General features: G+C 38.1%; 2 long non-coding RNA genes across 5 annotated transcripts; one reads left to right on the top strand and one right to left on the bottom strand.

Annotated features, from left to right (window-relative positions):
* Positions 1 to 35,118: 35,118 nt before the first annotated feature.
* LOC137216158 (uncharacterized) lies at positions 35,119 to 43,731 on the bottom strand. 3 transcript variants are annotated; one of them, XR_010939619.1, is made up of 4 exons: positions 43,428 to 43,726; positions 42,814 to 42,853; positions 37,760 to 37,881; positions 35,119 to 35,786 (listed from the first exon to the last, which is right to left on the bottom strand). It is a non-coding gene; the product is annotated as an uncharacterized lncRNA (long non-coding RNA). The 3 variants fall into 3 exon arrangements; XR_010939618.1 differs by having other exon boundaries at positions 42,814 to 43,731; XR_010939617.1 differs by lacking the exon at positions 42,814 to 42,853 and having other exon boundaries at positions 43,428 to 43,715.
* A 13,472-nt stretch (positions 43,732 to 57,203) lies between these two features.
* LOC137216157 (uncharacterized) lies at positions 57,204 to 65,600 on the top strand. 2 transcript variants are annotated; one of them, XR_010939615.1, is made up of 4 exons: positions 57,204 to 57,331; positions 57,840 to 58,015; positions 58,122 to 62,030; positions 63,541 to 65,600. It is a non-coding gene; the product is annotated as an uncharacterized lncRNA (long non-coding RNA). The 2 variants fall into 2 exon arrangements; XR_010939616.1 differs by lacking the exon at positions 63,541 to 65,600 and having other exon boundaries at positions 58,122 to 58,942; positions 59,534 to 59,960.
* Positions 65,601 to 72,089: the final 6,489 nt, after the last annotated feature.

Genomic DNA, 72,089 nt, shown 5'->3' with positions numbered 1-72,089 from the left:
AAGCCTGCATGCCTAGAGCCCATGCTCCACAACAAGAGAAGACACCACAATGAGAAGCCTGCACACTGCAACGAACAGTAGCCCCCGCTGACCACAACTAGAGAAGGCCCGCGCGCAGCAACGAAGACCCAAAGCAGCCAAGAAAAAAAAAAAGATGCAGTTCACTAGGTAGGCAATGGAAATTGGCCAAATTATTTAAGAACAAGTACTATAGTGAGTATTGATTTAAGGGAACACTTTCCTTTGACAGGTAGGGCTGGACAAGCATTGTGGATGAGAAGCCAACCCCAAAGGGGGAGAAAATAAAGAGCAATTGTATTTTGATCACGCACCCTGAATGAAGTTGACATGTATGTATTCAATTTCTGACTTTGACACTTCCTAGTTGTGTAAATGGCCTAGGGGAACTTAATTGAAAAAACTAAGCTTCCTATTTTTCCATATGAAAAATGAAAATTTAAGTTTTTGTTGTGAGCATCATGAAGTAAATTATTAGCAATCATCATTATTAAATAAATAAGCTACTAATAACATGGCTGACTTTGCAAGAAGTACTATAGACTATAATAGGTTGACAGTATGTAGGGCATGGATATAAATACATTGATAATGTGAAGATAATGGAAAGAACATATAAATTCAAATTTCATAGCAGTAGTCAAATAATATCTATCATAGGAAGAAGTATAAGCAGTCCCCATCCAGACCTGTAGTTTTCTAGACTGACTTCATGCTGCTTAATGGTCTTGATTGGCTATATCTTGGCCCTGGTTAATGTGTGCTCAGCTTCCCTGGGCTATGTTGTAGCTTCACAAGATGCAGAGGACATGTGTGCTTACATTAGTAGCTAATTTTATATTTCTCCTAGAAATTTTTCTGAATTGATAATTTGGTGTCCAACAATTAAAAGTCAATTGGATTTCTTTCTCTTTATGTATTTGTTTCTGGTGAGACCATGAATAAGCACATTTTAAGGCTTTTAAATATATATAAAAAACAAAGAAAAAATTATAGAAAGAGATTAAAAGTCTAATTTTCTTCTAATCTTCTTCTTGCCTTTTGCTAATCCTCTTCCTACTATTCCCCTCCCCTCTTCAGTTAACAAATCACTTATCAATTTACTTCTCAATATCTTGAACATTTTAAATGAACAAACATATTCTCTGGGTCACAGTACTTGGATAGTCAAATGCCCTTTTTATAGTCACATTAGCCATAGCTTTGGATTTAATTGTACCGGAAAATTCCATCCCATTGAATTAAATACCACACTTCAATATCAACCCTGCACTGAAAGCTCTGACATTGAATTGGTGTAATTTTAACCTTCCAAGAGACTTGGTTGGAGTGGAGTTTCTAACCAGCCAGTACATGCTTTGACTTTAAGAAACGTTCTGTGCGAAATGTTAGTTGGGACTTCCGGGAAGATGGTGGAAGAGTAAGACGCGGAGATTACCTTCCTCCCCACAGATAAACCAGAAATACATGTACACGTGGAACAACTCCTACAGAACACCTACTGAACGCTGGCAGAAGACCTCAGACCTCCCAAAAGGTAAGAAACCCCCCACGTACCTGGGTAGGGAAAAAAAAAAAAGAATAAACAGAGACAAAAGGATAGGGACGGGACCTGCACCAGTGGGAGGGAGCTGTGAAAGAGGAAAGTTTTCCACACACTAGGAAGCCCCTTCGCGGGCGGAGACTGCGGGTGGCGCAGGGGGAAAGCTTCGGAGCCGCGGAGGAGAGCACAGCAACAGGGGTGCGGGGGGCGGGGGGGGGCGGGCAAAGCGGAGAGATTCCCGCACAGAGGATCAGTGCCGACCGGCACTCACCAGCCCGAGGGGCTTGTCTGCTCACCCTCCGGGGCGGCTGGGGCGGGCGGGGCGGGCGGGGCTGGGAGCTGAGGCTCGGGCTTCGGTCAGAAAGCAGGAAGAGGACTGGGGTTGGCGGCGTGAACACAGCCTGCAGGGGGTTAGTGCGCCACAGCTGACCCGGAGGGAGTCGGGGGAAAAGTCTGGACCTGCCGAAGAGGCAAGAGACTTTTTCTTGCCTCTTTGTTTCCTGGTGCCCGAGGAGTGGGGATTCAGAGCTGCTTAAAGGAGCTCCAGAGACGGGAGCGAGCCGCGGCTAAAAGCGCAGACCCCAGAGACAGGCATGAGACGCTAGGGCTGCTGCTGCCGCTACCGAGAAGCCTGTGTGCGAGCACAGGTCACTATCCACACATCCCTTCCGGGGAGCCTGTGCAGCCCGCCACTGCCGGGTTCCTGTGATCCAGGGAAAACTATCCCCGGAAGAACGCATGGCGCGCCTCAGGCTCGTGCAACGTCATGGCGGCCTCTGCCGCCGCAGGCTTGCCCCGCACTCCGTGCCCCTCCCTAGCCCCGGCCTGAGTGAGCCAGAGCCCCCGAATCAGCGGCTCCTTTAACCCCGTCCTGTCTGAGCGAAGAACAGACACCCTCCGGCGACCTACACGCAGAGGCGGGGCCAAATCCAAAGCTGAGCCCCTGGGAACTGTGAGAACAAAGAAGAGAAAGGGAAATCTCTCCCAGCAGCCTCAGAAGCAGCGGATTAAAGCTCCACAATCAACTTGATGTACCCTGCATCTGTGGAATACATGAATAGACAATGAATCATCCCAAACTGAGGAGGTGGACTTTGAGAGCAAGATTTATGATTTTTCCCCCTTTTCCTCTTTTTGTGAGTGTGTATGTGTATGCTTCTGTGGGAGATTTTGTCTGTATAGCTTTGCTTCCACCATTTCTCTGAGGGTTCTATCCGTCCGTTTTTTTTGTTTTGTTTTTTGCTCTTAATTATTTTTTAATAACTTTATTATATTTTATCTTACTTTATTTTATTTTACTTTATCTTTTCTTTCTTTTTTCCTTCCTTCCCTCCTCCCTCCCTCCCTCCCTCCCTCCCTCCCTTCCTTCCTCCCTTCCTTCCTTCCTTCCTTCCTTCCTTCCTTCTTCTAATTCTTTCTGCTTTTTCTCCCTTTTCTTCTGAGCCGTGTGGATGAAAGGCTCTTGGTGCTGCAGCCAGGAGTTAGTGCTGTGCCTCTGAGGTGGGAGAGCCAACTTCAGGACACTGGTCCACAAGAGACCTCCCAGCTCCACATAATATCAAATGGCGAAAATCTCCCAGAGATCTTCATCTCAACACCAGCACCCAGCTTCACTCAATGACCAGCAAGCTACAGTGCTGGACATCCTATGCCAAACAACTAGCAAGACAGGAACACAACCCCATCCATTAGCAGAGAGGCTGCCCAAAATGATAATAAGTCCACAGACACCCCAAAACACACCACCAGATGTGGACCTGCCCACCAGAAAGACAAGATCCAGCCTCATCCACCAGAACACAGGCACTAGTCCCCTCCACCAGGAAGCCTACACAACCCACTGAACCAACTTTAGCCACTGGGGACAGACACCAAAAACAAGGGGAACTATGAACCTGCAGCCTGCAAAAAGGAGACCCCAAACACAGTAAGATAAGCAAAATGAGAAGACAGAAAAACACATAGCAGATGAAGGAGCAAGATAAAAACCCACCAGACCTAACAAATGAAGAGGAAATAGGCAGTCTACCTGAAAAAGAATTCAGAATAATGATAGTAAAGATGATCCAAAATCTTGGAAATAGAATAGAGAAAATGCAAGAAACATTTAACAAGGACCTAGAAGAACTAAAAATGAAACAAACAATGATGAACAACACAATAAATGAAATGAAAAATACTCTAGATGGGATCAATAGCAGAATAACTGAGGCAGAAGAACGGATAAGTGACCTGGAAGATAAAATAGTGGAAATAACTACTGCAGAGCAGAATAAAGAAAAAAGAATGAAAAGAACTGAGGACAGTCTCAGAGACCTCTGGGACAACATTAAATGCACCAACATTCGAATTATAGGGGTTCCAGAAGAAGAAGAGAAAAAGAAAGGGACTGAGAAAATATTTGAAGAGATTATAGTTGAAAACTTCCCTAATATGGGAAAGGAAATAGTTAATCAAGTCCAGGAAGCACAGAGAGTCCCATACAGGATAAATCCAAGGAGAAATACGCCAAGACACATATTAATCAAACTGTCAAAAATTAAATACAAAGAAAGCATATTAAAAGCAGCAAGGGAAAAACAACAAATAACACACAAGGGAATCCCCATAAGGTTAACAACTGATCTTTCAGCAGAAACTCTGCAAGCCAGAAGGGACTGGCAGGACATATTTAAAGTGATGAAGGAGAAAAACCTGCAACCAAGATTACTCTACCCAGCAAGGATCTCATTCAGATTTGATGGGGAAATTAAAACCTTTACAGACAAAAGCTGAGAGAGTTCAGCACCACCAAACCAGCTTTACAACAACTGCTAAAGGAACTTCTCTAGGCAAGAAACACAGGAGAAGGAAAAGACCTACAATAATGAACCCAAAACAATTAAGAAAATGGGAATAGGAACATATATATCAATAATTACCTTAAATGTAAATGGACTGAATGCTCCCACCAAAAGACACAGATTGGTTGAATGGATACAAAAACAAGACCCATATATTTGCTGTCTACAAGAGACCCACTTCAGACCTAGAGACACATACAGACTGAAAGTAAGGGGATGGAAAAAGATATTTCATGTAAATGGAAACCATTCTATGACATAAATCACAGCAAGATCCTTTTTGACCCATCTCCTAGAGAAATGGAAATAAAAACAAAAATAAACAAATGGGACCTAATGAAGCTTCAAAGCTTTTGCACAGCAAAGGAAACCATAAACAAGACCAAAAGACAACCCTCAGAATGGGAGAAAATATTTGCAAATGAAGCAACTGACAAAGGATTAATCTCCACAACATACAAGCAACTCATGCAGCTCAATATCAAAAACACAAACAACCCAACCCAAAAATGGGCAGAAGCCCTAAATAGACATTTCTCCAAATAAGATATACAGACTGCCAACAAACACATGAACGAATGCTCAACATCATTAATCATTAGAGAAATGCAAATCAAAACTACAATGAGATATCATCTCACACCAGTCAGAATGGCCATCATCAAAAAATCTAGAAACAATAAATGCTGGAGAGGGTGTGGAGAAAAGGGAACCCTCTTGCACTGCTGGTGGAAATGTGAATTGGTTCAGCCACTATGGAGAACAGTACGGAGATTCCTTAAAAAACTACAAATAGAACTACCGTATGACCCAGCAATCTCACTACTGGGCATATACCCTGAGAAAACCAAAATTAAAGAAGAGTCATGTACCAAAATGTTCATTGCAGCTCTATTTACAATAGCCCGGAGATGGAAACAACCTAAGTGCCCATCGTCAGATGAATGGATAATGAAGATGTGGCACAAATATACAATGGAATATTACTCAGCCATAAAAAGAAACGAAATTGAGCTATTTGTAATGAGGTGGATAGACCTAGAGTCTGTCATACAGAGTGAAGTAAGTCAGGAAGAGAAAAACAAATACCGTATGCTAACACATATATATGGAATTTAAGAAAAAAAATGTCATGAAGAACCTAGGGGTAAGACAGGAATAAAGACACAGACCTACTGGAGAAGGGACTTGAGGATATGGGGAGGGGGAAAGGTGAGCTGTGACAAAGCGAGAGAGAGGCATGGACATATATACACTAACAAATGTAAGGTAGATAGCTAGTGGGAAGCAGCCGCATAGCACAGGGATATCAGCTCGGTGCTTTGTGACCACCTGGAGAGGTGGGATAGGGAGGGTGGGAGGGAGGGAGACGCAAGAGGGAAGAGATATGGGAATATATGTATATGTCTAACTGATTCATTTTGTTGTAAAGCACAAGCTAGCACACCATTGTAAAGCAATTATACTCCAATAAAGATGTTAAAAAAAAAAAAAAAGGAAACGTTCTGTGAAGAGCGTCTGACTACTTCCAGGGGTCAGGTCTGTCCTTTTGTCCTGACAAAGCGCACTTTTCCATGCTTGCTGCCAAAATTTTTTGCCATTGTGGGATTTTCCAAACTATTGCTTGGAATTTAAATTCAAGGTCTTAGGCAATTTCAGCTTTACAATGCCATGTAACAGACAGAATGGAGGCTGAGACTGAATTCTACCAGTGAGCAGGTTAGGTCACATCCACACAGCCATGGGTGAATATGGATAAAACGAAAACTTTTGGGTTTTTTACTGTTACTTTCTAAGACTGCAAAAAAAGCAGCATCTATCTTCCTATTTCTGGAAGAAAAAATAGTCTAGAATTTTTTAATAGATTCACAGATCCTCAGAGTTTTTAGGAAACACAGTGCAAGTTTAATTAATTTGTGAGTCTAAAACTTGAATCACATTATTTCCTTTTTTATATGCTGAGTGGAAGTAATTCTCCTGTAGGGCCCATTGAAACTTCCTTTATAATTCTTGTGTCCTCAATGTCTCATCTCAAAATGTCTTTTTACAATTCTTTTCTCCCGACTCAAAGGCTGAGTTGACTGATGACTAGAACAAGGTGGAAATAAGATTATGGTTGGTTTAATTATTTTCCTCCTGCCCTGTCCCCACTCCCCACAGCCCTCTGTACATACGCCTGAAGAGAACTGCTAGAGTTCAACCTCTGAATTCTGAAAAGCTACAGAAGGACTAAGCGGCCAGAATAGAGGAGAATTACAAGTCAGAGATCCCTACGAATGAACAGAGGGCGGGGTAGAGCAAGGAAAGGGAGGCTCCGGAAAACCTAATAACTTGCAAAGAGGAGAGAGTTTTCTTCAAACAACTTCCAGACTCAGAGAATGAAACCTGCCTACCAATTCAATAAGGATATTCCTGATCCGTCTTCCTACCCTCCAATCCTCCCTGCCCCGAACCTGGGAGGGCAGAAGTAGTAGCTACTGAGAAAGGAGGAGGGAGAGGGAGGAGGGAAGAGGCTGATCATTTCCCTTACCTTAGCTAATGACAGAGAAGAGAGAATATCTTTGAATGAAGGTCAAACTGTTGATTATTTCATGGAACTAAACATTCTAATATTCTATTTTGTTAAAAATTTAGTTTGTATTTTATGTCTTAAAAGTCATTGGACACTGAAATTACCTAAGAATGTTCAGAAAATAATGGGACCGCTTTTTTTTTTCTTTTTCTTAATCCAAAAGTAGGATAAAATAGAGTTCTGGAAAACTTAATGAAAACAATAATTCAAATAAGTTTGTTTTGTGATAAGCATCTCACACATCAGGTTTGTTCGCTGAGCAAGTTACAGAGGACATCATGGAATTTGGAAACACCAAGAATTCTGGAAATCTAGCCTTTCCATGAAATACTGGAAAAGTGTAGAAAATCCTTGGAATAGTTTGGAATTATTTGGAATAGTTGGAATAGTTTATGTTCAGGGATAAGTATTTGATCACCTGTAATACATTAGTCAGCAATCAATAACTGATGAGTAAGGCTTGAAAGAGTTAGAGAAAGTGCAGCATGCGGACTGAATCTTCACTAGTTTATGGTGTATCTCAAATGGTGTCACCTTTCATCTTTTGTCAGAAACACTTGTAAATCCTGATGGAGATACAAAAGGACTTTGTGGCATCTTGCTGCTGACTCTTGAATATGGTACAGCTTCTCAACGTTGTAGTCACCTGGACATTCAAGATCACTTGATACACAAGGTAAAAGGTCATATTACAGTTCTTGAGCTTTGCTTTTAAATAACATGCTTCTTCTTACTGAGTCTGTATCTAACATCCTTAAATCAGGAAGAAGCACGTGGGTGATTATTTTCACACGTTAAAGCATCACAAGCCTTCCAGTCTGTGACTACAATTCTTTCCCAAGAAAAGTCCAATTCCAGCACAATTTAGAGAAAAGGTGGTTGTCACCATGCAGGAGGGTCCAAAATTATTTCAGGCATGTGTCACATGGGGTATAGGTGCCACTGATCCAAACAGAAAGATAAGTAATAATACACTGACATTTAAGTTCATTTTTAAGTGAAAATAGCACAACTTTTGAATTGTAATGTTGATTAGGCAGTTGGAGATATTTGGAGCTTGGAGGAAACAGCTGTGTTTGAAATTAAAATTTAGAATTGGTCAACATAAATATAATTTGAGTTGAAGGTATAAGATGCTCACTTTGAGGCTAACCACAAGATGCCATTTCCAAAGCTGGAGTTACAAGTACAAGAGAAAGATAGAATACCTCAAAGTTAAGAAAAGGAAAGAAAACCTTCCTTATTTTGATGACCCAAAATCTTAGGAACCCCCGCCAAAAAAATCTTGTGAAAACTCATAGTTACTGAAGAACTTGATTATCATTAGCACAAATATTGGTCTTTATATTACTTCTTTTTAAGTTAAAGCTAAGTAAACATATTTGAAAATGGTGATGGAATGGTTTCACATTTGGGGAAAATATGGATTAGTTAATTGTTTATAAAATGTAAGTATACTTAAACATATTTAATTTAGAGAATACCAAACGCCTTTGTAAAATATTAGGATGTTAAAACCAGGAAATATTTCTATTAACTTATCCCTGAGATAAAGTATTTACCATCATAGTCTCAACTTCTTCTAAAAGTAAATTTTATGCAGAGGGTTGAAATAATTTTAAAGATTCACTGCAAAAATCAGAACCTTTTCATGATACCCTTGCCCAGTTACAATTAAACTTATATTTAACTTTTGAAAATGTGTAAAATAATTAATTAAAAAATCTAAAAGTGGGTATTCCCTCTTTCCTTTTGCTTCCTTCCCTTCCCCGCTTCCCTCCAGCACTTCCTTCAACAAATATGTGTGTATGTATGTTCAATGTACTAAACTAGGTTCTTTGGCTGATGAAAATGAGATAGAGTAATATAAAACATGTACAAAGATAATTATAATACACATGAGAATATTTTCTGGTTCATTAGATATGAATTATTGAATGGTGGTTATAATTGTTGAATGAACAAATTCTCTGTGCATTTCTGATTGATTATGTTTTGGTAGTAATGAAAGACAAGTTAGGATGGAATGATGGAATTTCATCATTCCACCAAATTAGGATGGAATTTCAAAAATCACAATGCTATAATTTAAAAATGGTAAATAGGTATATTATGAAGCAAATAAGCTTGCTTTGCACTTTTGAATTTCATATTGATTTAGCTTCTTGCAGAATATTTGCAGCAATGTAATTAGTTTTGAATGTTCAGATAATGTTATTGTCAGGCCATACAAATTTAATTCATAGCAAGCTCTTAGAAGCAAGAAATACATAAAATCCAAGCTGTTGACTGTTAGTTTCAGTGAGTGCATTAGGGCAATTTTTAACAAGTGCTCTTTAGGTAATTCAGATTTTCAGGCGTGATTATGAACCTTTCTAGAGCATTTCTAGCCAGCTAAAATTTAAACACCAACATTTGTAGGCCAGTATGTCAATAAAGTCTAGTTCGGCATGTTAAGGAAAAAAATAAACATTTGTTGAGATTTTAAAAGCTAAAACATTGCTTACGATGCACTAGTCATAACTGAAAAGAATTTCCTAAAGATTATGAATTCACTTAGCAGTGCACACACATCTTAATTGCATAATTACTTGAAGCAACCACTCTAATCCATCTTGTTCGTTTTACACTGTATAAAGGAAACAAACTAATTATGGCTTTTCATTCAAGAAAAATACAAACCAGTACCACATTTACTGGGTTCATTCAGTCTCATACACTCTGCTGCTTAGACAGGCAGGAAGTAGAGAAAAAACCCCAAAAGTGGTCATTAAGCTGCTGGCTATCAGTGTTCTTAAAATTGAACCAACCCTCATGGAAGGTGGAAGGCATGCTGGTTTTCTTCCATGTTGGAAACTGACAGCAATGTGTTGATCAGGGAGCCACATTCGAGGAGAACAACTTGAAATGGGCTAATTTGAACAGGGTGAAGATTTACGTGCAGTGACAAAAGAATGAAGGAATTGTTAGCACAAGGCACAGGCCGGCCTGATGACAAGTGAAACATTAGTGTGTTAACAAGGAGTACGACAGAGAGGAAATATTTGAATATCTACTTATGCAGGCTCATTCTAAAGAAAGGCAACTTTGCCTCTACAAAGTCTTTCGATTGAACTGTAATGACCTGGTATATGGTCCCTTAAACATATGCTTGGAAAGGAATAGATAAATCGGGAGCACAGGAGCTAAAGGAAACTATTAAGAGTTTGGAGTTTTTAGAGCCTTGAAACCATGGATACAGTCCTGGATAATAGCATGGAGCTCAGGTGGCCCGAAAGGTTCAATCCAGTCTGACACCCACCAGATGTGGCCTTGGATCAAGTTCATGCCGGATTACCAACTGGCGTATCACTCAAATAATGTACAGCGATTCTATGGCGGCTCCTAAAAATGCCTCCCTTGTTTAGGGTCCCTTGTGAGATGCCAACCTAGGGAAGATAAGACCTTGAAGTTATAGGGGAAGGCAGGGACCAATTTGTGCCTGAAGTGAGAGATGAGGGCCCTTCATGAGCAGAAGTAAGTTTGGAAGTGAGATCATCAGAAGTGGTAAGCACAGCTTCTATGTGAGTCATGTGCATGGTAATGGCATTTTACACACCTGACAAGTTTATAGTAAAAATATTGGAATTACTTCAATCACTTTATTAAGTGATTGAAGGGGAGTGCGTGTCAAATTTTATTTCTAGTTAGCAGTAGCATACTTTTAAACTACTATTGATTATAGATTTACGTTATAAAATCTGAAGTGAGCTGTCATTTGAGGGCATAAATATATGATGCTTATTTTAGTCAGTTACCTATTTTATCTAAAATAAAGCTGGCTTTCTGGGTCACACATAATTAAAATAAAAATATTTTTTACACATTTGTCACAAAGGCAAACCAATGTCCAATATGTACTACACCATCTTTAAATGGTTGATTTCAGATTGATGAAGCTGCTGCTCTAATTATAAAATTCTTCCCGGATTGTTTTCAATGTGCGTTCCACTCTTGGAATAAGATAGGGATAAAATGGCCACTACTTCCTTTTGAAATTTGATTTTCTGAATTTATACATTGACAGTATTTTTTACCATTACATGACAATAATCAGTTAATATTACATTCAGAAATTCTCAATGAGAACATTTATCATGAAATCTATTGATCATTATTAATTTAATTGGACTTCTATGACTTTTAATATAATCAACCCATATTGACTTAACAAATAAGAATCTGTTGTACACACCTGTTGAGAGATAATTTTCCACGTGTCTCATTTTTACATGTCTTGTGAGCAGAGGCACTGACTGCTATTGTTCTTGTGCTATTTTTCTAAGGATTTTTTAAATATTAACCAGCCTTGGAAGATACAGATAGTGTCTCTAGAGCAAAAGGTAGATTTGCTTAATATAATAATAATAATAATAATACTAAAGATACTATATATACCATATTACATTATACCATACCATACCATACCATACCATAATATATTCCTGTAGCACAAATGGGCAGACACGTTTACTGCCCATTATAAAAGACTTGAATTCCCTAAACCCAGTTTTCTTCTCCTCTAATACAACCCACTGCAAGTACAAATGTCACCTGAACCTCTTTGAGTTGCCCTTCGGGAATTAGGCTTGTGGAACTGGAGCAGGAAAATGCGGTTATTCTGGCTACTGTTATTTCTTGAATAACAAAGTCGTTTGTCACTGACCTCTGAGTCTCATGACTTTTGACAGAATCCATGGAACTTTGGTGAGCTACCTAATTAGCTTCTAGTTAGGATAAAATCTCAGGCCCTTCATTGTTCTTGACAACTTCATGAGAAAGACAAAGAACAATGGGACTTCTTTAGGAGGGGAAAAAGGAGACGAGGTTTTCACTCCATGCACACTTTCTGGATTTCCACTTTTGGTATAAATGTGTGTATGTGCCTTAAATTAAATTAATATGATTTCCTTAGTTTGTCATAGTCGTGTGTGTGTGGGGGGTGTGGGTGTGTGTGGGGAGGGTGTGGGGGTGTGGGTGTGGGTGTAGGGGTGTGTGTGGGGTGTGTGTGGGTGTGTGTGTATGTGGGTGTGTGTGTGTGTGGGGGGTGTGTGTGTGTGTGTGTGTGTGTGTAAGAGAACAGGCTCCCGACAGTTGTTGCAAGGATTCAGGAGCTTAGCTTCTAGAAGCAGCTGGTTGATATCCCCCCACCCCTATCTTGGCTAAGAGAAATCAGAGAATGTACCAGGTAGAAAAAATACATATTATTTTTAACTTTAGGTCTATAGAATATTGAGGGATATTGAAATCAGGTTTGACAGATTTCTGAACTATTCTATAAAATGAACTGCGGGCAGTTCATTTAATAAACCAGGTCAAACTTTCCCTCAAATTCTCTTTGTCTAGAGTGGGCCTGGTGGGTAGAATAGAGGTGGTATGACTTCCGAAAAGGGGGGATTAGCCCCAAACACATGGTGGGCTTTCAGGAACTCTGGGAAAAAGTCTTCCTGAAATAACTCTTCCATTTGCTCTCAGATGCCTGAAATTCTTTATCACCAAAAGGAAATCCTTTCATCCAATGTTTGTAGTAAAGGATTAAAATGCACATATATTGGGAAAGGTGACCCCTTGCTTAAAATGACACTATGGAATACATGAATAATAGATTCCTGAAAGCAGGCTTTCTGTCTTAAACTGATAGTAAGGTTTAACTTTATAGAGAAGAGAGAAAAGGGTCATAATGATTTTATTAAGATAATTATCACTAACCTAATCGAGGCTGGCAAGTAGATTTTATCTTGCATGCAAACTCTACTTAATTGTCAATGGCTTCCTAGAGAGCTGTTCATGAAGAATTCTAGGACACATCCAGGTTTAGTAAAATTCTGTTGTCAGCTAGCCATGCCTGCCAAAAGTATGGAGGGAGAGTTGACACACATCCTAGATATTTGGAATCTCTGACCTACATTCTTAGTTGCAAATGACTTTCTAAGAGTAAATGTGTCCATTTAGGATATGATAACATCCATCTATTGGCTAGGAACGGACGTTAAAAATTTATGAAACTTTTTCATTTCTTCCCTTTTCAGTTCCCCTTTCACAGCACATACACATTGTTCTTGCTTCTGAGTTTAATATCCACGTTCTAGCCAAACCAGCAGGTCATAGATATCAGGTGACTGATAAATTGTGGTGCATCAAATAAGCCAGCAAGTATCTACTGCTTAAACTGGCTAACTCTACTACTGTTTGAAATATTTTGCCACAAATGACAGAAATTCAACTTTAGCCAGCTTCACCCAAAAGAGGAAATTAGGCTCCCATTCCCAAGAGGGGCAGGGTGTGGCCTCGGAGCTTGCTAGAACCATGGATTTCAATACCATCAGGATGCCCCTCGTTTCTTACTGCTGCCAGTTTTTGCTTTTCTACTTAATTTTCGTAAACAGACATTCTCTATGACACTGGCACCAATAAAATTAGTGACTTTTGGATTACCTTATCTTTTCAGTTTTACCATCAAACAATCAAACAGAAAGGGGATCTCATTTCTTAGTCCCAATTAGAGAAAAAAAAAATGGTGACAAAGGACCAAAGACTTTGGACCGTGTCATGGTTACTATGATTGACTTTACTTGGCTCAAGAATATCCCTGGATAGACCTGTGGCCAGGAAGGTTTGTCTGTAAGATTATATCAGCTCCCTCTTGAACCGCAAAGTTAAAAGAAATCTTTCCCTGAAAGTGGAAGAGTTCCGCTCTTCCTACTTATTCAATTGATGAGCAGTCAAAATCAGTGTCTTATAAGTGTCTTATTAATTCCTAGATTCCGTAGACAATTTTTTTTTCGTAGACAATTTTGATCAGAGACGGAAATCTTATCTAGAAGAGTTGTATTTTATTTCTCTAAAACAAAAAGGACTATGCTAATTTTCTTAAGAAAAACTTTAATAACGTTCTGTCAAATACAAAGAAATGTATCTCTTTTTTTTTAGCATGGCCTAAAGGGCTTTAAGGAGTCCTGTTCTCTACCTGTCTTTTGAGTCTATTTTCTACCATTCCCTATCACTCCAAATGCCTTTCCTCCCATAAGTCTATCTGTCCTCCCGCTACTCAATCATTCATCAAATAAACTATGGTTTTTTCCTGTGTTCATGCTTTCGCCTCTCTGCCTAACATGACAAATGTTCTCAACTTAGAGAATTTCTACTAATTCTTCAAGATCTGGCTTAAAAATGTTCTCTTCTGGGAAACCTCGAATATTCCGTTTCGTCCCTTGCCCTACCACACAAGGAATTACTTATTCTCTTTTCCATCCTCAGGAGTGCTTTACTTTTTATTTTTATTTTACAACATAGTGCCTTGTATTTTAATAGCTTTATTGATACATGATCTATAAGCTATATACTATAACATTTACCTGTTTAAATGTATATTCACAGAATTGTGCAGCCATGTCATCTAGATTTAGAACATTTTTATTGCCCCAAAACCCTACTGCTCATTCTCAGTGACTCTGCACCCTCCCTTCCACCTCCACCTACTGCTTCTTCCCCCTAGACAACCACTAATCTACTTTCTTTCTCTGTAGATTTGCCTATCCTGGGCATTTCGTAAAAACAGATAAATATATGTGGTCTTTTGTCACTGACTTCTTCAGTTAGAATGCTTTTGAGGTTTAGCTATGTTGTAGCATGTATCAGTAATTCATTTTTTTTCTTGATGAGTAATAGTCCATTGTATGAATATATCACGTTTAATTTATTCATTTATCAGTAGATGGACATTTGGATTGTTTCCATTTTCAGCTATTATGAATAAAAGCTGCTATGAATATTTGTGTACAAGTTTTTGTATAGATATAAGCTTTTATTTCTCTTGGGTGATACCTGGGAGTGGAATCGCTGGATAGTGTGGTAATTCTGTGTTTCACATTTTGAGGAACTGCCAAAATCTTTTCCAATCTGGCTGCACCATTTTATATTCCCACTAGCAATGTATGAGGGCTACAGTTTCCACATATCATAGCTCGAATCTTTATTATTATTCACATATATCTCTTCCAATAGACTGAAGAATGGGCTCTATTAGGAGCTGGCTTTCATTCATCTTTATATCATCAGGATTCTCTAAAAATATGTAAAAATTAGAGGAGAGAAGAAAGACTGAGTCTGGATATAACTCAATAATTTAAAATTAATCTAAAATTTTTTGTTGTTTTCCATGAACTAATTTTTCCTGACATTCTTAACAGGGTGGGTTTTAGTGTGCTATTTAGCTAGATTGCCACACATATTATTATTGGTATTTAATATCTTAAAATAATAACTTTGTCAATATTTTCTCAGGATTTTGACCAAGGTGTCATGAGAATGTGAAGTTGCAATATCATTTCTGGACTTGGTTTTTTTTTTTTTTTTTTTTTTAAGTAAGTCATATTCAGATGACTATGTCCTTAGAAGTGATTTCATTAAGGAAAGGCAAATTTACATTCAGCAGTGGTTGTGAGAAAGAAACACAAGAGAATTTAGAAAATATAAATGATGTAAACTATTTAATTTTTCTCAATTAAAAGCTTTTTTTTTTTACATCTTTATTGGAGTATAATTGCTTTACAATGGTGTGTTAGTTTCTGCTTTATAACAAAGTGAATCAGTTATACATATACATATGTTCCCATATCTCTTCCCTCTTGCGTCTCCCTCCCTCCCACCCTCCCTATCCCACCCCTCTAGGCGGTCACAAAGCACCGAGCTGATCTCCCTGTGCTATGCGGCTGCTTCCCACTAGCTATCTGTTTTACGTTTGGTAGTGTATATATGTCTATGCCACTCTCTCACTTCGTCACAGCTTACCCTTCCCCCTCCCCGTGTCCTCGAGTCCATTCTCTAGTAGGTCTGCGTCTTTATTCCCGTCTTACCCCTAGGTTCTTCATGACCTTTTTTTCCCTTAAATTCCATATATATGTGTTAGCATACAGTATTTGTCTTTCTCTTCCTGACTTACTTCACTCTGTATGACAGACTCTAGGTCCATCCACCTCATTACAAATAGCTCAATTTCGTTTCTTTTTATGGCTGAGTAATATTCCATTCTATATATGTGCCACATCTTCTTTATCCATTCATCCAATGATGGACACTTAGGTTGTTTCCATCTCCGGGCTATTGTAAATAGAGCTGCAATGAACATTTTTGTACATGACTCTTTTTGAATTATGGTTTTCTCAGGGTATATGCCCAGTAGTGGGATTGCTGGGTCATATGGTAGTTCTATTTGTAGTTTTTTAAGGAACCTCCATACTGTTCTCCATAGTGGCTGTACCAATTCACATTCCCACCAGCAGTGCAAGAGTGTTCCCTTTTCTCCACACCCTCTGCAGCATTTATTGTAAAAGCTTTTAAGTAATATTTTCTTGCACAATATACATTGAACTTAGCCATGGCCTTGTCTGTTTTACAGAAAATTTTCAGAATTTACATAGATGGTATGAATTACACACAAGTTCAGAGGGGTGACTTTATAATATGTACAATTCCGTATTGCAATCTTCGTCTTGCAAGAAGGCACAGGTGACTTAGAAACTCTTCTGTCCAGGACCAAGACATCAATCAATCAATCATCAGCATTTATTGATCACGTCACATAGTATTGGTGCACTTTATAAGCATCTTTGGGAAAATAACTAAAACAAATTTTTAGTGCAGTGAAAAAGAGGCTCAGAAATTGTTGTGACTACAAATTTGGTTTTAAAAATATTTCAAAATGCTTTACGTTGTAATGACTGAATACTTGACTGTACTAGATGTATATCTACAAGTCTCCATGTTGTTTCATGATAAATTGTTCTAATTTTGTGTCATTGATTTTAACAAATTGACATTTAACTTTTATAGGTTTAATATTTTCCCAAACCTTCAGCTGTGTAAGGACGTGCTCTCGATAGTAAATCTTCAATGTAATCCTATGGAACTCCAGCACGGCTATGTCAGATATTCAGAATCAATTTTTCTTGGAGGTCTGACTTGAACGATATTACAGTATAGAAAGAGAATTAATTATCTTTACAGTGAAAAAAAAAGATTCTAGGTTAGCAAATCCACATTCCCCCACATCTGTCCACCTCTTACAGTAAAATGAACCCTGGTTCTGAAATTTCCTTATTATAGTTTAATCTAATTTTCTTTTTTTCTTTTTTTTGAGTACAGATATTGAAATGAATCACATAGCTCTTCATCACTGGGGTTTAACATAAAACAAAAATTTCCCCAGTGGCAAGACCAAGGAAAGGTGTAGAGTGTACAAAGCGTAATTTTTATATACTGTTTTTTTCTCTTAATCAATACAGAATGAATTCAGACAGCTTTATTCTATCCAAAATACATGAAAACGCCTATTGTTAATCTACAAGTGAATTTTTCTAGCTTGCTACCTAAAGTTCTGCCTTATAGCAGATCTGACACTTAAAAATACAGAGAAAAATAATGTGTTTTAGGCAAGTACTCTTGAGACATAATTTGAAACATAATTCAGTCAAAATCCTTTCAAACGATCATTTCCTTTAGTTATATTATGGTTTTGAATCATATAATAATTTATCACACTTTTAATAGCAAAAAGTGGATTAGCCAGGAAAAGTACTTTAAGAGTCATGCAACTCAGATTTTGATTTTATGGCTAAGAAAATACCATTCATTTTTTAAGGTCTTCTTTTCAATGAGAATTCAAAATCATATTGTGCAACAACATTTAACACAATTAGAATATAGATCAAAATGAATAATTCCTGTTCTTTTGTATTATATTGCTTAATTGGTTGTTCATAGGTGACCTACCTATGTGGAAACTAGGTTATGAATTTTTATTGCTCTCATCTACTTTGATCAATTTATAATTGCTATGTTTCATGAGTTTACAATGTGGATAGAGTTAGTGTGTCTCAATCTGCAAATTCATTTTTAAAAAAACAGGTAACGATTCTAAATCAATTACTTAGAAATTTAACTTTGAGCCAGTTGTCACATAGAGAAGCCATTTTACTTCACTGTAATACTGTGCATTTGCCATTGTTATGTGTGGGGTCTTTTGCATATTCTCCACACTTATAAAGATGGTTATTATATGTACAATTTCAGGAAGATTAATACAGGTCTGAAAATTCAAGTGTGTAGTAAGTGCTGCCTGGTAAACTACAAATACTTCCAGGTAAAATTAGTCTTGCGCTTGGTTTGCAGGTGGTCACCTTTTTATTTCTATATAATCCTTTCCTTTACAACAAAAACATGAGCATTTCATTTGTTCATTCGTTCACTGATTGGATATTCATGAGTACCTACTATATGCCAAGCATGATTCTAGGCACTGGAAATAGTGAGGTGAATCAGAAAGGCAAGTTCTCAGCTCTCATGGAGCTTAACAGGCTAATGGGAGAGACAGACAGCCAATTAACAAAAGAACAATAAATAAAAATCAAAGTGCTGTAAGAACTAAACAAGGTAATGTGGAAAAGGGAGTTTGGGGTGTTTCATGAAAGGCGATAGTTAAGAATGGCCATTCTCAGTAGATGGCATCTGAACTGAGCCCTCAAAAATGAGAAGAAAGCAGGGAAAGATCTTAGGAAATTTCCTTCCAGAGGAAACAGCAAAGTAAAGATTCTGTGCCTGTGATTTACCATCATTTGCATTTACTTAGCTAAGGTTCTTTCCATAAACATTTTACTCATGCTAATAGAGCATAATTGTGTCTGTAATTATTAATTTTACTCAGAGGATTGTGTAGTTTGGAGGAAAGATTAATTGATGATCTTTATGTATATTTATTTGCAAGGATAATATGCTGTGTTTTACTGGTACAAATAGCAGGTAGGGTTGAACTTACCTGAGTTTTCAAACTAGATTGCCTGGAGATTTGTGGTGCTGAGAGGCATCGTATAGAGAGCAGTAGGAGAAAATGGCTTTGGGGGATGAGAAGAGAAACCAGAAGAAAGGCCAGGCTCTGGTCTAAAACAACAACATCTACTTTTTTTTTCCTTTACTCTCCTACTTTGATGATTTTTTTCTTGCCATAGTAGTAAGTAGGATATTTGACAGGCACTTAAAAAGAGGGGTGCCAGCTAAAAATGAGTGAGTCAGTGGGTGACTCACTGCAGGACTGGTGAGGAAGCAGGTATTGACCACGTTTAGAGGCAGAAAGGGCCGTGGCTTCGTGAGCCCAGTGCTGCTGATAACCCTGACCTTCTTGTTTCTCTGTTGGAAAAAATTGTAGGGCTGAATTGCTCTCAACCATGCTCTAAGGGGGAAAAAAGATAGTGTTTGAAGCACTGTACTTTTTTTTTTGCCTTATTTTATTTTAAAATTTCTCCTTATTGGGCTTCCCTGGTGGCGCAGTGGTTGAGAGTCCGCCTGCCGATGCAGGGGACACGGGTTTGTGCCCCGGTCCGGGAAGATCCCACATCCCGCGAAGCGGCTGGGCCCGTGAGCCATGGCCGCTAAGCCTGCGCGTCCGGAGCCTGTTGCTCCGCAACGGGAGAGGCCACAGTGGTGAGAGGCCCGCGTGCCGCAAAAAAAAAAAAAAAATTTCTCCTTATTGGTACAGCTTTTTACATCATGGTTGTGAAAATTGTTCCATAATGTCAGGCTTCTCTGTATGTTTTCTTATCTTGAAAAATAGTAATGAATAATGACAATTTTTTCCAGTGTCTTATCACTCTGTTACAACCAATTATACCTAGTCACAAACCACTCTTTTTAACGCATAATGCTTTTGAATAGTGTTAGTCTTAAACTAGATATCTTGTTCCATAGCTGGAATTGTAGGGACTGCTTTTGAATGTTCTCTGGAACATTTCTTACAATTCAAATAAGGCTAGCCAATACCACTGTTCCATCAAATCTTCCTTGTGTTGAGATTCCTTTGTCAGCCTCCTGAACTTCAATATTGCTAGTAACTGGCAAATTCTAAGAGGTATAAAAATATATGTGTGCTCTGTATGAAGGACCTGAGAGGATTATGCATGCATTTTCAAAATTTATACTCTGTAAAGTATTTCTTTGTCATAGGGTTCCTTGCTCTAGGTGATTATTCATTAATCTGGGACAGTGTAAACTCCTGGAGAAAGGGTCTGTGGGTTATTCATCTTTCAATGCCCAATGGATAGCCCAGATTCTGGCTCAAAGGTAGATTCTTAATAAATGTTTATGTGATTCATAATCATACATGTTCTGCCATCTTCTTATAGAACAGCTTTCATCAAAGTATATATATATCTTTGTAAGTGAAGTATCTCATAAAATCAATTATCTGATGCATAGTTTTGCTGTGTATTCCTCTTTTTGTAACTGAATTGTTGCAAGTGATAAGCACTAAGGTCACTGAAATGACATTAGAAAATGACTGCCTCATTGTTTCAGTTATAGAGTCTCCAATACGTGCATTTTATTTACAACACCATTCATAGGTCTTATAATAATTGGCAAAAGACCACAAATATGGTTCCCATTACCCTGAATATCTTTCAGAACTCACCTTGTGAGTGACTTCTTAAACATGGATCCTCCTCTGCTTTTCCCCACCAGCCAGAGCCCTCTCAGTTTCACCCAGACTAATTTTACAAAAAAAAAAAAAAAAAAAAAAACACTCAATCAATTGGCAAGTGATTACAGGTCATTAGCTTCTTGCTGGGTTAATTAGAAGTCATTAAGTTTAAGGGTTAAGACACACCGAATATCCTTGCCTTGAGTTTCTGAACTCAATTTGAAGCTATACATGAAAGAGAACTTTTAAATATCCTTAGGAGAATATGTTTAAAAAGTAATACAAGTTTAAATCCTGAAAAGTCCCAGTGGAGTTCCAAAATAAATAAACATACAAAATTAAAAACTCATTTTTGAAAAATGTGACCTCCTATTGAGCTGGATGCTAGCCAAAAAGCCTGTTGGATCAATTCCTGTTAACCAAGGTAGTTTTCCCAGAGGCAACCAGGTACTAAAGTTCCAGCTCCTTTGCCCTAGAAATGTCTTGGCTGTGGAGCACTTGTAGAATCACCCAGTGTTACCTGCAGAACACACACCCACACCCACACACACACACATTCACACTCACACAAATACGCATACACACCTAATTACTTGATAACATGAAAATAAAAGGCAGAATAGAGCTAAAGATGGAAAGACAATCTTTGGAAGGTATTTGCTTTATTCTACATACTTAAGTCTGTACTTAGCATTTGATAACTTATATACTCATTCCTAGTATAGTTAAGCTAACTTTGTTAGGCATTCACTGGGCATTTGAATTATTAGATTTAACAGTTCTATAATAGTATTAATGTCTGTATTCTAAGAAATTTATTCATTCAGAGAAGTTTGTATGAAAATTTGATAAAGAGATTTGAAACTGTAAATGATTTTAGACATTAAAACCATGTTATGAAAGTTTACAATTTTGGTTCAAAGCCTACCTACAATTAGAATTTGAATCTCACTCTCACTCATTGTATGTATCTACCTCAAAAAAAGTATGTATTGAACACATGCTATGTTTTCATTAGCTGAAAATAAAGATATTGTAGATTATTGATTAAAATGATAAACTAAGGGGCTTCCCTGGTGGCGCAGTGGTTGAGAGTCCGCCTGCCGATGCAGGGGACACGGGTTCATGCCCCGGTCCGGGAAGATCCCACATGCCGCGCAGCGGCTGGGCCCGTGAGCCATGGCCGCTGAGCCTGCACGTCCGGAGCCTGTGCTCCGCAGCGGGAGAGCCCGCAACAGTGAGAGGCCCGCGTACCGCAAAAAAAAAGATAAACTAGGGAATTGGACAATCCTGGTTTTGAAGAATCTCCCAACCAAGCATTGGATTTTCTACATATACAATCCTGACGTGATTTAAGTTTACTTTCTTTCCAATCTTTATAACTTCATTTATTTTCCTTGTTTAAGTGAACTGGATAACACCTCTGGTACGATGCTGACTGGTAGTGGTGTTAGTGAACATCTTAGTCTTATTCGCAAATTCATGGAGAAGGTGTTCAAATTTTCTCCAATAAAAATGATGTTGCCACCATAGTTTTTTGTAGATGATCTTTTTCAGATTGAGAAAGATAATTGAAAAGTACCTAGAATAGAAGTTACCAGAGTGTGTTGCTATTGGTGTGGTACCGTTTTGTAAACGTTCTCTTTCATTTTCTATATATACCTAAGTAAGTATAAACACACACACACAATGTGAGTTTTTGGCTTTAGAAGAGTTTGAAAGCTATTGCCCTAGAAAAACTGAATTCAGAACAATTATCTCTGTAACCTTGCTGTTGTTGCCCTTTCTTGCCAATTCATCATTGTACCCACACCTTCTGTTCTACCAAACTTCATGTTTAGTAAGATGCTTCTTGTATCAAAGCACAGTATGCTTATATACAAACATACAAACCAGAAAACAGGGCTCAAAGACTGTTCATGTTATAAACTTCTGTAACCTTTATCCGGGTCAAAAATATTAGAACCTTAGACATTTCCTCTTTATTCCTTCCCAGTCTCTGATTCTCTTTCCAAATAACCGCTATCCTGACCTCTAACATCACTGATTACTTTTGCCTGTTTCGATCTTCATATAAATTTATATACATAAGTGCTCTTGTATGCCTGATTCTCTCTGTCATCTTTTGCTCAATATTAGATTTATGAGATCCATCCACATTATAGTGAGTAGCATGATTTTGTTCATTTTCATTGTTGGATGGTATTCTTTTTTATAACTATCTGTAAGTCTAATTATCTGTTATACTATTGATGTGCATTTGGGTTGATTACATTTTTGGTTATTATAAATAATGTTACTATAAATATTCTTGTACATATCTTTTAATAAATGTAGGTGTACATTTTTCTTAGACATATATCAGAAGTGGAATTTCTCAGTTTTAGATGTTTCACTAATATTAGCTTTAATAGACCTTGCCAAATTGTTCCTCAAAGTGGTGTCACTAATTTACTCTCCTATCAAAAAATATGTGAGAGTCCTTGTTCCTACATAACCTTGACAACACTTAACTACTATAATTTTTTATATTAAATTTAAATAAATAATATTTATTCTGATAGGTGTTTAGCCCTATCTCTATCCTTAACTGTGGCAAAACGAAACCAAAACCAAAACGAAAACTAAACACAATTTTCACTCTGTAGTTTCACTGTTATTGGTGTTGTTTGATTTACTGGTGTTGAACAGAATATTATAATTTTAATGTAATTTAATTTTAAAATATTTTCCTTTATCTTTAATGCTTTTTGTGTTCAGTTTTGTCTTTGCCTAGACCAAGATCATTCAAATATCCTCCTGTGTTTACTTCAAGAAACTCTATTATTTTATAATTAACATTTAGATCTATAATTCATCTAAACTGATTCTTGCATATAATGTGAATTAGGTGTACAGATTATATATATATATATATATATATATATATTTTTTTTTTTTTCCAATTTCAGTTTTTGAAAGGTCTGTACATTTTCCTCTGAGATCAAGTGCTACATTTGCCGTAAATTTAGTTCCATCTACTTGTGTCTATTCTGGACTCTATTATGTTCAATTTGTGTATTTTTTTTCTCCTTACATCAAGCCATATTGTTTTAATTGCTGTAACTTTGTAATGTCTGGAAATACAAAGTTAAGCTCCTTAGCTTTGGTTTCCTCCTTAAAGGTTGCTTGGCTGACTTATTGTTTCAGCCATGACTGACTAGCTTGTAAGACTCTCTTGCTGACAACAAAGTGAAACCTTGACAAAATATAGAAAACAGCTCTTTGAATACATTGCAGAGCAAGGGCACAGAGAGTACTTGAGAAAAAGAAATCAGAGAATTACCTTGGTTTATTCCCTCAGGGCAATAGCCCAAGCAGATAATAAGAGCTTCACTGTGCTCTGGAGGCAAAGGTAACTGAAATTATTAAAACCTGAGGGTCAGAGACAGAAAACCACAACAGTGAGCCCCTGAATTTGAAGACACATTTCTCTTAAATCTTTTCTACTTACCCACATCTTTACCATTTCAGGTATTTGCTCTTGTTTCCTTTCAAGTTTTCCTTAGGTGTTATTTCCCTTTATTCTGAAGAATTCCTTTACTGTTTCTTGTAGTGAAGATTTACTGGCAATGGATTCTCTCAGGTTTTGTTTATTTGAATCTCTAACTCATAATTTGAAGGATACTTTTATTAGAAAACAGAATATTATAATTCTGGTAGTTTTTTTTTTCCTTAAAACCTTTTAAAGATGCCATTCCATTGTCTTCCGGACTTTATTGTTTTTGATGAGAAGTAAGCTCTCAATTAAATCATTGTTCCTCTCTATAAAAATTGTCTATTTCTCTGGCTGCTTTTAAGATATTTTGTTTTTTTTTGATTTTCAGCAGTTTGATTAAATGTGCCTAGATGTGGCTGTCTTTGCATTAATCTTGTTCTGGGTTTGCTGCAGTTCTTGGATCTGTATTGATGGTTTCTATCAAATATGAAGAAAATTTGAGATATCATTTTTTTCAAGAATTTTTTTGACTTCTCTCTGGCACAAAACATACATGAATATTATATTGCTTAATGTCATTCCACAAGTAACTGCACTTTAAAAATATATTCTATTCTCTGTTCTTCAAATTGGATAATTTCTAATTTTTTGTCTTTAATTTCATTGTCCTTTCTTCTCTGGTCTCCAGTCTACTGTAAAGTTCATCTGATGAATTTTTATTTCAGATAGTGTAATTTTCAGTTCTAGACTTTTCCATTTGATTCTTTATAATAGATTTAATTACTGTGCTGAGATTCCTCATATATTTACTTACTATGCCACCTTTTCCTTTAAATTCTTAAAAATATTTATTATACTTGGTTTAAAATTATTGTTTGCTAATTTCAGTATTTCATATTAAATATTACACATCTTCTGTCTATGAAAGGATAGACTACTATTTACATTTATTTTGTGCATTCATGACATTTTTCTTAAGTTTTTCAATATTTCTGGGCCACAAATTTCACTTGAGAGTTTTTTCAAATTGTCACAAATCTCAAAAAAAATTCCAACATATTTATTGAAAAAAAATCTGCATATAAGTGGAGTGGCACAGTTCAAACTCATGTTGTTCAAGGATCAACCGTATACTAAAGTAAACATGTTGACTTTTTGGTATGCTTAGAATCCTTGCTTCTCACTGAAAATGTTCATAAAGGCACCCATATCATCAAATGAAAACGGAAAGCAATGTTCTAGAGCTTTGTTAAAAAATTCTAAGTGTCTTCCTCTTCATAAATAATGATAATTTAGAGAGCAGGCAGACAATAAATTTCCAAAACAAAAAACTAATTTGGTGTCATAAAAATATAATTGAGCTCTGGATCAGAAGTTTTGAGTTCTACTAAAAATGAACTATAATCCTGTAGGCTTCAGTTTTGTTATCTATAAAGTGAATGGATTAGATTAAACCATTTTGAAGATCTAATTTAGACTCAAAATACCATGATTCTATAATAACTATGTTTTCATTTTTTAAGTTGGGTCCAAAAACAGGTGAAAAATAGGAAGGAATCACCAGAAGCAAGAATGGGGATCTCACAGTGAGTTTCATAAGCCAGAGGAGATCCTTCAACCCATAGGTTTTTTTTTTTGCCTAAAGGTATAAGACATGTGGATGAATCAGAACAGAGTATCTTAATTCCTAATTTATATTGAATACAGGATCTGTGAATGCAACCATATATACTGTTTTCTGGGTAGTTTCTGTGGTTGCCTCATGATTAGTAGCATGTGTGGATTAGCATAAAGGGATTTCGTTTTTTTGAGAGCTTGGAGACATTATCTGATTATTTAACACTTCTTTGATTGATGCTGAAACCAGATAATAGTAACCTGGTATTTGTCACTATTCAAATCTTACTTCAAGTGCTCAGTGTAATCCTCATAATCTTAGCAAAGAGTTACAATAAAGATCAAGCTAACACCTGACAACGGTTCAACATTTCATTTGTTTTTAAAATACAAAGCAAACATTCAGATTGAATTATTGCCTTAATCCACATGGATCACTTCAGTCATGGGCAAACTAGATGAAAGTCAGCAAGACTCAGTACTATAGCTCTCAAAAGATTTTGCTACTCTAATGTTTAATAATATAACTTCAGACTGCACACATTTTTTTTATTATTATTATTCACAAGGTTTAAAAAAAGCCACTGCCAACATGTGGACCCTTTAGTCATCCTGTAAAGGTAACTGGGAGGGATGTATCAGACAGAGATTAAGTATTTGTCCTGGAGTCTCTCATTGACTGAAAAGTGAAATTCCCAAGGAGTTATTTTGGCTCCAGGATAGGTTTTTTAGCAATTATCACAGAGCTGGCTGCACTTAGCCCCAAGTAGGCCAATTAATTGTCATAACCCAGAAGGGAGCATGGAAATGGAAATATTAGAAAGCAAACCCCTCAATTTTCACATCCTAATCACAGCAGTCTGATTTCTAGAAAGACTTTTATAAAAGCAGTTTTGTATTTCTCCAGATCCTTTCAGGCAAATAACCCCAGGGCTCTGATTTCTGCATCCATTTTCTGTAGCCGCTGTGGAATGTACAGTCTTTTAACAAGCCCAAGTAGAGCTGTACTGTGTTTTATGAAACAAACTTTCATTTGTAAAACAAAATATAATCTTAGAAATGGGGAGTTTGCAGGACACCCAGATCACAGCCTTGCAACTCTCCCTACATGGTGAAGATTTTTCCATGGTGGTGTTCAAGCGGCTATCTGAAACAAAAAGTACCATTTCATTTTCCTCTGTGACACCAGGTCGTGGAGTTATTCTAACGTGCTCTGAGAATTAAAGGAGAGAAATTAGAGCCTCTTTCTTTTTTCTATCTACTCCTGTGAGCTGGACTCATGGTACAGTGAACTGGGCCTTGAAATACAGTTCAAATAACTTTAGGATCAAAAATATCACGGTATTGGGCTTCCCTGGTGGCGCAGTGGTTGGGAGTCCGCCTGCCGATGCAGGGGGCGCGGGTTCGTGACCCGGTCCGCTGGGCCTGCGCGTCCGGAGCCTGTGCTCCGCGGCGGGAGAGGCCACAGCAGTGAGAGGCCCGCGTACCGCAAAAAAAAAAAAAAAAAAAAAAATCACGGTATTAAGCACATCTATAAAAATGGCATATGGCAAAAAGGCATATAGGTTGGTTATAAGTGTCTGTAAGTGGACTAAGTATTATAGAAGTCAAATATTTCCAGAGACAATGGCCTAACTTGGTGACTTCCCCATTATTCTCTGGGTTTATCAGAACGGTATAAGCCCATGCTAGTGCATGAGATTATTTGTTGTATAGACTGGCATTAATTTTTATTTTTTAAAATTAATTTATTAATTAATTTATTTTTTGGCCGCATTGGGTCTTCGTTGCTGCGCGTGGGCTTTCTCTAGTTGCGGTGAGGGGGTCTACTCTTTGTTGCGGTACGTGGGCTTCTCATTGCAGTGGCTTCTCTCGTTGCGGAGCACGGGCTCTAGGCACGTGGGCTTCAGTAGTTGTGGCGCATGGGCTCAGTAGTTGTCGCTTACAGGCTCTAGAGCACAGGCTCAGTAGTTGTGGTGCACTGGCTTAGTTGCTCCGTGGCATGTGGGATCTTCCTGGACCAGGACTCGAACCCGTGTCCCTCCATTGGCAGGCGGATTCTTAATCACCAAGCCACCAGGGAAGTCCCTAGACTGACATTAATTTTAGATAAAGAAAAGTCTCTACAGTTATTCCATTCTGGTTAAAACTTGTCAGAGAGATTATTCTTAAGGCTCTATTCCTTTCCTTCTTTTGTTTGCTGGAACATTGCTAGATTTAGTTTTCTCTCAAAATATGGATTTATAATAATTAAAAATGTATTTTATGTTATGTAGTGACTCACAGTGAATTAATGATTGAATTTATGGCAAGAGAAACAGTAAGTTGATCAGCATAGATTGGCATTTTTAATCAGTTAAAGCATGTATATATTAGCCTGGGTTAGTCCACTATATAACAGAATTACTCACAAATTTATGAAGTACAAGGCTGTCAAAATTTACCCTCCCCCAGTAAATCAGTCTGGCCCTGAGCATGTGTTTTTCTTTTAATTATCACTTAATAGTAATTCTGGGCTTTGCTTTTAAAGAATATTGGCAACATAACTTGGCATAGAAGTTGGCATACTTTATTTATTGGCAAGTTCCATCTAGCTTCTTTCCTGTATTGTTGTGTTTCTTTAAACAAATCTCAGTATTCACAGAATTAAATCAATTAGAATTGGAAAAATGTTCATGGATGATTGAGACTTTCCTCTGACTCATGACAGATTACTGTCTACAGATTTTTTTCTTATTGTTTGGCCTGGTTTTATGACAACACTAAGAGTAATGTATGTGACATCACTTTCTTTTCTCAATCCAGGATTCCCTACTTAAGTAATGACTATTTTTAATATTTCTGTTTTGTTTCTCATTACATATTTTTCCAAATTGGAGTCTGTTAAAATTACATTTAATAACTGTTTCCTTTTTGGTTTCTAGCTTTTCACATTCCACCAAAGAAATTGCATATGGTAGTGTTGCTGGGGAGCCCATCCAATTTATGGGCTTATGGAAAGATCTACAGAATCATTTCATTGTAAATTATTAAGTTGCCAGAATTTCTTTCTAGAGCAAAGTGGAATAGAAATGCATAAACAGATGAAAGTTTTTTACCTCTAAGAGGAACCAAAGTTTTAGGACTGATCTTTCCACTCTGCTGTCCTTTCTTTCCTCATGGGTCCTCCTTCCACACCTATACTGATGTCACATTGAAATTTATGCTAATTGAGGGACCTGGAACTCCTCTCTCAAGCTTCCATGGCTTTGCACATTCCTTTCTCTCTTCCTGAGACAGTCTTCCCGTTATTTTTGAAAAAGAATTTACTTATTCATTTTTAACAATTTTATTGAGGTATAATTGGCACACAATAAACTGCACATATTTAATGTATGCAATTTGATGAGTTTTTGTTTTCCAATTTTATTGATATATAATTGACATATAACATTGTGTAAGTTTAAGATGTACAAACATAATGATTTGATATATGTATTTACTACAAACTGATTAGCACAATAAGGTTAGTTAACACATCCATAACCTCATGTAATTGCCACTGTTTTCTGGTGAGGAATTTTGAGATTTACTCTTTACTCTCTCACAACTTTGAAATATGCAATACAGTAGTGTTAACTATGGTCACCATGCTCTATATGACATTCCTAAAGTTTATCTAATAACTAGAAGTTGGTGCCCTTTGGCTATCTTTACCCATTGCTCCCACATCCCTCCCTGCCTCTGGTAACCACCAAACTGTTCTCTTTTTCTGTGAGTTTGGCTTTTTTAGATTCCATATGTTAAGTGAGATCATACAATATTTATCTCAAGGTGTGACTTATTTCACTTAGCACAATGCCCCTTAGTTTCATCTGCGTTGTCTCAAATGGCAGGATTTCCTTTTTTATGGCTGAGTAATATTCCATTTTATATATATATATATATATATATATATATATATATCTCACATTTTCTTTATCAATTTATTCATCAGTGAACACTTAGGTTATTTCCATGTCTTGGCTATTGTAAAAAATGTTGCAGTGAACATGGAGGTGCAGATATCTCTTCAAGATGGTGATTTCATTTCCTTCAAATATATACCCAGAAGTGAGATTGCTGGATCATATGTAATTTTATCTTTAATTTTTTGAGGACCCTACATACTGTTTTCCATAGTGGCTGCACCAATTCACATTCCCACCAACAGATAAGGGTTCCCTTTTCTCCACATCCTCATCAGTACTTTTTCTCTCTTGTCTTTTTTTTTTTTTTTTTTTTTTGCGGTACACGGGCTTCTCACTATTGCGGGCTCTCCCGTCGTGGAGCACAGGCTCTGGACGCGCAGGCTCAGCGGCCATGGCTCACGGGCCCAGCCGCTCCGCGGCATGTGGGATCTTCCCAGACCAGGGCACGAACCCGTGTCCCCTGCATCGGCAGGCGGACTCCCAACCACTGCGCCACCAGGGAAGCCCCTCTCTTGTCTTTTTGATCATAACCATTCTAACAGGTATAAAGTGCTATCTCACTGTGACTTTGATTTGCATTTCCCTGATGATTACTGGTATTGAGCATTTTTTCATATAGCTGTTGGTCATTCAGATATCTTCTTTGGAAAAATGTCTGTTAAGGTCCTTTGTCCATCTTATTATTTGTGGACTTTTTGTTTTTTGCCATTGAGAAGTATGATCTCCTTATCTATTTTGGATATTAGCCTGTTATTAGATATATAGTCTGCAGATATTGATATTTTCTTCTCTTTTGTAGGTTCATTTAGTTGATTGCTTCTTTTGTTGTGTAACTTTTTCATTTGATGTAATCCCACTTATTTATTTTTGCTTTTGGTGTCATATCCATTACACCTTTGCAAAGAGTAATGTCAAGGAGATTTCCCCTATGTTTTCTTCTAGGAGTTTTTTGGTTCCGGACCTTGCATTTAAGTCTTTGATCCATTTTGAGTTAATTTCTGTGAGTGGTGTAAGATAAGGGTCTAGTTTCATTCTTTTGTGTGTTAAGATGTAGTTTTCCCAGCATCATTTATTGAAGAGACTATCATTTTCCAATACAGTATTTTTGGCTTCCTTGTCAAATTAATTGACCATATATGCTTGGGTTTGTCTCTGGGCTCTCAACTCTGTTCTTTTGGTCTATGTGTCTGTTTTTATGCTAGTATTGTACTGTTTTGATTACTGTAGATTTGTAAATAGTTTGAAATCAGGGAGCATGATACCTCCAGCTTTGTTCTTCTTTCTCAAGATTACTTTGACTATTCAAGATCTTATGTTTATCTCCATATAATTTTTAGGATTGTTTTTGCTTCTGTAAATAATACCATTGGATTCTTGATAGAGATTGCGTTGAAACTATAGATAGCCTTGGGTAGTATGGGCATTTTAACAATATTAATTCTTCTAATACATGTACACAAAATACCTTTCCATTTATTTGTGCCTTCTTCAATTTCTTTCATCAGTGTTTTATAGTTTTTTGTGTACAGATCTTTTATCTCCTTGTTTAAATTTATTCTTAATTATTTTACTGTTTTTGATGCTATTGTAAATGAGATTGTTTTATTTCTTTTTCAGATAGTTCGTTGTTAGTGTACAGAAACACAACTGATTTTTGTATGTTGGTTTGGTATCCTGCAACTTCACTGAATTCTGGTATTAGTTCTAAAAATTGGTGGATTCTTTAGGATTTTCTATATTTAAGATCATGTCATCTGCAAACAGGGACAATTTCACTTTTTCCTTCTCAATTTGGGTACATTTTATTTCTTTTTCTTGCCTAATTGCTCTGACTAGTACTTCCATTTCTATGTGGAGTAGGAGTGGTGAGAGTGGGCTCCTTTGTCTTGTTCCTGATTTTAGAGGAAAAGCTTTTAATCTTTCACTGTTGAGTATGATGTTAGCTGTGGGCTTGTCTTACATGGCCTTTATTATGTTGAGGTACGTTTCTTCTCTACCTAAATTGTTAAGAATTTTTATCATGAATGGATGTTGAATTTTGTCAGATGCTTTTTTTGCATCCATTGAGGTGATCGTATGATTTTTATTTCATTCTATTAATGTGGTATAACACACTGGGTGATTTGCATTCTGACATCCCAGGGATAAATCCCACTTGATAACGGTGTATGATCTTTTAAATCTGCTATTAAATTCAGTTTGCTACAATTTTGTTGAGAATTTTTGCATCTATATTAGGCAAATTGCTGCAATTTTATTTTCTTTTAGTGTGCTCATCTGGCTTTAGTATAATGGTAATTCTGGCCTCATAAAATGTGTATGAAAATGTTTCTGTTCAATTTTTTGGAAGAGTTTAAGAAGGATAGACATTAATTCTTCTTTAAATGTTTTGTAGAGTTGTACAGTGAATCTATCTGGTCCTGGGCTTTTCTTTATTAGCAGGTTTTTGGTTACTCCTTCACTCCTTACTCATTGATCTTTTCAGATTTTCTATTTCATCATGATTCAGTCTTGGTAGGTTGTATATTTCTAGGAATTCATCCATCTGTTCTAGGTTGTCCAGTTTGTTGGGGTAGAATTGTTCATAGTAGTCTCTTATTATCTTTCGTGTTTCTGTGGTATCAGTTGTCTCCTTTTCCATTTATAATTTTATATACTTGGATCATCTTTCTTCTTTTCTTGTCTACTCTAGCTTAACAGTTTGTCAGTTTTGTTTATATTTTCAAAGAACCAACTCTTAGTTTTGTTAATATTTTGTATTGTTTTTCTGTTTTCTTTTCCATTAGTCTCTGCTCTAATCTTTATTATTTTCTTCCATCTGGTAACTTGGCACAATGACATTGACTCCTTCTTTTATTTTCTTCTTTTTTATTTATTTTTTATTTTATTTATTTATTTATTTTTTGTGGTACGCGGGCCTCTCACTGTTGTGGTCTCTCCCGTTGCGGAGCACAGGCTCCGGATGCACAGGCTCAGTGGCCATGGCTCACGGGCCCAGCCGCTCCACGGCATGTGGGATCTTCCCAGACCGGGGCACAAACCCATGTCCCCTGCATCGGCAGGCAGACTCTCAAGGACTGTGCCACCAGGGAAGCCCCTATTTTTATATTTTTTAGTGCTGCAGAATACAGTCACTTATCTTTCTCCTAGGTCTACATATGTCAATCTGAACAGTTAATAACAAGTGCCACGAAACTCTTAAGTGAATATAAAATCTAGGGAAATACTATATTCCCTATACAACAATACAGATAAAAACAGGTTAAAATAAATTATAAGGGTTTATTTGATGGAGAATAGATGTTTTAAACAGGTGAAGTGTATCTTGATGGTTGTTTATAGAAAAAAATAAAACTGCTCCTATAGTCTCTCCTTTGTGATAATATATGAAGGTTTAAGAATAATAGTTTTATCAGTTTTGTATCCTACAAGTTAATGTCTTTACCTCCTTCTCCCTAACCAGCTACTCTTCTAAGAGACTTCCTATCAGTAAATAAACTTTTAAGGTAATATTCTAAAATTGTTGTAGTCTGGATAAACTCCACTAACAACACATACCAAATAAAGTTCTTAAAATAAAACTTGAAAAGAAACATCAGTAATGGAATCTGCATGGTCCTTAGCTAATCTTTTTATACTGTTCTTGTGACATGTGCCCTCCTGTACTTTGAATTATCATTAACTGTACATTTATTTCTCCCTACTGATTATAAAGCACCCTGTGAGCAGGGACTGCTCAATCTTTGATGCTTATCAGAATGCTGGACAGTTAGCAAAGAATCGATAAACATTTAGCTAAACTGAGAGTTAGGCCCAGGGAAAAAGCATGCAGATCATGCTGACGGCACTAGCTGAATGGAACTGAACTAAGGAAATAGTACTGATTCTAGAATTAGACTCACCTCTTCTCACTCTGCCATGGAGTTAGGTCTTAAATTAAGGTTATTTTGAAAATTTTTAAAAGGTGTTACTTCATTTTATTAGGTAGTAGATTTTCTGGATTAGATCCATGTTTTTCATATTATTCCTGTACAGAAATATTTTCCAGTTGCTAATGTAATTGGGCATAATCCAACTAAATTCTTCAGTGTTTCTAAAAATTTTTCGTGGTTGTTATTAGTTAATACTGCAGTGCTATTTTTCACTGTTATTCTTAAACATTTAAGGTAATATCATATGAATGATTTTTTCATGATACAACCACTGATATTTTGAGAAAAAAATGTTTGTGGTTGAATACCTCATGCCTTCAAGAGCAGACTTTGCAGCTGTGTTCAACCACCCTTATGGGAAGAGTGTTTCACAGTGGTGAGAATCCTGATACAAACATCTAGAGAAGGACTGACATTGGCTGCTTTAGATTCCGCTACGATTTCTGATGTCGCCTGTGGTTAAAAGGATAATTCAGTTTCACCAAGTGTTTTCCTTTTTTGGACCCGATTGTAAAGCCACTCATTTGCTATAAAATGAGGAAACATTTTTTTTGGCAAAGCCTTTATTCGTTATCCAGCCTCTCTCTCTGCACCTTGTCCACCCTCAAAGCCTCTGGAAGGAAGCAGAACAAATGTACCTTGAGAAAGAGGAGGATGTGATATAGTGTGAATTCCTTCTAAACCAGAAGACAAAAGAGAGGGGAAATCTGCTCCTTAAATGATGGTGAAATGGTGACAAGGAAAAGGATAAGAAAAGAAAGTAGGTATGTTTCTCTTTCAATTCTCTCTTCTAGAATGAAAGGGAAGGCCGGGGCTCTTAGATCATTTGAAGGGGAAACGAATCAAAGGGACTTACGCTCCTTTTTCTAACTCGAACTTTGGGAGAAGGCTGTTCACAGGCAGGTCCCATATTAACAATGGAGACCGCAGAGGAACTGCCACCAGCATAATAAAAAGCGTGAAGCCCCAGGGCCCATCTACCAAGGGGCAGCTGTATCAGGGCCACTGAGCTGTGGAAGCAGCATTGTTGACTGAGGCAGAAAATGGGTCTGAGTTGGCATTTTCAAGCTTCTGTGTGTCATGGAAAGGATTCAGAAGCAGGAGGTCCCTGAGCTAAGGGCCAACAAGTCTGCCAATGCAGCACCATGGTGAGAGATCCACTGCTGGGCGGAGGCCCGTGAGGTGCCACAGCATGGCTGAGGCTCAGACTCAGAGGCATCAACAGCACCAGTCACCAAGGGATGTCCTTCCAGAGTAGTTAGAACAAGCCACAGTTTCAACTGGTACTTCGGAACAAGGACAAGTGAAGCTGCAAATAAAAGCTTGTGGACTGAAGTCTCTCTCCCCCCTTTGCTAAAAAGGCACCCAATTTCCTCTTCACTCACCTGGACACCATCTTGTGGAGGAGCTATGTGTATGTATCTGTGTGCACATATGTGTGCTGTGTACATGCTTGTGGGAGGGTGGCATGAGCTGCAGTCGGAAAGACCGAGTCTTTATCTGAAGTAGGGGCAGTTAGTGCAGTACTCTTTAAATACTAGAAGAATGACATGCACTCTTAATGAACAAGTGAAAGTATTCTCTTCTTCTACTTCCCAGTTGAATGGTGTGGAAGAAATATTAGCCTATTATAGAAAAAACATTTTTTACTTCCAAACATGTATAACTGTGGTTGTCACCCTGCAACCCTGAGGTTAAATATACAATTTATTTTGGGAAATAAGAGTAAAATTATATTTAAAATTTTTTTTTACATTTTAAATTATTTATTTACTGGCTGCGTTGGGTCTTCGTTGCTGTGTGCGGGCTTTCTCTAGTTGCGGTGAGTGGGGGCTACTCTTTATTGCCGTGTGTGGGCTTCTCATTGTGGTGGCTTCTCATTGTGGATCACAGGCTGTAGGAACGCGGGCTGCAGTAGTTGTGGCACACGGGCTCAGTAGTTGTGGCTCACGAGCTCTGGAGCACAGGCTCAGTAGTTGTGGCGCATGGGCTCAGTTGCTCCGCGGCATGTGGGATCTTCCCGGACCAGGGCTCGAACCCGTGTGCCCTGCATTGGCAGGTGGATTCTTAACCACTGTGCCACCAGGGAAGTCCCAATATATTAAAAATTTTATGTGTTTGTTTCTAAAAATGGAATCCATTACTATGGCCACATCCATCCAATTTTCTGTCAGGATATTCATGCTCTTTCTGTAGAAATAGTCATCAGTGTCTGAGAAGAAGATGAAGGGCATTTCTCTGTGACGTGATTTTGTTTTCTTCGGGCTGTGCTTTTGTGGATCCAGTTTATCTTGCCATCTCTGGTCCTCCTTTGGGATCTATCACACTTTGAAGGAGACAAGTTGAATAAGACAGGATCCCTGTGCTCAAGAATTTTATGCCTTATTAAGGGAAATAAGACAAATCTATAAAATCAGGAAGTAAGGCAGTATGTGACAAGTGCCAGGTGAACAGAGCAAACGAAGTATATGCCTCAGGCAGGGGCGACCGAGTCTTCCTGAATTTATTTTCACTTAAGTTACATCCCAAGCACTCTACCGGTATATCATGAAGAGAAAAATAAACGATAAAGGAAGATTTCTAAGGCCAGGTGATTTAACAGACCCTTTAAAAGAATTAGTAAAAAACATATTTTGGTTCACAGCATTAGCTGTATAGAGAAACTAGGTTTTCCCAGTTTTTCTATATTTGATTTTACATGTTCCAGAATAAATTGGGTTTTCTTTTGACTTTCATTTTGATTTTCTTCTCTATTCTTTCCACTTCTGCTGACCTATGCAAATACCCCTTCGTTCTATCTGATCCGCAATCCCTCTGGGTCACCTCTGAAAAAGACTGGCCTTTAGAGCAGCATCAAAGTCACTGGCTTCCCTCAAAGAAGAGGAAGCAAGCTGGCATGGGACTATGGTCCCTGGTGGCAAAATTTTTGACCCTGGGATTCCCATAGTCATAAAATTCTTATTTTTGGAATACTACGTAGCTATTTCAAGAGCAGGCTGAGTTCTTTCTAGGAGTTGTAATACACAGCATTACTTCTTCCGTGAGAAAGTAAGCTAAGCCCCTCAGGGAAGCTGTGGGAATAATAGCCACAGTGTTATAACTAATCTACTTTAAAACTCAAATTCTTAAAAGATGCATTTTACAATTTTTAAGTCATATTATTTTCACAGTTGAAGCACTCAGGGTAAAGGGGCATCCAGGGTATTTTGAAAAGATTATACACTGTATTTTGTCAGAACATTTTTTCCCTATGATTTCATAGCCTATCCTTCATAGAAGGGTAAATTTTTTTTCCTCTTCTACCCCTTTTCTTGCTCTTGTAACTGTACTCAGCAGTCTTGGGGAGAGGACAGAGTTTAAAGATGCTCCAGCAATTTGCTGGTCTATAGTTAGATTTTGTGTTTCCTTTTTAAAGTGTGTAATACTTTGTAAATGCACTGATATCTAGGCTAGATGCCCAGTGGAAATTTCAGAAACAGAAGACAGTGTGTCTCTGTACCTTGTTTCAAATAACTCTCCTCGCTTCTTTAGGGAGATACAATAGGCATTCACATTAGGCCAGGAGGTTATTAGATCTCCACGAGGCTCTGTCCAGCTACATGCCATGAATATTATTCTGTCAACACAAATGTCATTAGAATCTGCTAAAACTGAATTACTCTTAGCAGTTTTACAGCTGTCTCACAACATTTGACAACTACCAAGAAACGCATCTTGGTATCAGTGAGAATTCTTCACTGGGCTGATTTATATTTCAAAACCATGGGAAATGAAGTGGAATAATGGTATCACTGTTTCAATGTATAATGTTTACAAAATAAGTATTGAGTTTTTTCTCTCCAAGTCTGGGGTTGATTTTTCTACGCCCCCCACACCCCTCTCCCAGCACCTTTATAGCCCTGGCTACTCTAAGTAAGTTGCAGGAAAATTACTTCTCTAGTGTTTCACAATACTTTTCTTATCTGACTGCCACAGCTGTCACGTATCAAATGCTCTTATTTAAGATGTCTGTGGCTGGAAACATTATTGCTTGTGTTCTTCAGCAGCTGAAGAACATTATCATAGTATTTTGTGAATTTAATTCATTTCTTCTCTTTTGCTTCACTACGCTTTTAATGTCTAGTTCTCTCTCAAACAAACTAACATCGATGATCTTCAGTCTCCTCCATTTGATTCTTCTGTCTACTGTTAATATTAAATCCCAAAGAAAAATTAAATTTGGGATTTTAAAAGAATCTGAGCTTCACAACTTGCTCTTAGATTTCAATATTCCTAATGTGAACCCACAAATAATGCCACCTTTTCATTATTAGTAATGAATCTTCAAGGTCAGTGTTCCAGCTCCCAAGATACTCAGCAGTAAACATCTCGACATATTCTTTTCCATGTAGCTCTGTTTGCTTTCTTCAAAATTAGATGCCCTTAAAATGCATAGAAAGTGAAATATTGCATACAATGAAACACAATGGTATCCATTTGAAAACACTTAAGATTAAAGACTTTGCATGCAGTTAAATTCTGTATACTTATATTTCCTTTAAAAATTACTACAGTTCAGTTTTCCCTTTAGTCAATATTATTTATTCCATCTGAGGGTTCTTTTTGTCTAAAGTATACATTCTGAGATTAAATAAAACAATGCAGTCAAACTATCGCATAGAAGACAGTAAATTAGTATTTTACAGTATGTTGTTCAAGATCTAGAAGGATCTACACCAGTACAAATTTTATTAAATATTCTTGTTTAATATATGTAATCAACTCTGTTCACATTATTTTTAGAATGTGACTCGGATATCTAGCATACTTTGATAACATTCTCAGGTAAATTAAACTTATTTTTAACATCATTTTATCTTGTTATTGAGTCTTAGAATGAGATAAAAGTTAATTTCTCACAAGAATCAGGGCAGACTATTAGTGAAGGTTATGGAAATATCAGAACTTTACATGGAGCACTGCAAGTTTTCTGCTTCATAAAATTTCCCCCAAAATTATTTGTGTGAGAAATAGATCATCAATTGAGTAAATGATAAATATCAGGTGAGGGTCAAAGTTATTACAGAAAGAAAACACCCAAAGCCATGGTGAAAAACACTGCAAATCTTATAATGGACAAGAATGCATTACTAAATTATTTCCCACAATGCTTCAAAGACTGCAAAAAAGCCCATGGTGTCAGATAGAAAGAAATAGAAAACCCAGCCATTATTTTGAGGATTTGATCAAACTAGACACTCAACTGGGATAATTTTAGCCAAATTTCTCCCACTTTCTCCACTGTAGAACTATTCTTTAGTTAAATTCCTTTTCCTGTCTAAGTTGTCAGAATAATTGGTTCAGCTCAAGGCTTTCCCTTTTCCAGCTCAACAGTGGATTATTCCTAACACTTAACTTCTGAGTATCTGGGTGTCATGTTGTGATTGGTTTAAAAAGACTTTCTATTCACAACACCTATGTCAAACAGCATAAAAATATTATCAAGTGTCTTTCAAAATATATAATTGCTGGTATTACTAGAGAAGATCCTGTTAATTTTGGAGGAAGATGTTGGATTAGTTCTGAAAGTGAGGAAGTAATTAAAAGAATTGGCATCGGGTTTGGAGTGTCACAGAATTAAATTTTTCTTTATTTGGAGGGAGGAGTCTTGGTTTACAAGTAATAACAGAGATTATAGAAATGTAGAATAAATGGTTGGGAGGACCAAATTCAATTAGATTTCATACTACAGGTTAACTGGAAGCTACTAGAAGGTCTGCACTAAAACAAGAGAAAGGAAATGTAAAGAGATGGTTTTTATAAGACAAATAAAAAATGTGTAGCACTTACAAGATTTTCGAAATATGTGTTCACATCAGAATGACTTTAGAACGTACGACACACTCTTTATTCTTAGAGGTGTATTTTAAAGTTAAAAAATGTAGGGGAGGCTTCCCCGGTGGCGCAGTAGTTAAGGATCTGCCAGCCAATGCAGGGGACACGGGTTCGAGCCCTGGTCTTGGAAGATCCCACATGCCATGGAGCAACTAAGCCCACGAGACACAACTACTGGGCCCTCGCGCCTAGAGCCCGTGCTCTGCAGCAAGAGAAGCCACTGCAATGAGAAGCCTGCTCACCACAACGAAGAGTAGCTCCTGCTCACCGCAATTAGAGAAAGCCTGAGTGCAGCAACAAAGACCCAACGCAGCCAAAAATAAAAATAAATTAATTTTTTTAAAATGCAGGGGAATCTTAAAATTATCTTGGTTGTTTTGTGTTCATAGTAATTGTATTATTTAAGACCCAAGAGTTGCAATAAAATAGAAAAGAGATATATGTATAAAATTCTTTAGGGGCTTCCCTGGTGGCGCAGTGGTTGAGAGTCTGCCTGCCGATGCAGGGGACACGGGTTTGTGCCCCGGTCCAGAAAGATCCCACATGCCGCGGAGCGGCTGGGCCCATGAGCCATGGCCGCTGAGCCTGTGCGTCCGGAGCCTGTGCTCTGCAATGGGAGAGGCCACAACAGTGAGAGGCCCGCATACCGCAAAAAAAAAAAAAAAAAAAAAAAATTTTTTTAATGTCAAATAAAACCATGTAATGTTAAAAGTTGAAAATAACAAATAAAAATATAATTTTACAAGATAAATTTTCTAGCTCTCTCCACTGAAAAACATCCAGAAAAAATAATGTTCCTTGTGGAAATCAGCACTCCTCACACCCAGATTTAATTTTCTAATTATTATTCACACTGAAGGAAGCAGAGACCCTTAGGAAATGGCTGGTTCTAAAGGAGGGAGTGGGAGGGAGGTGGCAGGGTGCGGTGACAGCGTGAGCCTTTAACACCATGAGTGTTTTACATATTCTGAGAAATAACTATTCAAGGACAAATGGGTTATGTTAAAAGGATGCAGTTGCCAGCCTGGAGTGACCCCTCCTGATCCAAACTGGGAGAGTTCAAACATCAATAATAATAACTATAATTCATTGGAATCTATTATATAAATACATATCATTGAGTTAATAGTAATACTAAGAAAAGATACTATAAATCAAACAAACTCATTTATCACCACTGGAGATGAATAATATACCAATTCCTTACTTTGAAGATTGGTAATTAAAAGATGAGAACAAAATAGAATATCCTGTTTTTTCAATAAGAACTGTAGATTCAAGGATTTTAAAAAAGTGACCCTAGTTGATAAAAAAAAAGCTTTTACTTATTTACAGAATAATAATAATAAATGTAAAAAAACGTAGAATTGGAAAATCACCATTTGCTAATCTTAATGAAAAACCTAAGGGAAGAGACTTCAATGGATGCTAACACTTTTTGGGGAAATGTTGGTAAAAAAATATTCACATAATGCTAAGTATCTCTCCACAGTTTACTTGTTAATTGCAAAGGAGAAAGCATACATTTATGGTGGAAAGATCTGACTAATGACATTAATTCAGTGGCACCACTTAATCATGAACAACTCAGACATTCTGTAAATTAAATGCAACAAGAAAACCAATTTTCTCCATGAACTTTTTTTTTTTTTTTGCGGTACGCAGGCCTCTGACTGTTGTGGCCTCTCCCGTTGCGGAGCACAGGCTCCAGATGCGCAGGCTCAGCGGCCATGGTTCACGGGCCCAGCCGCTCTGCGGCATGTGGGATCTTCCCAGACCGGGGCACGAACTCGTGTCCCCTGCATCGGCAGGCGGACTCTCAACCACTGCACCACCAGGGAAGCCCTCCACGAACTATTTTTCACAAAAGTATTTAAGTTGTATCTAATCATGATGTTAGTTTTAAATTTCAGCTTATAGAAACTACAGGTGATAGAGAAACAATAAATCATAGATGAAAACACAGTCAAACACAGAATGTAAGACATTCTATAGGACGTTGGGTCTGATGTCTTAAAAAAGTTAATAGCTTGGGGAGAAAAAAGAGGGAGAAACTACTTGATTTAGAAAGACTTAAGAGACAAACGTAGGTATTGAGTACTTTTTGATTGAATCCTGGTGGAGAGACATTTGGGAAAATTGGAATATAGAACAGGTATTTGATGTTATTAGGGAATTGTTGATTTTGTTAGGTAGATGATCATACTAGGAGAGCATTTCTTCTCATACTAAAGAATTTAGGGGGAAGAATCATGATATCTGTAAATTATTTTAAATGATATAGCCAAAAAGATAAACATAAGTAATGATACAAGCATAGATTTGGATATAGAGTATAGATCTAGATTAACAGAAAAGACAGAATGTTAACAGGTGTTGAATCTGGATGATAAGTATATGTCTTTTTTGCATGTTTTTTTCTGTTTTTCTGTATGTTTTAAAATTGTTATGATACAATAGTTTTTGTTTCTTTAAGAATGTGTCTAGAGTAATGAATATAAAAACAAAAATAAACAAATGAGATCTAATTAAATTTAAAAGCTTTTGCACAGCAAAGTAAACCATAAACAAAACAAAAAGACAACCCTCAGAATGGGAGAAAATATTTGCAAATGAAGCAACTGACAAGGGATTAATCTCCAAAATATACAAGCAGCTCATGCAGCTCAATATTAAAAAAACAAACAACTGAATCAAGAAATGGGCAGAAGACCTAAATAGACATTTCTCCAAAGAAGACATATAGATGGCCAACAAACACATGAAAGGATGCTCAACATCACTAATTACTAGAGAAATGCAAATCAAAACTACAATGAGTCAGAATTCTCCCACCAGTCAGAATGGCCATCATCAAAAAATCTACAAACAATAAATGATGGAGAGGGTGTGGAGAAAAGGGAACCCTCCTACACTGTTGGTGGGAATGTAAATTGATAAAGCCACTATGGAGAACAGCATGGAGGTTCCTTAAAAAACTAAAAATAGAGCTACTATATAACCCAGCAAGGCCACTACTGGGCATATACCCAGAGAAAACCATAATTCAAAAAGATACATGCACCCCAATGTTCGTTCATTGCACCACTATTTACAATAGCCAGGACATGGAAGCAACCTAAATGTCCATCGACAGAGGAATGGATAAAGAAGATGTGGTACCTATATACAATGGAGTATTACTCAGTCATAAAAAGAACTAAATAGTACCTTTTGCAGAGATGTGGATGGACGCAGAGACTCTCATACAGAGTGAAGTAAGTCAGAAAGAGAAAAACAAGTATATAATATCACTTATATGTGGAATCTGGAAAATGGTAGAGATGAACTTATTTGCGAAACAAATAGAGTCACAGATGTAGAGAACAAACTTACAGTTACCAAGGGGGGAAGGGGGGGTGGGATGAACTGGGATATTGGGAGTGACATATATATATATACACAACTATGTATAGAATAGATAGCTAATGAGAACTTACTGTATAGCACAGGGAACTCTACTCAGTGCTCTATAGTGATCTAAACGGGAAGGAAATCGAAAAAAGGGTAGATATATGTATACATATGACTGATTCATTTTGTTGTACAGCAAGAAACTAACAAAACATTGTAAAGCACATATACTCCAATAAAAATTAAAAATAAAAAAGAAGTGTAATTGACCTACAGCATGTTAGTTCTTGTTACACAACATAGTGATTCACTGTTTCTACACATTTCAAAATGATCTCCACAATAACTCTAGTTACAATATGCCACCATACAAAGATATTACATAGTTATTGACTATATTCCCCACAGGGTATATTTCATGCCCTGACTCATTTATTTTGCAACTGGAAGTCTGTACTTCTTAATCTCTCTCATCTATTTCTTTCCTCCCCTGACTCCCCTCCAAAAAAAAAAAATGTGTGTAATCACAAAGCCCCAGAAGTTACTATAAAAGGTACAATACCTCCATTCTCTGAAAGCCTTTGCATTAGAGATTTAAATAGTCTGCTTCTAGGATTGAAGTTCAAAGAGATAAACATTTGACTTGGGCAAATCAGTAGCTCTAAAGGGAGCTCTGTATTGGAAACACTGGAATGCATACCTGTAAAATGAACAGTATGTAATTGCTTCAACACTTATCTGTAGGACTTTAGAATATCCTGAAGGATTCTTGACTCTAGAAGTTCTCTGGGTGTAGTTTAAAAGTGGGATGGCCCCAGATGAGTCTGCACTCTCTCCCTGGGCCTTCCTGGAGCCATGCTGTCCCGGTGCAAGTCCTCCAGGCTAGCACATGTCTGGGATCCTACCTCCCAACCCAGATATTCCTAAACCAAAGGGAAAGCACTAACTGTCTTGGAATTTGCTTTTGCTTCCAAGAGAGTAGGAGGAGAGCTTCTAAAGGTCTCATAGCCAGGCTATCCAGTGCCCCACATGGAAATTCCCTGGGATATAGGTCAGTCAGATTCTTCAGCTCAATAACACTTGACTAGTCTGTAAATGCCCTGTCACTGGGAAAATACATGACAGAAAGTGTCTTGTCCATAAACTTCCACCTCGAGTCCAAGCACTATAAATCAGCTGTGCTTTCAGCAGCCTCTTTTTAACCATTCCAGACTTATGACTGATTCTCTGCTTCCTAGTTCTTTGAACAGTAATTTCAGTGAGGGTCAATTATTTTATTGGGAAACATGTTTTTTACTAGACAGGAAATTCTTTTTATCTTACTAAAGTTGGAACATCATGGTTTAGACATTTCCATTCTCTAAAACATAAAACACCTAGTGCATAGCTGTTACCCTAACTACTAAATCAAAATGCTCCTCTAAGGTAGAATATATTAGTACTTAGAAAACTCACTAGGTCAGAAAATATTCACTAACCTCCTACGGCCTGAAGAGTACAGTGGCGGTCACTTAGGGGACTGTCAGTAGTAGCTTGGTTCCGTGTCCTCAGGGAGTTACAAACATTTGTGGGAGAGAAGGTAATCAATCTAATAAGGTCTTTCTTGAATTTCTCCATAAAATATTAATTTTGCTCATATAGATTTTTAAAAATAAGTTTATTTATCGATTTACTTATTTTTGGCTGCGTTGGGTCTTCGTTGCGGCATGCGGGTTTTCTCTAGTTGTGGTGAGCAGGGGCTACTCTTCGTTGCGGTGTGCGGGCTTCTCATTGCGGTGGCTTCTCTTATTGCAGAGCACAGGCTCAGTAGTTGTGGTGCACGGGCTCTAGAGCGCAGGCTCAGTAGTTGTGGCGCACGGGCTCTAAAGCACAGGCTCAGTAGTTGTGGCATGCGGGCTTAGTTGCTCCACGGCATGTGGGATCTTCCCGGACTAGGGCTCGAACCTGTGTCCCCTGCATCGGCAGGTGGATTCTTAATCACTGCACCACCAGGGAATTCCACTCATATAGATTTTGTGTTTGGTTTCTTCAAAACTTCAATTCTGAAAGTTTAAAACATGAATGTAATTTTTGATAATGGTATGTATACATACACTTTCTGTAATCTTTGATTCTTAAATATCATGAAAGAAATCTTACAGGTGTCATATTTAGTCACTAAGAGTTTGGGGCATGCTGGTACATGTATTAAGAAGTAAAATCTGATTCTTCTAGGCCCAAGCAGTTGAATTTAGTTTGCAGTTTCAGAAAATGAATTGCCTAGTCATTACCTGTTGCTTTTCAAATTATATATATATATATTTCAAATTGTATATATCAGTGTTTAGTAGTTCATATTTATCAAAGCTTCTAAGAAATCTCTATTCAGTATCCAGTGTAATAATTTCTGAATAAAAACATTTGATTGTGCCACTCCCCCATTAAAGTGCTCTTATGGATTTGTACTGATTGTAGGATAAAAAACAAATCTCTTTAACATAGTCCATGGATTTACCACCGTAGCTGCATCCCAAACCACACTTGCTCTCATTCCTCGCTCTAGCTACCCAGGCTCCCTTTGATCAAGACTTGCCACAGGTTCTGCACACAATGCTTTATCTCTTTGGAAGGTACTACTTTCCTTTCTCACCTACTTAGATCCTGCTCATTCTTTAGCTCTTAGCTGAACTATCTTTCCCTCCAAGATCCTTTCCCTGACTTCCCTGATTAGATCAATCCCCCTAATACATAGAGTAACTTTATCTTTTTGTCATACCACTTTCCATATTTGGAGTTGTACATATCTGTTGTGTGATATGTAGAGCATAAGTACAGAGTCAAAGCCCGTGTCTGACTGGTTCACCGCTATACCCAGCATCCAGCATGGAGTGTCCCACACAGAAGATCTTCATAAATCCTTGTTGAATGAATGAATGGTAAACCCTCCCATTTCCTTAAATGCACTGTGCTAATATGCTCTGCACACTTCCTCATGCCCTGGGCGTGTGCACTGCTCCCTTGAGGTCTGCAGCCATCTCCCCAAAAGGGAGTTGTAACAGTGGTGGCAGTGGTGATGGCAGTGACAGTGATGGTTCATAGACTGGGTTTGTGCTTGGTGGAAAGTGACATCACACAATTTCCATGGGGTTGGAAGGAGAGACAACTCTGGGCTTCTAAAAACCTCACATTGTTAGGAACAAACTTCCTTTCTAAGTCTGCTTCTTTTATGGTTTATGTCAATTCCAATTTCAATACAGTCAGATTCCCCTGTATCTCATTCAGGGTAAATTTAAAATTCCATATTTGACCCAATCTACAACCTTGTTACAATGGACTGAATGCTTGTCCCCCACATATTCTTATGTTGAAATCCTAAATGCCCCCCCGCCCAAGGTTATAGTATTAGGAGGTGGGGACTTCGGGAGGTGATGAGGTCATGAGGGTAGAGCCCCACGAATGGGATTAGTGCCCATATAAAAAAGCCAGAGAGGGTTCCCCCACCCTTTTACCATGTGAGGTTACAGCATGAAGACAGCCATCTACAATCTGGGAAGGGGGCCCTCACCAGATACTGAATCCATCAGTGCTTTCATCCTGCACTTCCCAGCTGCCAGAACTGTGAGAAACGTTTGTTGTTTAAAAGACACCCCGTTTATGGTTTGTGGTCATAGCAATCCTAGTGAACTAAGACACTGTACAATACATATAAAATCTTTCAACTATTCAAGTTATTATATTAAGCTCAGTGGCTTTGGAGTGGGCCCCTAGAAATCCTCTAAGGATTTTTTAAATATCATGTTTTTTGGCTTGTCCTGTATTTTTGATGATAAGGGTTTTTGAGAAACTTTTCATTTCTAAGCACTAACCAAAAATCTTGAATTATTTTAGTGAAGAGACTGTAAAAATCTCTTGATTGTACTAGAAATGTCCTCCCTGCATTTTTAATCAGAGCGATTGCAGTGAAAAAAATATTGACATCCGGACACTTTGTTTTCATGTTATTTATTTTGATGCTTATTTATCTGTATATGTGATGTCTGTCTCCCAGAATTTCTTATAAATAATCTGAAATTGATTTACCATGTAGTTGCTAACTTTGTTCCAGATGCACCAATAATTAAAATTAAAAAAAATAAAATTTCCAAGGGATTGTGTGATACCCATGAAGCCGTCGTACCACTTGGGAAAACTGTCAGTGGAAAGTTCATTGTTTGGGGGGCTGGGGCATAAGGTGTCTGCTTTTTAAAGAAATAGCTCTATTTTGGGAAAAATATTTCAGGCTGTAGAAAGGATGTTTCATAAGGCACTGCAGAGATAGGAGTTGATTAGAGCTCCTTTGAGATTCTATCATTAGACAGAAGAACTTGTACTATCCACACCATAACTCCTAAATTCCTCACTGAGCCTTCTCCCGTTGCGTCTTATAGTGGCTGTTCATAGTAATTATGGCTGAGTGAGGGTCACCTCCTGCTTCAGGTGGAGGAACTAATGCTGATTTATGGGTCAGCTTCTCCTGTCTGTGCTGTTGTTGTTGAAAGGCTTTTTGCCCTCCTTCACATTCCACTATGATAAAATGAGGAATTTTAGGCACAGTCTATGAATGCAATTAATGATAAGGATGACTACTCTTTGGATTCAGAATTCCTAAAGTACCTAGTGAGAACTTCACAAGAAACAGAATTGTTCTTGATTATAAATACAATTAAAGTCATATTGTGAGTATCTAATAGGAAAGTATTTAATAAGATACTCTCAAGATGCTCTTAATTGTATCAAGAGAAGAGAAAGAAGGAAGAGGAGAGAGAGGTTACTTTTGATCCCTGATTATTATGGAACTAATGATAATATTAACATTTAATTTTAAAATCTACATGTGCTTTTTTATAAGATGAAAGGAAAATTTCAGTGCCCATCAGAAAAGTTTCTCAAAGAAGAATTCAATGGAAAGATATAAGATGAATGCTCTGGACTAACTTGGTAAAATAAAATATGTGCGACAGCATGCTTCTCAAGAGCCTTAAAAGGTATTCTACACTTAAAAAGCAAATATTCATTGCTCTGCATGCATTTAAAATATGAATAATTTCTTTACTGTGGAAGAATGTTTGATTTTTTTTTTTTTTTTTTTTTTTTTGTGGTACGCGGGCCTCTCACTGTCGTGGCCTCTCCCATTGCGGAGCACAGGCTCCGGACGCACAGGCTCAGCGGCCATGGCTCACAGGCCCAGCCGCTCCGCGGCATGTGGTATCCTCCCGGACCGGGGCACGAACCCGTGTCCCCTGCATCGGCAGGCGGACTCCCAACCACTGCGCCACCAGGGAAGCCCAATGTTTAATTTTTATATCAGGAGATTTTATAAGTTAATATTTTACACTTTAAAAAATGTTTAAAGTATTAAACATTTTTTATTAGTTTGATTTTTGTATTAGTTTATTTTAGTCCCTAGAAAATAAACTGAAACAAAAATTGTATCTACAATTTGTAAATAATAGCATAAAATACTTTTTCCTACTGTGCATTGACATTTAACTTTATTTTCTTCTTATAATTTGATTGAATTTCCTTGTGTGTTCTCTCCTAATTTGTCATTAAATATTGGAATCCTCCTTTAACCCATATAATCGTAAATAAGAGGGAATTCTCCCTGAAATCAAAAGGATCTCCTTTGAATATCTCTATTTTATTGCTGGTTCTGATATGTTCACAACTGTACACTATATAGCAGGATCTTTACATTGTAAAGCTTGTTTACATATCAGCGTTCCCCATGTTAATCAGTCTGATAACTCTTTTGATACAACAGATTCTTTTATAGTGATAAACTGATCAAATTATGTTTAAAAAAAGCCTTCTGGCATATTGTTTTCTGATTCATTATCTTATCATTATGCCTGATAAATATTCCAAGAAGTAAAGGTATTGTTTTACCATATATATGCTACCACATATTTTTAAGTCACTCTTTATTGAGTGTCAGGTCCTAAATTAAGGGACTGCCTTCAAAAACTGTATTCCTGGGCTTCTCTGGTGGCGCAGTGGTTGAAAGTCCGCCTGCCGATGCAGGGGACACAGGTTCGAGCCCTGGTCTGGGAAGATCCCACATGCCACAGAGCAACTAAGCCTGTGCGCCACAACTACTGAGCCTGCGCTCTAGGGCCTGCGAGCCACAACTACTGAGCCTGCGTGCCACAACTACTGAAGCCCGCGTGCCACAACTACTGAGCCTGCGTGCCACAACTACTGAAGCCCGCGTGCCACAACTACTGAGCCTGCGTGCCACAACTACTGAAGCCCGCATGCCTAGAGCCCGTGCTCCGCAACAACAGAAGCCACTGCAGTGAGAAGCCTGCGCACCGCAATGAAGAGTAGCAGCCATAAATTAATTAATTAATTTAAAAAAATAAAACAATAAGTGGTCACAACTTTTAACTAAATAGAAAAGTGGAGTTTTGCAGATGTATTAGGAAAAGCTAACTTCTATAAAGACACTGGTCCAAAAATCTCATTTATTTAACAAAATAAAGGTTTAACTCTTGCATCCGTCAGAGTCCAATCAGCATGGTCAAGATGAAGGATGGTGTCTCTGTTCCATGAAGTTACTCTGGGACGTAGGTTCCTTCTTTGCTGTGGATCTGAAATCTTTGGACTCCTCCACTGGAAGCCTCCACCTTTGCCCAGCAGATGAGGAAACAGGATCCTGTAAGGTGTTAATAGAAGTCAAACCTGCAAGTGGTGTACATCACTTCTACGCACATGGGTCATATAGCTCCACCCTAACTGTAAGCAAGACTGGGAAACAGTCTCATGGTGTGCCCAGAAGGAAAATGAGAAAGGTTTGGTGGCCGTATAGCTTTGTCTCTGCCTCAGGAAAGCAAAATACATCATTGTCAAAATCATGAATGGGGATTGGAGTTTTGGCAATGAAGTTGAAACCCCAGTAAATAGGGATAATGTCAGAGGTAAGAATAAAATTCCTCCCTTCAAGAAGAAAACTAGCCTTGTTTCCAAATTATAAAACGAGTTACCAAAGATTACTTATTTATTTTAGTATAAAAATATGTTTTACTAGTTTGTCCTCTTTTACAATGCCAGGGTAGGCTAAGCCCGAGTGTTTTAATTACAATAGTGATTTTGTTGCAAATTTAAATAAAACTGGAGGGTTTAATAAATGTCCAATTTATGACATCGTTTTAAGGGGCTATTAATTCACACCTTATTAAATGTGAATATTATAAAATTAGAGCCTATTTTTAGAAATAAAACGAGTTTCTTAAATTGTAAATTGTGTCGTTCTTGAAAGGAAGAAAAAGACTAATGATACTATCCTGTGCCCAAATATAATAGAAGCAGCAGTTGAAAAATTGTCTTCCTCCAACTTTGCCAATGTACACAATTTCTGAGATATATCACCACACTCTGTTTACTGTCCTTGGCTTGGCTTCAACTGGAGAGAGCCAGTTCCTTCTGAGACAGCCTGAAATTTGTGGCAACCTTATTACAAATGGTCTATTTTTTTCTCATGGAAATATTTTACTCCCTATATTTTTCCATACTGTGACTTTAAGAAGAACTTTGTTCCAAGATGGTGGCTGTTGAACATCTCTACTGTTATGCTTACCTACTAAGCTCTAAGAAAATAATTTCTAGAAGGGAATTTGTAATTTTAGTACTGTTGATATTTTAATTCAAATTCCAAATTTCATTCATCCATGCATTTATTCACTCCAGAATATTTTTGGCTTATCACCTATGGGACAGGCACTGTGTTTAGGGAATCTAACTTGAACAGGTCCTGACTCAGACTCATACTCTTCTCGGGGAGAAAAACAAATAATCAAATAAAATCCAGACTGTGAAAAGTGTAACAAAGAACAAAAATGGTATTTCCAGGTCCTTATTTAATAATAATTAGGTCTTTAAAATAGAGGGAAAAACATCTAGAGAATTTACTTTAAGATGGTTTGGAGTAGGGAGCCCTTTATGGAAGTAAGGTTTAAACTGAGACTCAGATAAGAAAGATCCAGTCATATGAAAAGACAAGAGAAGAGAAACTTTGAAGATCATGAGATTGGAAAGTCTGGTGTATGAATGGAACAGTGAGTTCAGTGGCTGGGGAAATGGGGTGACTAGAAAGAAAAGCAGGGGTCAGGCCATGCAGGGCCCTCTCAGTCATGGGAAGCCACTGAAAGACTTTAGTGGGAAGTGTCTTGCTCCTAGGATAGGATTTACATTTATTTATTTATTTATTTATCTATCTGTCTTATCTAAACGTTTTATTTTTGGCTGCGTTGGGTCTTTGTTGCTATGCTTGGGTTTTCTCTGGTTGTAGCGAGTGGGGGCTACTCTTCGTTGCAGGGTGCGGCCTTCTCATTGTGGTGGCTTCTCTTGTTGTGGAGTATGGGCTCTAGGTGTGCGGACTTCAGTAGTTGCAGCACATGGGCTCAGCAGTTGCAGCACGTGGGCCCTAAAATGTACGGGCTTCAGTAATTGCAGCACGTGGGCTCAGTAGTTGTGGCACACGGGCTTAGGTGCTCCATGGCATATGGGATCTTCCTGGACTAGGGATCGAACCCCTGTCCCCTGCCTTGGCAGGTGGATTCTTAACCAACGCACCAGGGAAGTCCCAGGATTTACTTTTTTTTTTTTTTTTTTTTTTTTGCGGTACGCGGGGCTCTCACTGTTGTGGCCTCTCCAGTTGCGTAGCACAGACTCTGGACACGCAGGCTCAGTGGCCATGGCTCACGGGCCCAGCCGCTCCGTGGCATGTGGGATCTTCCCGGACCGGGGCACGAACCCGCGTCCTCCGCATCGGCAGGCAGACTCTCAACCACTGTGCCACCAGGGAAGCCCTACATTTAAAAAAATTATTTTTTCAGCTTCATGGTTGAGAAGGTTGAAAAGGGCAAAAGTAGACTTCGGGAGAGCAGTGAATGAATAATCCAGGAACAACATAACTGTGGGTTGGACCAGGGTGATGAGAGTGGAGGTGGAGGAAAGTAGTTGAGTATAAGATCGATATGGACAGAACACCAAGAGAGGCTGAGGAGTGGTTGTGAGGGACGAGAGAAGGAAGGGGTCAAAGGGGAATCTTGGGTTCTTGGCTGGCTTGGCTGGTAACTAAATGAATGACAGCACCATTCACTGAAATGTAGATGACCATGACAGGATATGTCTGGGAAGGTCAGACAACATATTTGGGACAATCAACCTATCTGGGATGCTTAAGAGGCATTCATTGTAGATTTCAAATGGATATAAGCTTAGATTTAGGAGGGCATTTTGGGTTAAAGGTATAATTAGTATTTCTCAGCCTACAGATGGTATCTACGTTCATGGGGATAGTTGAGATCAACTGGAGGAGAGTGTGTATGAGTAAGAAAAGACTACTTAGAACCTAGCTGTGAGATACTTCAATATTTAAAAGGTAAGTAGAGGAAGAGGTTCATGCATAGAGTCTGTATCCAAATGGCAGTGACTGAAAGAAAATGGCATTAAAATCAATCACATTTTCTCTTTACCGGGAACTGTCTAAATTGTGGATGCTTGAGAAAATAGAAGAGATGTGATCATGTGTACTCTCCAGATATCTGGGTCAGGTTCTTTATTGCAAAAGTCATAAGATGCTGTTTTAATGTTCATAACAGACTTCCTACCTAATGTATCTTATAATGTTCACGTGTATTAAGATTTCCACAAAACCATTACCGTTTTTATTTATTTTGTCTAGATGTAAAGCAGACAGCATGTCACATTACACGTATTGTTAAAATTCCTGCAGCCTAATGTATACAGATTTGTGAATTTTGAATGATTTGAAGTTCATGAATATCTCAAGGTTGGTTTGTTTTGTCTTGTTCAGACCCTGGATATCATGTTTTTGCAGTTTAATATATTTCTTGAGTGGAAAGAAATGTTTAGATTTCCAGCTAGATATAAGATTGTCAGAGAGGAAAAAAAAGGAAGATTGTCAGAGAGAATAGAAGTTAAACACATAGAGAAACAAAGGTTAACACATCTTGAAAAATATTTTAAAAACCTTCAGGGCTTCCCTGGTGGCGCAGTGGTTGAGTGTCCGCCTGCCGATGCAGGGGACGCGGGTTCGTGCCCCGGTCCGGGAAGATCGCACATGCCGCGGAGTGGCTGGGCCTGTGGGCCATGGCCGCTGGGCCTGCGCATCAGGAGCCTGTGCTCCGTGGTGGGAGAGGCCGCGGCGGTGAGGGGCCCGCGTACCGCAAAAATAAAACCAAAAAACAAACCTTCAAATAGTCTAGACAAATGCATTCAAAGTGTTTTATTGTTATTCAAAACCCTAGAGAAAAAAAGGTTAGCTTTGGGGAAAATTAATGTATTTTGTGGGCTTAGAAATAAAATGATTGCTTAGTACTCCATTTTTTAGAAAACATATAACTTTTTGAACAGTACTACAATAGAAATATGATATAGGGATAAAATGTATACGGAAATTTTAATTTGATAATTTTTACCTCATATGCCATTTCCATAAAAACCTGATTATCCACACCTGTCAAGTTGACAGGTGAGAAAGTCAACTTGCTCTTGAATGCCAAAGACTATTTCAGACCTTTGAGTTGTCCCATTAATCCAGTCCGATTTGCGTGCTTCTTATATGCCTTTTAGAAGGCCAATTTGCTTATATCCCTTCCTTAAAACCTACTTACTATAGTCCTCATTTACTAGTTGAGAGAACTGAATACCTTAGCCACTGGGACTGTTGGGTGCTGACATCTCATAGCTGAGTCCTTATGTGAAAATCTCCCTTGGCAAAATGGAATCCCCCAGTCCAGTGTCATGTCTCCATCCCAGGAGAAGCCTGCCTCCAATGGTGATCAATGAGGGCATATAAAGGACTGTTCACTAGAGGACAGCTCTGTAGGGATCTAAGTTCTAAAACTCCCTGAAGAATCATTTGGGGTCCATGTTGCAACTGCATCATGGTTCAGCCTTGCCCTGTGCTAAATCCTACTTCTTTTACTCCCTTGCATGTATAATTCCCAAGACCAATCCCCAGTAAATCTCAAGCACACAAGTCTCCAATTTAGAGTCTGTTTCCAGGGAACCAAGCTAAGACAGCATATATTCATAATCGATCTTAACAGCCTGTTCTCACTCTTGCCCCTGCATATGGGAGAGATTTGTATGCGTGATACGGTGAGTCTTTCAGAGCTCAGTTTCTTTTCTGTTTTCTACTGTCTCCCTCAGATTTACTGAAATTAATCTCAGTGTTTTAGGGATGTATTCAGTGGTTCTCTAAAAAGTTATTTATGTCTCTTGCACCTTTGAAGAAGTAGCTTGGCTTAAAAGAATAAGCATAGTATGAAGGACTCAGAAAACTTGGATTATACTTTATACATTATACATTTACTCTTAACTTTTCTGTGTATCAGTGTTTACACTTAAAAGTCAGCTTAATGGCATCTACCCTGTGGATTTCTAATAATATTCCAAATGAGATTAGACACAAAAATAAATTTGTAAATTAGAAATAGGTTATAATCTATGAACATAATCATATTTTTAAAAGAAAAATACCATTATTAAAAAATAATAGGTGAATTTTTCACAATCATGCACTTTTAACCTCTTCTGATATTTTTCAATCTGAATTTGTATATGACTTAAAAGTATATATAAATTAAGAGTCTCAGAAGACTTTAGAGATTGTCTATTCAAATTCTCTTTCTCCCAGATGAAATGGAGATAACATAATACTGAGAAATTCGTCTATTGTTATATGGTTAGTTAGAAAAAGATTCACAGCTAGACATAGGGGGGCCCCACTTCCCCAGTTCTTCATAGTTATTTTTTAACTTACAGTGATAACAGAAATTTGGTCAATTATTTTTGACTTGTAACCCTTACTTACCAGTATTTATTGCTTTGCAAAAATTTTTCCATTTTGAATAATTTAGCTTTGTTTTCTTTTTCATTTTGTTTTCTGTTTTTTCCTTTTGATTGAAATATAGCCTATCAAAATGAGCTTACATAGGACTGTACTGAATATTGTCTCCAAAAAGAGCATGTAAGCCCTTTAATATGAAACTGAGGCAGTACTAAATACAGACTTAATTCAGTAAACTTACATCTTAGCAAATGGCCTTTTTACCTCTGTGGACAAGTTGGGGTGTGTGTGTGTGTGTGTGTTTGCATTTTAAAGAATGGTATTTTCCCATAGCCACAAAAGTACTCTATATAAGAAAATAAGTCACATTTGCCACGTAGAAGCAGGAACTATGGGACTGGTTATAGCTGACTTCTGTCTCTGATTTCTCCATTCCCATTATTCTGTTTGACATTTCTGAAGCCAGTTTTACATTTTAGTAGAGTCATAAATAATGGCAATAACCTGGAAAGGTTGGAATATACAAGAATGGAGAAAAGAGATAAATAACATATGCATGTCTTTACGTTAAAAGGGCAAGGGGGCATTAAATGTTGGGTGAACCCAGTTCCAAGCAGAATACACTGAGAGACTGGGAAAAAATACATGTCAGTCCCTAGACTTCCAATTCAATAGGAGGGTGGGTCCTTCCCCATCTTGAGGCTACTTTGAGGGTGTTCTACCAGGGCTCTTGCACTAACTGACAGTTAGCACAATTCAGTCAAGTTTAAGCTGAGAAGGGATCTGTTCCCCAACCTGCCTACTCCTCCAAAGCTGAGGCCACTGCACTGAACAACGCCAGGGAGAACCACTCCCAGCTCCACCTTTGCTATATGACCCACTCCTTCACCCTGCAGCCCCGCGTTAGGCCTTGTAGAAAAAAAAAAAAAAATATTGCAAATTGCTCTTATTTTATTTTCTCTGGATTATCCCTTCTTGCATTTATTTTTGAGGAGCAGATATTTAAAATTTAGATTTTCCTTTTCCACAACAATGGAAAACATATGCAATTCATTCACAATTTACAAACTCAGCAAATGGAGGCATTTCTAGGCATTGCTTTTTTTTGTTTTCAAATGTAGTTAAGAAAATGGCTCTGTATGGCTTCTGTTGGAGCTTGAAGGGCGGCAGGGTCTTGCCTCTGTCCCCAAACAGTATAACTAAAGATTCTGAGGCTATTCAATACTCTGTGCCAAGAAGTGAGTGATTTCTGTGAGAAATAATAGCCAGCATAGATATAGCTAAAGGAAGGCAGGAATGGAGCCTCGAATTTGCTTGGAATCTACAAATCTCACCTGAAGGTTGTTTACAAAGGGGCTGGAACTGAGATAAGGCTGGATTTGAGAATGGCCTGGGGAAGCAAGGCTACCAAGGTGACAGCATTCAGTTGGGAAACCTAAGACAAGCACTGTCTGATGAGGAGGATGGTCTGACTGATCTGACTGAACCTGAAGACTAAATTTGCAGGATTGAGAGGAGATTAGAAGTAAATGATTATAAAGATTACAGAAAACACAGTGGCAATGCTTCAAAAACAAAACACTGCTTTCCTGTCCGAGTAATGACAAGAACATGAAATCAGCAGCCTCAGTTGACATTCATGTCCTGCTGTGGGGAGAGGACAGGAATTTGGGTTTGCACTGAGCCATCCAGTTCATCTCCACTCCACGGGACCCAAAACTGGATAATTATATTCCTCTTTTCTTTCTGATTCATCTTTCATCAAAAAGCTGTGTGACCCATCGTGTCAATAAAACCAACAAAGATGGCTGGGAAGGAAGTGTCCAGATATTTCAAGGCTTCCCAAACCAAGGAAATTGTATATTTCAACCACTTATACTGGGTTTTTTTAAATGCCAAGCTATGCGGCTCAGCTGTCAGAGCTGTGGAGTGAAAATAAAATTAGGGGCCAAATGCCTAAACCCTCAAGAAATGTCATGGAGAAGAAGCAAAAAAAAAGTAAAAGGTTTTCCTTATTATTATTTTCTTAATGTTTAAATGTATGGATTTTGTTATCAGTGCTCTGAAAATGGAGCCATTGGACCAAATGCTTATGTTTAAGAAATGCTTTGGACTTAAATAAGCACCATTTTCTTTTCTCTTGGATTAATTTACTTGCAGATGTGTGACATAGTTCGGGAATATATACCCAGCTGAAAAATACAGACAAGGGCAGGGCAGAACCTAATTTCTTACTATTCAGACTTTATTGAACAGACAACATAGCTTTCAAAAGAAACATGAACTTCTCTTTCTTACTCACTTCAGGGACAGAGAGGTGGAATCGAAAGCAGAAATCAGTTTCCTCCAGTGACCAAAAATAGCATTTTAAAATCTTGTAGTGTTTTGTATTTGCTGCTGTTTTGATTTTTTTTTTTTCTTTTCCTTGGCAGGCTTGTGCATTACTAAGCAGTCCAGTCCTACTGCATCCTTGGTCCTGCACTTATTAGCGGTAAGGATGCATTAACTGGCTATGCGGCAGTAGGGAATTCACATCATCTCTCTGGGCCATAGCTTTTCTCTGTAAATTGAGTGAGTTTGGCTAAATCATACCCTGTTCCAGTGTTTTGGTCAATTTTCTAGGTCTTTGTATGTTTATCGTTTGCATGTCCCCCTGTGGGAAGATGGAATCTCTTACTATATCCCGAGATACTAGAAGATCAGCTAGTTAACGGGCTACAGCCGAAGAGAACATTCCCATCGAGTTGAGAAAGAGACCGTGGGTGGTGAATCTAGTATAGAGCCCTAGGAATCTAATGCCTCTTTTCCCCTTTCCCATTAGATGGTTTTTTCCTGTTTTCAATATAGTATTTTATAGATTTGTACTTCACTTTGGTATCTAAAGAAAAAACACATTATCATTCCCATGGATGATTAGAAAACAAAACTTTGAAAAATTAAATTCATGCCAGGATCTTCCCATCTCAGAATAGCTGGGAAAATATTTATACTGGATGTTGAGCTCATGTCAAATGGCCAAACAATGATTATAGGGAGGTTGTTGTCCTGATTATACATTATCTCCTCGTTATGATTCAATAGTTTGTTAAATAATTTTAATATTATTTAAAATATATTTTGTTGTCTTATAACAACTATAATTTTAAATCGTGTTTGTGAAGTAACTTTATTTACAAATAACCTCTGTCTTAGTGAAATAATTTTGCTTATTAGTAAAACTAAATATTGCTCCTGTTAAAAAGAATGAATTGTAAGACTTATGGGGTGTGTTAGTTTCCTAAGGCTGCTGCAACAAACTGCCACAAACCAGGTGACCTAGAACAACAGAAATTTATTCTCTCACGGCTCTGGAGGCCAGAAATCCAAAATCAAGTGTCAGCAGGGCCAAGCTGCCCCTGAAGACTCCAGACTCCAGAAGTTCAGAATCAAATTGCCAATACAATGGCAGAGTAAGTGATAAAGAAAAGCTGGAGGTGGAAACGGGACTGCTGTGGGGTTAGAGATACACATCAGGAACATCATTCTAACAACTCTTTGCTCTTCTCCTAACTGAAGGTGTAGCCTTGTTGATCATTGGTTTCCATCAAGAATCCAGAGGGGCACTGATGTCTGCCCATAAGTGTGTAAATTTTCAGCATGTCTTTCCTGAATGGGCATGAAAAAGCTGTGAAACACCGGGAAACTGAGATGCTCTATTCTAGCAAGACCCCACCTGGCAAGAACCACGTCTACATCTGTAGCTAAGTATCAGGGACTTCGTCTCATTTTGTAGTGGTTGTGCATGTGTCGTTTCTTCCAGCCTACCTTAAATAATAAACTTTCCAATTCCTTTGTCCATTCTGGCTTCTGTGCTGAGGCCGAGTGCCATTTTAATACAGATAATGTGGGCATTTTTCTGAGGATTGTGAAATACTTGTTTTGAAGTTTTGGGAGATATTAGTTTCCAAACCCCTGTCTTAGTAAAGATGTAGGAAGAAAGTAAGGGCAGCACTGACAGATCAAAGCAGGGCTGGTAGGCATTACAGGTTTGGTAAAAATGGGAAGTTTGAGAATAAGAGACAGAAGAACAAGTTTGTAAAACCAGCTTCTGAGGTTTAACAAATGAAGCCACTTAAAAGGGAATGTTGAAATCACTCAGATACTAGAAGCTGGGTAGAACAGAATTTATTGAACAAATGTATTTGGAATGTATTGAATTTGCATTTTCTCTCTGTGATTTGTACATTAAAATATTTGCCATATCCTTATTTGTTATGAAGGTAGAATGAATGTGCTTTTCTTTGAACATGTGCTTCACTTGCCTTTCACTGAGTCAAAGTTATTTTGCAAACAGGGTTCCATTCAAACGTTATCGCCTGATCCGATAACAGTAACAGGTAGGACTTCTTGAGGCTTTTCTAATTATGTAATAATTCACTAAATTCTCACAACAATCACAGGAGAGAGTCAACATTGCCATTTCACAGCTGGGGACGCTGAGGCTTGGAGAAGTTCAGGAATTCTTCCAAACCTCACACAAGTCGTAAAAGTCGTAGAACCAAGATGTGAACCTAGTTAGCCCTGCTCCTGCCTTCCTGCTCTTAACCAATTTATCAAACCAACTAGCAGAGCACATTGTTTTATTGAAACTGCACATGTTATTCTAGAGTTTGCAGCTTAAATCCAAGACAGCACTTTTTTTCCCTTATATTCTCAGGTTTTAGTCATCTAACTCATTTCTACAGATCAGTATATTTCTATCATAAATATACTGATGTGTAAGCATGCTGATGCCAGTGCAGCATCTAGGCATGAGAACGGAACGTATTACCTTGAACCACCCAAATCTGGTCAGTGGGTTAAAGAGTAGTATGGCTACTTCTTGTCCTCTTGACACTCTGGCACAGCCCTTTTAAGCTATGAGAGAATATTAGTATTGATGTATGTCCAAGTCACTGATGCCTTACCTTTTCTTGAATGCTCTCCAGTGCCTCAGAAGCAGCGTGATGCTGAAGATAAACTATAGGAAGAGGGCTGGAAGTGTGAGAGGGCTACGCGCACGGGAGATGTGGACCAGAACAAGAAGGCTGGAGCCACAGTGGATGTCTGGTTTGGGAACTCGCTGCAGCTCCTAGAGATTACCAGGTGGCACGATAGAACTGAAGTCTGCTGAGCCTGTTACGTGAACTGCAAACATAGTTTGGAGTCAGTCAGAATGTCCGGCATGTGGGCCAGCCATGGGGACACTCTTGGGAAAGGGCAGTCTTAACCAAATCAGTCCCTGCAACAGGGAGCAAGGAGTCTTCTTAGTTCATCCAAATCTCATCTCTAGCCATCTGGCGTGGGTTCCAGAGAGTTTGTGTGGTACCGAGTTAGAACCCTGAGTTCCCAGTAATAAAAACAGGATGAAATGATTGAGGGACTTGACTTTTCCCTAGCAAGCCGACTTCCCTGTATCCAGCAGCTCCTTCCTCTTCTCCAACATGTTATGAAAGCTAAAGGATCTGTGTTCATAGCAATGTCTTCTGTGCCTGACCTTCAGATGACATACCATAGGCTTCCTTTTGAAGCATCAATGCTGTTTGACATCCTAAGTAATGTGGACGTAATATGTAAAGATGTACAGTGGAAGTTTTGATTTGAAGCCTGGTAATAGGCTTCACAGTTTTGTTTCCTGGTTAGGAGTATTTTCATGGTTGCCACCAGAATGCCTACGTAGGGAAAAAAAAAAGGGGGGCGGTGTTGAGGAAGAAATGACAGGGGCAAATCTTGATAAAAGTTTAATTCACTGACAGTCAATAGGAGAAAAGACATTACCAGCTGCATATATTAGCACATTATTAACACACCCACTCAGGTTTTGAAATATCCATTTAAAATAACTTAATTAAAACCCAGTTATAGAAACTTTCCACACTAACAATGAAACATCTATTTTATGATCATTCTACATGTCAGTGGACTTTAATTTTTAAAAATGAACTGCAGTGCCTTTTAAAAAGAGCACTAAAAGGGAAAACCTACATAATACTCATACCGTTTCAAAGATATTTTTGCCTTGATTTGAGAACATGAATTCTAGTCGTCCTCTCTAATATGGGGAAAACAGAAAGCATTCGAAGCAGAGGATGGCTGTTAGTATTTGTCCTGTTTAAAGAAATTTTCATCTTAGGCACATTAAGGAACTAAACTACAAAATTTGTGTTTTGACAACTGTGTAAGAAATTAATTTTTAAAATATATACATATTATGTGTGATGTTTTTATAACATGCCATCCAATTAAAACTTTTTAAAAGTATTTGTTCAGAAAAAAATTAATTTATTAAGCATTTTAGAAACCCTGATAAATGTAGTAATATGAATATAAAGCAAGCTTTCCAGAAAATCACTTCCCATTTTCTATTTTTGGCCAGGGTCCTCTTTCAGCCAATAGAGGGGTGAGCCAGACCTCACAATGTGAAGATGGTGCCTCTTGTTCCTGGCTCACAAAGAATTTGGTGCCACATATTCCTCTGCTTGTCATAGACCTCAGTCTGGTTCAGCATCCACGTGTGTGCTGTGCCCAGCATCCCCTCTTGGGAGCCAGCATCCGTCACAGCTTCCATGAACAGCAAGTTATCCTAAACTGTCTATTGGATCCCATTAGCTTGTAGGCTCCTTTAGATTTCTTTAGATTGTGCACTTGAGGACTTCCGAAATAAGAATGTAATTCCAAACCCAAAATAAAGTAGCACCAGTGTCTATTTTACCTAAATGCTCACAGATACAGTAGCTCCTGTGCTCCTTACCTTTGTTGTTTTCATGATGTACATGGAGCTGTCATAGCTGTTGGCAGAACTAACACATGACTGGATTATAAGCAAACTTTGAAAAGAAGGGTTTATGCTTTTAACGTTAATGCAAAATTGAAAGATTTGAGTTTCTCACTTAATGTCAATAACACATTTGTTTGTTTCCTACCTCCCTCAAACAAATTTTTCCTTGCACAGTATATTTGTAATATATGAGTGCGCAAACACGTCAGTGTTTACACATTGGAAAACTGAGATTTTAGTATTAATGTTGCCATTCAGCTTTTTGTCAGGCTTTTCCTGCTCAGAAACATTTGAGTTTTCCCTATTTTCTACATCATCAATCCCAAACTCCTTTATCTGGTCGTCAATCCATCCCCTCTCCAAGCAGGCTCCACCCGTCCCATCAAATATATTCTTTGAGTTCCCAATGAGCACACACTTATCAAGCCCTTCTCCCTCACCGGTGCTCACCTGCACCAATCTCCAGGCAACTCTCTGAATTCAAAGATCAAACATTCTCTAGAATAGCTCAGTCCTTACATAACCAATTTCCTAATTTAGCACTGAATTTGATATTTAGTTATACCTTGCATCAATTTGTAATATGATGCTATTATTTAATTATTTTCTATGTGTCACTCTGTTTTCCTCAACTGTTCTGGAAGCATAAACAACTAAATCATGAAGGGGTAAGTATGAAGTTCAGAAATAATCAAACTGTTAGCAATGCCATTTCCCGGGTTGGGGGCCGAGCGGGTTGGGATGACTGAAAGCAGAAGACAACTCCGGAACCTGCTCATTTCCAGCAAGGACAGCGATAGTAACTTCTCCTAGCAGCAGCCCCATCCTATAAATACTCAAGCCCTCACCCTACCAAGGGGTCGTTTGCTGTCCTGGTTGGGTCCTGAGAAATCAGGGTTGGGGAAGTAAAGAGAGGAACAGTCTCTCATCAATTTAGGACTTTCCATTGTTATAATCTCATTGCTCCAAGAGTTGTTTAAAGACACGGTTGAATGGAATTAAGTCTGCCCTTATTTTTCAACCCAGATGGAAAAAAAAAAAGTGAAGCATTCATGGAATACAAATCTAAGATGACTTTTCTGAAATTGTATTTTCTTCCTGGAAATGGCATAGCAAAAGCTATAACAAAATGTTTATAGAATTTTAATATATTAAGTTGTAAGTAAAATGCATGCATTTGAAATACATTTATCATAATTTTATATAGTTTTATAGCGTTAAGCATATATATATATATATATATATATATATATACACCTCTATATTTATATAGATTTCTTTGTATAGATCTATCCAGACACGACTCTTTAAACTTTTATATATTTTAATCTCCAGTGAGAAATACCAAAGTTAAATAGGTCATTTCTTTCCATGGTGGAGCTGATGGCTGACTCCAAGCTATGACCAAATGATCTCTCTTTGAAGCCAGATGAGAAATATGAACATGGGCTTATTTTTCCTTATGTGTATCTTCAAGAGTCCATTAATAATTCTGCTTTCATAATGATGAGAGTTAACTTTTAGAACAATTTATTTTATGCAAAAAAAAAAAAAGACTAAGAGAAGAGGTCTTTGTCTCTTCAAGATGACATAACTTTGGCTGTGGAATTTTTTTAAATCTTAGAGGACAATTGTGTGTTTGGGGGGAAAAACGGGGACTGACTCAGAATGCTGTAGTTAAAACATCTCCAGTTACCTTACACTCTGAAGACATGAAATATGTTCCAACTGTTGGAAACTTTCAGTTAAAACCAATCTGAGTTTTTCTGCTCAAAGTCATTAATTCAGTTTGTTAGACCCAGATTCTCTCTTTCTTAACAAAGTGGAACATAAACAACTCAGACTTCCCTAAGAAAATTAAAGAGTGGTAGATAAGGTCCTTATACATAATTTCTAATACTTATTTATGCTTACTCTGTATCCTGCACTGTGCCAAATTCTTTGCATGCATCATCTCATTTAATCTTCACAGCAATCTTATGAGGTAAATACAACTAACAGGACCATTTTCTGAGGAGAGGACTAAAGTTTAGAGGGTTTTAGATGCTTAATGTCATAGAATTTTGGCAGATCTAAAATTCATACCTGGACATTCTGACTCAGAAGTTAAAGCCTTTAACCACTATTCTATTTTGCCTCCCAGAGAAAAATAAGCCTTAACTTTCACCTTATTTTCAGCTGAAGATGAGAATCTCCTTGAGAGCACAGTTCTATGATGATAGCCCAGAAAGAAGCTTAAGACTTTGCACCTAATTCCAATGTGTGGGTCTCTGCCCACAGGCTGAAGGCAGACCGATTCTCAAGCAGACGAGACAAAGCCAATCTTATTTTCAAGTCCTAGAGGAAGATGACCTACCAAGGAGGAGTGAGAAAGAAAAATTCTGTTCCTGTAGAGGATGGAGTTTTGAGTCACTTCACTTGGATATTAAAGGGAAGGGGCCCCCATCCATATAGATGACCTCACATTGCACTTATTTCAGAGCCTTTATCGTGCCTGTGTGGCATTTCCAGCCTCCCTGTCTGAAGTACTCAAAAGTTAAGCACAGATGCTTCAACTGTATCTCAGTTGCTTCCTAGTAACCACTGCTGATTCATCCTATAAATAGTGTCTTAAAGAAGCCTTTTTCCAATGTGCACCTGCAAACCCGGACCACAGCTTGTTGGAGGTGATGTCTTTCTCTCTCTTACCTGGGAAGAGTCTGCTGACCTTGGTCCTCTGCTCTGAGCATCTTCACTTTTCAGTGTCACCAGGAGTGACTTTATAGACAGCCTTAGCTGTTTGGGGCAGAAAGACGCAACTTTCAGGCTAAGCACAACCTGAAAAAGGTTTTTATCGTTGTTGCTTGCTGGGGCACACTGGCAAACTCCCCAACGTCATCTTTACTGATCTGTTGCTATTTGAGGTCAGGGACCTTATTCCTCTTGTTTACCACTATATCCCGGTTCAGCAGTGCTCGGCATGCTGTAAGTGCTTAATCAATACTTAACGAAGTTCATGAGTGAGCGAACATACTCCCTGTTGTCAATTTCCTCAGATTCTTCTGCTTTGTGATCGCGTTCCTAAAATATCCTCATTTGGGGAACCTGCTCAAAATGAGACAAATTGTTAAAATAAATATTATTCACAAAAGAATAAAATTCACAAAACTGAGCAGGAGGATCATGCAGTGGATAGATGAGGGTTTTGAAAACACATATTACATATAGTTCTGTGTTCTCTTTCTTGAAGAAAAGTTGGTTAAACATACATTACATATAGTTCTGTTTTTCTTGAAGAAAAGTTGGTTAAACACATATTACATATAGTTCTGTTTTCTCTTTCTTGAAGAAAAGTTGGTTAAACATACATTACATATACTGTTCTCTCTTTGTTGAAGAACAGTTGATTAAACATATATTAGAGCTTCCCTGGTAGCACAGTGGTTGAGAGTCCGCCTGCCGATGCAGGGGACACGGGTTCGTGCCCCGGTCCGGGAAGATCCCACATGCCGCGGAGCGTCTGGGCCCGTGAGCCATGGCCGCTGAGCCTGCGCATCCGGAGCCTGTGCTCTGCAACGGGAGAGGCCACAACAGTGAGAGGCCCGCGTACCACTAAAAAAACACAAAAAAACAAACAAAAAACCCCATATATTACATATAGTTCTGTTTTCTCTTTCTTGAAGAAAAGTTGGTTAACCAAAAACAAAAACTTACTCCCGGAGTAGATGAAGCTGGACTAGCAAATGCATTTTTCACAAGCTTTCTCCGTGGCTTCAAGATGAGTATCATCAATAATCAATCAAACACCTGACATTACTTGGTAGTAGAGAGAGGTCACTGTCTTCTCCTGGTCCACAAAGTTCTTACACATATTTCCCTCCTATTTTTTAAAAACTTGTTTTGACTCCCAGCGATCAATAAAAATTCACCTCGAATATATACAGTGATAAGGATACCATTGTGCCTCTTCCTTTCTATTCTGGCCTTTCTTTTGACCAAATAACTTGGCCTTTCTTTGGACCAAGTTACTCAGTAAGTTAAAGTCAAATGGTTACAACCTAAAAACATTTTTTTAAAAAAGTTCCTGAATCATAACAAGCACAAACAAAACATGGAAATAAGTTTGGAAGGCTTGATGAGTTTTCTTTCAGATTCAGTGCATCAGTTTGCCTTTCTGTTTGGGGACATTGGTTTATGTGAAAACTAGATAATCACAATTATTAATGATTCAATAAAAAGAGAATGTTTTTAAAGCTAAATCTCATGTCTTTAAGTTATCATGAATCATTCATCACCGTAGCAAGCCCCATAGGGATTTAGGTTCCATAGCTGAATGGCTGGAGCATTCCATAACAATGAACATATACAGACGGAGGACAGAGTAAAAATGGGCAGATCTCACGCTTTAAGATATAATCTTCCACATCCTGGCTATTGTAAATAGTGCTGCAATGAACATTGTGGTACATGACTCTTTTTGAATGATGGTTTTCTCAGGGTATATGCCCAGTAGTGGGATTGCTGGGTCATATGGTAATTCACTTTTTAGTTTTTTAAGGAACCTCCATACTGTTCTCCATAGTGGTTGTAATCAATTTACATTCCCACCAACAGTGCAAGAGGGTTCCCTTTTCTCCACACCCTCTCCAGCATTTATTGTTTCTAGATTTTTTGATAATGGCCATTCTGAGGGGTGTGAGGTGATAGCTCATTGTAGTTTTGATTTGCATTTCTCTAAGAATTAGTGATGCTGAGCATCTTTTCATGTGCCTCTTGGCCATCTGTATGTCTTCTTTGGTATGCATATGATTGATTCACTTTGTTGTACAACAGAAACTAACAACAGCATTGTGAAGCAATTATACTCCAATAAAGATCTATTAAAAAAAAAGATAATCTTGTCAGCTGAGGGTGTCAGGGAAGCTCTTCACTCCTTATTACACAATGAATATGACTATTTGCATAACAACTCTTTTTGCCTGTTCCTTAAACTTTAGGCACTGCTTATAGTTAGTTATCAGACATCTTAAAACTGTCAATAATATCGATACTTAAGAGTATTTAATTCGCTAAATTACCTTACGAAAATTAATTAGTTTGTAAAAAGGTGACATCAATACTTTGTATTTAGAAAAAAGTAGTTTTTTATAAATACAAAGCAATTTGAAGCCCACATGTGGACAATAAAATTAAGCTGAATGTGAAGTCTTTGATAAAAGACACAATGAGATTTACTTGGATGATATTAAATTAAGTTTTTCCTGAAAAAACAAAAAACCTTTTTTGATATATAAATAAAATGAAATACCTTAATACATTTTTTAACTGTGTGGCCCGACATAAATATTAATTACATTTCTTAATGCTTGAAGTGATAAGTAAGCGAAAGTAAATGAGTGATCTTAGAATATATTTTATTCTGTTAAAAGAGTGTAATATGAGCATTTTTGATAAATCACAATAATGTACAGAGTTTTAGCTATTTGAGCTAAAAGGCAATACTTTGAATAATAGAAAAAAGTAAATTTCCTTGCATTATAAGGGTGTCTGGAGCCCTTTCAACTAATTTTGTGAGTTAATGAGCCATGATATTTTTCCTTAACCATTTTTTGAATCATCAACTGAATTTAGGGGATGAGTTATTTTCAAGCAGTACAAAGTTCTAAGAGCTAAGGGACTTTTTGGATGGTCCTAATAAGAAAGTAGAAATAAAACTGATATCCAGGGCTTCCCTGGTGGCGCAGTGGTTGAGAGTCCGCCTGCCAAGGCAGGGGACGTGGGTTCAAGCCCTGGTCCAGGAAGATCCCACATGCCGCGGAGCTAGGCCTGTGAGCCACAACTACTGAGCCTGCGCATCTGGAGCCTGTGCTCCACAACAAGAGAGGCCGCGATAGTGAGAGGCCCGCGCACCGTGATGAAGAATGGCCCCCGCTCGCCGCAACTAGAGAAAGCCCTCGCACGGAAACGAAGACCCAACACAGCCAAAAATAAATAAAGAAAGAAGCTTTCATTTAAAAAAAAAAAAAAACCCTGATATCCAATGAGAATATTCTAGTCCTTGCTTTGTACATATACTTCATAAGCTTCCTATCTTTGCACCGATTGTCACAACCCCAACTAGTATTTGGTGGTTTCTACTTGGTTTAGGGTTAGAATGAGCAACTATCCTTGTTTGAGCACTAAACCTCCCACATCCAAGGACACTCTCCAGTGCCAGATAAATGGAGATGGTTGGTCACCTTATACTGGCCTCAGAGGCATTCAACTCTATGTCTCTCCACTGTGGTCTTGGCAAGCTCATCTTACACCTTTTCTTCCCTTTTCTTACCACGTACCACCTTCTTCCCTGCATACAGCATCTCTCATATGCTTTTGGTATTCTTTATTTAACCACAATCCCTCCATGTAGTACCCCACGCAGGAAGAAATCTGTGTCTAGTAAAAGCCCTATTTCCAACAGTCACATCAAAGCCTACTCTTTGCTGTAGGACCTCACCCTCTGTGAGGGACTGCAGATTGATAAATTAAACTGTGCTAGTTAAAGATACTGCATGGTGATCATTTGTATTTCTGGAGAAACTAGCTTAGCACAAAGAAGTACACCATAGTAGACATATTTTAAAAATTTTCTGTAAATGAATGTAGGAAGAAATAAAAGACTGAATTGAATGAGTGCTAGGATTTTAAAGCACAACATAAGAGGTGCAAAACAGGAGCTATTTTGCTATAAGTAGATACATCCATAGGCATAAATTACTAACAGTACTCTTCTTGGAACTTGAATTTATTTGCAAAGTGGGATATCACCTCTTTTGACTGCATGACTGTAGAGAAATAAAGGATTGTTTTGCATGTGTTTATCAATTTTCTTAATCAGCTGGGCTTGGCATTTGGCGTTACAGTTGATATATGACCTTAGAGCAGAATACAGTGTCTCGGTGGTAAAATTGCATCAATGTAGATGTATTTCCCTTTCTCATCATCATATATTAGAAAAATACATTTAAAAATAGGTAACGGGGGAGAGTATTTCAAGTTTTGAACCTAAGCCCGGTTCCTCAGAAAATTCAGATGTGTTTGGTCATGTACAAGAGACAAAAAAAAATCCATGGTAGCGGGGAGAGTTTCTAGGAGCACAAGTCAGGTCCCAGGAGAGTGAGTCAGAGTGAGAGATCTTGCTTCTGTGGTTTTCTTGCTCCACTTTCTCCCTGCCCTACCCATACCAGAGACTTGTGTTAAAGCTCTTAAGAGGGGAGATGGCCACAAAATGTATGGAAAAAGAATTTCACTAAAGTTCTACGTGGCCTTCTAAGTTCAGGGCAGCCCATACAGGGACAGTAACAGCATGCTGAATAACCAAATGTGATCCAGGCCTTGGGACAGGCAAAACTGTAACCTGTGGTCAAGGAAGCCATGAGGCCAATACCCGGAAGGGAGTGGGACTCCTGAGTGGTGAGGGACACTAGCTGTATCATACACAAGTGGGGAAAAGTTATTCTGTTTGCCATTCACACAATCTCTGAAGGAGACACCCTTGGCTACGTTGGCCTCTTTCTGAGTTTTGTTACAGACCCTTGAGGTATAAGCACCACCTAGGAAATGTTGATTTTATAACTATTTATGAGGATAATTTTAATCTCTTTAGGTTTTTAGCCTGTGAAAACATAGGTGATAGTTATATAATACATTGTATATATAAAATATGCATGTGTATTCAATCTGCCTGGTCTTCTGATTACAAATATATACGTTGTGTGTGTGTGTGTGTGTGTGTATCTGTATTTATTCTACTTGGTCTTCTGATTAGGGGAGCTTAACCCATAGAAACTACTTTTGCCATCACAGTAGTGTTCAGAGGGAGACTGTGAAGTCCCTGTACTTATAATACAGAGATGGGCTTCCCTGGTGGCGCAGTGGTTGAGAGTCTGCCTGCCGATGCAGGGGACACGGGTTCGTGCCCCGGTCCAGGAAGATCCCACATGCTGCAGAGCGGCTGGGCCCGTGAGCCATGGCCGCTGAGCCTGCGCGTCCGGAGCCTGTGCTCCACAACGGGAGAGGCCACAACAGTGAGAGGCCCGCGTACCGCAAAAATAAATAAATAAATAAATATAATACAGGGAAATGATTCATGTGTTAAAAAAGAAGCAAACAAAAATCATAAAACTTCAAAAAAACTCCAGAATATTATCCTTCACACATGGTTAATTTCTGTTAAATTATATTTCACTGTTCAGTTTAATTGGGTATTTAATCACTTTTAAATTCTAAAATTAGTTATATATTAAACTCCTTTGGGGGGGGATTGAATGACTAGCAGAGAATTAAAATATAATATTCAAAGGAATCAGGCGTCTAATCCATTTTAGATTTTAGTGAACTTTGAGAAGATACTCTTTTTCAAAGCATGCCACATGGAACTTAGTAACTCAGCTGTTCTACGTTAATACAAAAATGAATACTCACTTTTTACTTCTGATAGTTAAAAAAAAAAAAGTCCCACAACTATGCAGATATACAGGAGGTACGTGGGGGATAATAACATGCTAAGGCTATCAAATATAAAGTCTTTACCACATTCAAAATCCCACTCAACTTTCTTTTATCTATTCCTCTGAGCAAGGATTTCACTGAAATAGGATGAGACAAGATTACAGCAGCCTTTTAACAGCCAACCCTGCTCCACCTTCATCAAGCATTCTGCTTATTCCTGGTAACTTGTTCTCTTTGATATGTTTCACACATTGATTTTGTGTGATATCCGCCCCCCTTGCCACCCACCAGGAGTTTTCTCAGGTAGAGATGCTGTTTATAAATCAGAAATGTCAAGGGTCATTCCCTTAGGCTATCAAACACACCACAGAAAGCAGGGAGCCATTGTTTCATCACAAAGTAATTGTCCTTGAGCTTTGCCATGCTACTGACCCTATCACGTTCCCTGGTCCCACCCACAGCCACCTTCCCTCCTCCAGCACTCACGCCCTTCCTCCTACCAAGCAATAGTCAATAGAGGAGAGACAGCATGAACAGCACGGAGGGATGTGAGGATGCTCCCTTAGCCCAGGGTCAGAGTACCTGAGCTACTTTACACATCACGCTCCTGCAGACACCATGGTGGAACCAACAACCTTACTGTTTTAGTGCATTTCTGACAAATGATCCATTCATCCCGTTGTTACTGTTTTAGAATTCGCTCCTCCATATAAATGCTTTCCATTGCCATGAGCAGATTGAGTGAGAGAACCCAAAATTGTGGGAATAATTTCTCATCACATATATCAATCTGTGTGAATTTTCTTCCAGGCAATGTTGCTAAGGATTCTATAAAATTGGTCTGTAATTATAAATGTAGTAAAAGAGTATCTCTCTGTACATCTTTGAAGGGAATTATGCAAGAGAGGTCATCTCATTAAATTTGATCTCACCAGAGGGTATCTCAGCTTAAAAAGGGTAGAAGTGATTTTTGCAAATCAGGAAAAAGAGTGATGATGTATGGCTCACAGATGTTTCCTCATTTGAAAAACAAACATGACAAAAGAGGTCAAATGTCACCTCCTGAGTTTATATACGGAATAACTACATTACATGTTACGTGTGAATAATAAAATAACAAGTCAGAACTCCTCAATTGAGAAAAACACTGTGAGAAAAGCCTGAGATTACTGTTGAATTTCATCATGACCGTTCACCTGATTCTAATTCAAGTATTATAGTCATAAATGGATTGAACACATCAGTTCTTTGGCGGATGAATATAAGACATCAGAAGATGTCCTTTTCCTCTTTAAGAGTTTGTAGGGGTCACTGCAAACAAGGGATTCTATATTGTCCTTAGAAACATGGCATATGTCCTTTCCTGTTCCACATTTTTATTCCTACAACTGTGAATACCTTCTGTTTTCTAGGGAGTGTTTCCTAGTTCCTCCGGGTGTTGTGGTTGGGGGAGGAGAGAAGAGGTTGCCTGTTGGGCCTTAAATCTTGTGTTAATTCATGTCTGTTGATTTCATCCAGCCCGAACAATTAATCAGGGGTTTAAAAAGATATGCCATGTTATTTCTAAAATGATGACTGCATTGCTCGAATATTAAGTCTGTTTCAGAATACCATTTACAAAGTGACATGGATAAATGTTTTGGAATATGTGTACATATCTTCCATGGACAGTTATAGTCAGGTAGCCATGGATCTCGGTGGGAACAGGCCTGTGGGAGGCTGAGCAGTGATCAGGGACTGATAGGAAGGGAAGGGGCATCTCTCCTGCTCTTCTCTGCTCGCACCCACCACCCTTTTCCACCCACTCCTGTGCCCCTAGGATCACACTCTCCAGTAAAAGAGTAGCATCTGCCACCACAGCCTTTGCTATACAGGTACGCACGTTCAGACAGTGATAGTAAAATTTATTTCGTGCTTTGCACTTTGGCCCAGAGCCAAAGTGAACCAAAATAAGCAAACCCATTTTTGCCTAGTACACTTGGTGTGATGAGTCAACTCTTCTCTTTCATACTGAAAAGTTTCTGACCTGGATCATGTAAAAACTGAATCTATCTTCCCACATAGATGGGGACATTTATGACTTTGCCTGGCAGCCAGCCCACCCTTGATGGCAGAAGGGAATAAAAGTACCTTAGAGAGTCACAGAAGGTGACAGGAAATTTTGAAAGAAAAGGGATTGATTGAGAAGTAATATTCTCACCAAAACTCAGTATCATTAAAAATATCAAGGATTTTAAGAAAGCCTTTTTAAAATATAA

This window comes from Pseudorca crassidens, chromosome 21 (genome assembly GCF_039906515.1).
Source record: "Pseudorca crassidens isolate mPseCra1 chromosome 21, mPseCra1.hap1, whole genome shotgun sequence".
Classification (NCBI taxonomy): domain Eukaryota; kingdom Metazoa; phylum Chordata; class Mammalia; order Artiodactyla; family Delphinidae; genus Pseudorca; species Pseudorca crassidens.
Note: the sequence above shows the minus strand (reverse complement) of the source record. Positions and strands in the feature narration are given on the sequence as shown.